At 46.6% G+C, this 71,696-nt stretch overlaps 1 protein-coding gene and 1 non-coding gene across 2 annotated transcripts; both read right to left on the bottom strand.

Annotated features, from left to right (window-relative positions):
• Nucleotides 1-371: 371 nt before the first annotated feature.
• Nucleotides 372-42,782, bottom strand: SEC14L1 (SEC14 like lipid binding 1). The gene is made up of 16 exons (XM_039716007.1): nt 42,742-42,782; nt 40,659-40,750; nt 19,067-19,216; nt 18,192-18,323; nt 15,664-15,792; nt 15,180-15,414; nt 14,224-14,333; nt 13,304-13,493; nt 10,210-10,298; nt 9,241-9,311; nt 7,563-7,734; nt 7,122-7,256; nt 5,272-5,406; nt 4,554-4,805; nt 3,434-3,612; nt 372-2,920 (listed from the first exon to the last, which is right to left on the bottom strand). The coding sequence occupies exons 2-16, from the start codon at nt 40,719-40,721 to the stop codon at nt 2,815-2,817; spliced, it is 2,148 nt and encodes a 715-aa protein (XP_039571941.1). The 5' UTR covers nt 40,722-40,750; nt 42,742-42,782; the 3' UTR covers nt 372-2,814.
• A 13,534-nt stretch (nt 42,783-56,316) lies between these two features.
• LOC120505704 lies at nt 56,317-56,472 on the bottom strand. The gene has a single exon (XR_005628284.1).
• Nucleotides 56,473-71,696: the final 15,224 nt, after the last annotated feature.

The raw sequence follows: 71,696 nt of genomic DNA on the forward strand, positions 1-71,696 counted from the left end.
GCCATCTGCTCTTGCTGACAGACCTCCACGACCATGGTCAAGGAGTCTCATTTAGAGAAACTTCACAGCTTGGATCAAATTTGAAAGAGCAGCCATAAACATGGCTACGTGCTGTAGCCTCTGCTCCAGTTCCAGGAATTAGAAAACCCACAGTTTGACATTTATTGGCTGCTGTTTCTAAAATAGCTGAAGCTTATTCTACTTCTACTAATTAAAACCCATCATTTCCTGAGTGTGACTGTCTGGGCCTCCTGCCTGAGGTGGCAGTGGTGGGGGCAGCCAAGGAGCCCCTCTCTCACCCAGAACTGGCAGCCCTGAATCCAGCCCCTAAAATAACCCAGCAGATGAATGAAATAAAGACACTTCCCTCCTTTTTTTTTTTTTCCAAACAATTAACATTTATTGATAACAATAAAAAAAATCTTTTAAAGACTATCTGTATTTTATTACCAAGAATGAGGTATTATGTATACAAAACATTTACAGAATTTGATATGCAGTTCATGAGGAGGGGCAGGGGAGTGAAGGACACTGATAACAGGAAGGTGCCAACAGAAGAGTCACTGGCTGAGAGGAGGAAGAGCAGTATCACACAAAGAAAGACCAGGGTATGGGAAATTTAGTCAGGCTGCAGTGATCAAGTCATATTGCCACAGCACTTTGCTTACAGGAAGATTAACTATTGTTTTTCTGGAATTTTACCTCCCTGCTTGTTTGTGCTGTAATGTGCTTTGAGCTCTAAATGATGTGTTAAGGTCAAAAGCAGGAAAAACCCAAAGTGCCACTTTTGAGCCAGCTCAAGTGAAAAACAAAAATATAGATCTTCAGACTTGAAAAGGGACTGCAACTCAAAAAGGTCTACAAAGGGAGACAGCTGGACAGATGTGGAGTGTTGAATGGAGCAGTTGTCAACAAAATCACCATCAGAGAGAGAGACAGAGAGAAAGGGACCATCTTCAGCCCTTACAGCCTGGTGAATGGGAAGAGTGAGTGTCATGAGTGGCAGCAGGTGAACCTCAGTGTGCTCCAGCTGCACTCCCTGTGCTGGGCAGAGCTCCTGGGAGCAGCCCTGGAGCCACAGCCTGTGCAGACACTGGGTGGGAGCTGTGTGACACCAAAGCAGTGACCTGTGTCCCTCTGGCAGCCTGAGTAACAGCCTGACCTCCAGCTTCTGAGTCCTAAAAGATCCATTTGGTTCAGTTTAAGGAGGTTGGTCTCTGAGCACCTCTGTTACTAAAATATCTGTCAGCTCTGGCACGTGCCACAGCCAGCAGGGGTCTGTCACCTGCCTCTGCAGAGCTCTGCAGGCATAAAAAAGCTTCACACTGAGCTCAGAACCAGCATTCCTCAGGCAGGGGATCCAGAATCTCAAGTGAGTTCTGCTTTCCAAGTGCAACAACTCCTGAAGCTCCTCCAGCACTTACCCAAGCCAGACCCTATCCCACTTCCCAGCAAAAGCTCCTTGTGCCTGCATGGACATTTTAGCTCTAGGAAGGGTAAGGAAAGATCAAGAAGGGTCTGACTGTGCAAATCCTGCTGCATTTCAGACCAAAATCTTCTCTGCTGCACTGCCAGGTGTGGTCTGTGTTTGTGTGACAGCTCAGTCTTTGGAGCCTTTTGCTGTGCATAGAGAGAGGGCTGGAGAGGGAAGAACACCTGAACAGAATTCAGCAAGGGTCCAGCTTGGGCCTGGCCAAAGGGACAGAATCCCAAATGGCAGATCACCCCTGGCAGTGGCAGTAGTGAAAACGGGGAGAAAACCCTTAAATCTTCTCCTGTATCACTCAGAGGGAAGATCCCTGTGCTCCCTGCCCACAGGAAGGCTGACCAGACCTGAGGTGCTCTGCTGCTGCCAGGCACAGGGAAGGACAGGAGGCCCCAGGGAGGGAGAAGTGCTCAGGAAGGATGGAACCACACCTCCTTCAGACTGCTTTAAGCAGCAAGCTGAAGCTCTGCATAAATTCCTGACAATAACAGAATCTCAGTAAAACCCATTTGCTTGGAATGCACTAAGGAGGCAGAGTGAAGCTCCAACACAGAGCTGGGAACAGCTCAGAGCAGCTCTGGATGAGCCCAGGGTGACACAGTGAGGGAGAGCCTGCTCTCCACCTCTCTCTCCACAGTGCTCCATGCACAAATCCAAGGAAAGAACAAATTGCTTTAACCCAGCAAGACCCAGAGCTCAAATTCCCCAGAAATGTGCTCATACAAAAGGTAAATTCAGTATTACAGCCTGGCCACAGCTCTGTGGGCATGCTTTGAAAAAAATGGACTCACAAAGTCAAGTATCCAGCAACTGCTGTTCTTTGTCTTGCACATCATTAGTGGCAACAGGAGAACAGTTTGCAGCACTGGAATATCACAGGGGATTTCTCAGGATGGCAAGGAATGTCCTGACAGGAGACTTGCAGTTCATCTCTAATGCACTATGGAGCATTTTTGGTAGGGTTTTTCTTTTTCCCTTTTTTACATCTACACAGTTAAAAAAAGAAATCATTCTTAACTGATGCACTGGTTGTTTTTCCTTTTCAGTAAGAGCCCTTGTGTTCAGAGTTAGGATTTGTGCAAGCACACTTGCAAAAATATTTATGGCTGATTTAGGAAAAAGGGTTAAAGTTAAGAGACAAGCTGTTGGATCTAACAAAGATCAAAACCACTAAGTGTAAAATTCAAACAGCTACTTTACTATCTATAAAAGGCTTTTTGGGGTGGGGTTTTTTTGCACAATTGCCAGTTGAATATGCTGTATTGCAGTCAGCTGCCACGGGAGAGGGTCCAGCCATCACATCCATTTGCTTTTCAGCTGTTGTGGCACTACCTGGAAATCATGGAGCTGGAATGGGACTGGCTAGAGGAGGTGGTGGCAGCACTGAGCTGGGAAAATCCACTGTGGCTTGATTCAAGGCTGGTCATAGATCCCCTACAGGAAAAAAAAAAAAAAAGAAAGCAGTTTTAAGCTTCAGAACATACAAAGATTTTGATTTCTGCTCTGTATCTATACTGTATTTGTTTGCACACTGAATAAAAAGCAAGTAACAGCTTTGGTGCAGATACTCAAAAGCTTTTCTGCCTCACCACATCAAGCAATGAGGACACTGCACCTCTTTCAAAAACCAGATGCTGTTCAAAGAGACAGAGATTTAATTTCAGTCAAGTTTATCCACTGGCAAAAAAATGAAATTCAACAACTGGAATTTGAATTGCACTCCCTTCTACAGGACAACTTGCCAAGCCCAACAAGCTCCCAAAGCAGAGCCAAGTGATCAGTGATATTACCACCAGACAAGTAATTAACTCCCTTTTATACATTATTGCCCTCAGTGCAATTTTTTAAGGCTCTCACAATTTATTTGTGTTGAAGTGAAGCTGACATTGACCTGATCATCCCAATAGTCAGAAGGGTTTGACACTGGCTGCCTTTGGCCACACATACCTGAAATCTTCAGATCCTATCACTTCTGTGTAGTACATCACTTTACATTTGTGAGAGGACACCTGTAGAGATGCCAGCACATCATCCACACGAGGCAGGTTGGTTGTAGCACAGGCAGGCATGCTGTGGAATTTCCACTGTAAAATGTAGAAGCCAGGCCACCTGGTCACATGGGAGCCCTGCAAGCAGACACAACAAAAATCAAAATTTAACTCGGTTAACAGAGATTTGTAGGCTTGATTTACTTTTCTAAGCCTAGACAAAGTGCCTACATGCCCAGAGTTTTTGCCTAATGCCAGTATTTCAGCTCCTCAGCCAAATGGCAGTGCAGAGAGACTCCTTCCACACAACATCCTTATCAAATCTGGGATGGAACACCAGCACAGTGTCCAGGGGTTAGGATTTAATATGCTGAAAGGACAAGTTCTGCTTTAAAACAATATCCATTTTTCAATTTATTTTCATTCACAGCTGTCCTTTGAGACTGTGAAAAGAGCAGTCAAGGCTTCTGCCTCACAGTTTAAGAATCACTGCCCATATTTCCAGTTTAACATTTCCATCTTGGTGACTTAAGGAGCTGCTTTTTCAGAGGCTGTTTGACTCATTTCAAGTCAACAGGAACAGCAGTGTGACTGTAAACATGCTGCATGCTATATTAAACTTGGAATTAAAGGACAGGTTGCAAATGGCCTAAAAAATCCTTCAGGAGCTTTGGCCATCAGGAGCTCTTACACTGCCCATTAGAGGGAAAACACAGAGGCTCAGATTTGATTTCCAGCATTCTTTTATTACTGAGGGCAGGCACTGTGACATTCCTCAAACACAGAATATTTTCTTCAGTAAAGAACTGTCAGAATTACACACAAAGTATGTTTTGTTACTTTCTGGATGTGCATTTTAGGTGTTCCTCCCCATGTTCCTTGCTGATCCACCTCAGTCCCTAGCAGACCTGATGCAACTTCCCCTCCCAGCAGATCCAACAGAAATCCCACCCCTGCTCCCTGCAGCACCCAGCTGGAACAGCAGCTAAATGCTGGCCAAAAGCAAGCCCAGCACTGAGCTGTGAGTAAGAACAGGCACTCTGGGCTCCATCTGCCCCCACAGGCTCTGCCTGCCTCACCTGCACACTCTCCCCTTCTTTGCAGATCAGGGGAGACTCCACCATGCTGTAGTCACGCCCCAACTGCCAGACTTTGTCTATCAACTGGACGTTGTTCCCACCAGGAGATGTAATGCTGTGAGCTCCCAGAGAGTCCTTTTTGGGAGGCTGTGGGGCTCTTTTGGAATGGAAGATGTTAAAAACAATGTCGCCCTTGCACACGTCAAAATCCCACGTGATCACCGACGAGGCATCCACGATCTGGATGAGGACCTGAGGCAGGAAAGAAACATCAGACAACAGCAATTTGCTCACTAAAGGCAAACTCCTACACAACAGACAAAGAACAGAGCTTTTTTGTTGCTGGGCTTAGTTTCTACTCTTAAAAAGGCTTTTTAATAGTCCAACAAAAAGGCATTGCAGATGCAAATTCCCTCCTGATGGGGTGTCTGTCCTTCTTATTTCAGAAGCTTTCAAGCAGCTTCTGAGAAGTTTGCTTGCTTTGCTTAGAAGAACATGGCTTTGAATAGAATGAAAACCAGTGATATTGTCTAAAAGGCAACAAATTAACAGAAGGAACAATCACAAACTTCAGCTATTAAAGCATCACTGTGCACCAGCTCCAGAGGTGGAAGCACAGGAGCTAAATAAACAGCAATAAAGCATTCCCAGGCAAGAGACTGAGCTCAGAGCAGAGGGCTGAGGTGAAAATGAAAGCAAAGGGCAGCTGGAGCTGTACCTCGTGGGGAGCTCCTTTGAAGACACTTGCAGACTGGTAGATTGTTTCAGTCCAAAGCTTGATGTCTTCATTTTCCAACTCTTCTGCTGTCCGGTAGAGGGACTTGGGAACCAGCCCACCCTCTGGTACTTCACACTAAAACAAAAAAACATTAAAAATTATCTCCTGTGACCATCCCATCATGTTCTCTGCCTTCCAGCTTCAGGACAAACACTCAGCAATACTCTGGAGAAGGGAACAGTCTGAAAGTAATTTTATAACTTGTATATGATACATAGGTAATTCTTTTTCAAATTATCTGGGTGAGGTGTTTGCAGAATTGCACACCAGGGGAACAGATCTTGTACATACACAACAGCCAGCACCCCAGAAAGGAACTGTGCAAAGGCTGTAATTATATTTTACACCACCTTACACTGAAGAAAGATGGGAGGCACTTCAGAATCCTGAGGGAACAGGCAACAGTGACTAAGTGTGAAAAATAGAGCTGCAGTAACCTGAAAGAATGGTGGTAGCTAAATTTAAGGATAGATAGTGGAGAGATACAAAAAGTTTCCAAGCAGGTAAAAATATACTGCAGCCAGGAAAATTAACAGCTTTGAAGTTCCAGCTGTCTGACAGCTCAGTGGTGGAAGTGATTACACAACTTCCCGAAGCAAACTTCTGTTTTAAGGAGCCTGTAGCAATGAAGTTGACAGGAGTTCCACAGAAGTGTCTGGGGAACTAGAAGTGTTTAGTAACTGAATTACAACAGAGAATTGAAAAGATCTCAGAGAAGTCATTTTTGTTCAAGTACCCAGAAGTAAAGAAGAAGAGAGAGACTGCCACTGCCTGTAACTAGCAGGAAGTATTGTAGCAATTTGTTTTCTGGTAACATTCACTTTTGCTTATTTAAGCAGTGGATTTTGCCAGCTTTAAGCTCCAAATTAGATAACACTGAAAGCTACTGCTGCAACAAAAACCAGCCTACTGGAGATAAACACATGCTCTACTCCAACACATCTAACTGTACTTCATTATCATTTGGGACTCTATTGGAACTGACACAGCTGAATTTTCAAGAATGGTACAGAAAATAATGTAGGGAGTGTACAGGGGCTGAGAACACACAGCTGAATTTTCAAGAATGGTACAGAAAATAATGTAGGGAGTGTACAGGGGCTGAGAACACACAGCTGAATTTTCAAGAATGGTACAGAAAATAATGTAGAGAGTGTACAGGGGCTGAGAACACAGCCAGCCTGTGTTGTCAAAAGCATTACACATAAAACAAACCTTACATTATCAGTGAGATGTTAAATGCCAGGTCCAGCTGACACCCAAGGTCCAGGCAGGAAACAGCTGCATTGTCACAGGCATGTGACAAGGGACTGAGAAATTACAGTATCCTGCAGTAAAAACCACTTTTCTGCTTTGTTTGGGCTAACTGCACTCTCTGTGTGGGGAGACTGGGCTGTTTGCTGAGCCCTCTTAGCAGATGTGCCTCATGTTCCTTGTGCTCCTTATGGGATCAGATTTTAAGGTGACACAGACTCTGTGGATCAGCTGGTGACAGCTCTTGCTCCAAGCTCTGCTACCATGTTTGCCTGAACTTTCCAGGGAACAGACTGTGGCTTTTAACTGAGCTTGGCTGTTTTGATAAGGTATTGGATCCAAGAGAAGCATTGTACTGTTCTTTTTAAAGTGGATCCAGAAAACAGCACTGAGCCTGGAACCCTTCATCAAAGCCCCCACCTCCAAACTACACCAGGAATCACTCTGTGCTTACATATTCCTTTGTTTAGAGGAGAGAAAAAATAATAATTAAAATCCACAAATAAGTTGTTATATGCAATAGTTTATATTCATACCATGCACTCTCCACCAAGGAAATCAGGGATAATTTCTTTATCGATGTAATCCAGCAGTCCCCCAGGACCCTGGTAGTCATTTCCAGCATAAATAAGGAATTTCTTTCTGGTGTTGTCATCAATGAATGGACTAACCTACAAAGAAAGAAAAACAGAACACATCAGGCCCTCATGTTTTTCTCAAGTCAATTTACATTGTTTTCAAGTCAATTTTGAAGGAATCAGTTTTGATCACACTGAGCATTACCATCCTGATTATGCAAAGTCCTCACCACAAAGAAGCCAAATTAACCATCTGTGTAGTCAGGTTCTTAGGTGTTGGTTTTTAATCCACTCCAGGAATCCTGTATAAAGGACATGCTTCCAAATGGCAGCAGCCTGATCTCTGAAGTGTTTTTAGAAACTGGGAGAACTGAGGAACACCTTGGATTACACACATACCAGTGTCCAGAGAACTGGGAATACTCGAGGTGCTCTTAGGATAAGCAGACGACCCAAGGTCTCAGGGTAATTAGCTTCAACCACCTCGATGATTCTCAGCAAGGCCTTGACACCAGGTCTCCATAAATGCCTCATGTTCAAACCTTCCAGATCCACTAGACAGGTCCAAGAGCTGAATTTCAGAGAGATAAAAAGAAAAATCACAATAACATCAAAATTCTCTTTGCTTATGCAAGTGCCCAACACACTGCAATGGGGGACCCTCTGCATGTTTTGGTTTCTTCTGTTTCACCTCCTTTGTGCTGCCTGTAGACACTGCAGTTTAAGGGGTGTGCAGTGATCACTCCACACTCCCCCACAGACATTTTAAATTCCAGATAAAAGTTCAGTTCATATGAAGCCAAAAAAACATCCTGTCAACAGTCAGCCCAAAGATTAAACCATTGCTTTTACTGAGAGATCATTTAAGTGGCCACAATGCTGCTCTGAGGCAATTTGACATTCACAGAGCAGATTTTCTACTGCACAAGTGCCAATACATGTCAAAGCTAATTCTGTTGTCAGATCTCAGGGAAGGAAGCTTTTTCTATAGGAAGAGATATGTTCTTAGTACTAACCACTGAGCTGCAGCATGTGTTTCAGTTTCTTTCCAAGTTCAGGTCTTGCCCTGGGCAGGAATTCAAGATTTACAGCTGTGCTGCACCAGCCAGCAGCCATTACATTATGCATAAGGCTTCTATGAAACACCAAACCCTTCTTTGTTTCACTTTAAATGTTTAATACACAGCCCTTTAGGATTATGGCTACAAATGGAGATCCAGTAGGCAGCACCATTGAACTGTTAAACATGAGACCTCTCCCTTGATGTGACCTCCCCTGGGGAGCTTGGCCAGCAAGGTCTGTGACAGGGAAATGATAAGCAGGCACACCCCACACCCCTGGACCTTACAGATTAGGGGAAGGAAATTGGAGAGAGTTCAAGAAACATGGCATCTTTTCAGGGCTGGTTCTGCCTCCATTCCATGCCCTTCAATCCATTTTGCAGTTACCACTTTCACAAGTGCCCCTACAATGACTTCAAGATGAGCTAGAAAACCACTTTTGCCTGAACTTCACATGAAGTCATGCCAGAATCTGGAAAACTAGATCCCAGGTTTTACAGGAGCCTCATGACCTCACCTTGGATCAACTGCTGAGTAGCCACACATAATAAATGGAGAATGCAAATCAGAATTGAGTGTACTGAGCCTTGGAGTCGTGGGTGAACAAGTGACATGGAAGCCACACCTTAAACTACTGGAACTGTTACCCATGACACTATCATGGCCTGATTTTTTGGCAGCCTGCACCAATGCCCAGTGCCTGTAAAAGTTCCCCCACAGACAGATCTGGGAGTTAGGCTGCACTGCTCTGCAGATACCCAGCAACAGAAGGGAGCAGAAGAGAAACAGCCCCAAGAGAACACTATGAGCACAAGACCAAGGCTGCTGGGGTGGGTGATGTGTGTCCCTCAGGCTTCCCCAGGCATATTCCCTCTAGCCCTACTAATTGGGGAGGCTCTTAATTAACTGTATGATTGTACCTGCATGTGAGACACAGCCTGCCCTCTGCTTGTTCCACTGCCTGGCATTCCCCCCAACACCCCACAAAGCAGCTCATTCCCACAGAGCAGATTTACCTTATTGGCCTGCCAAATACTTTTGTATTCTCCTCACAACGCCTCAGCCCTTCCTCATTGATTGAAAGAACCTGCACAAGAAAGAGTGGAGTTTAGAAAAGACAGTCTCAAATTCAGTAGATAGGATTAAAAAATATGTTTATACCCAAAGATTAATTGAAACTACAAGAACTAGCATAAACCTTCCCCCCTGCCAAAGAATTCACTAGAAATTACTACAAATACCCTTAATTACTCAGAAATTAAAGCCCCTTTTGAAATCACAGAAAGTAACCTTGAAACAGAACTAGGGCAAGCCAACAAAAGTCTGCTTGGAAACACTACTAGGAGGGAAAAATAAAACCCACTCCCTGTTTTTAACAGTCACTATGGCTACTCCTGCCATTACCAGGAGTCAAAAAAAGTTAGTGCAAACCTGGAATTCTGCCAGCTTTCTGCTTGGAAGCTGAGCAGAGCCACAGTAACAGTCTGAGTGATGCCTTTGGAGAAGGCAGAAGTACAGGCAAGCACTTTTTCTTAAAAATACATGATTGTTACCCCGGAAGTAGAGATTTGACAAAATGCCAAAAGTGGTGTTTTCCCTTCTGTACAAGAGCAGAGACTGGAGTCTGAAGCCCTGCACAAGTGCAGAAGAATCTGTGCAAATGCCCATCAATAACCACGGGAGCTGCCAGGAACTCCACCTTTCCATCAGCCTGCAGAACACACCAGGAACAGCCACCAGGGGCTTTCAGAGGTATTCCAACCAAAACCTGATGGAAATGTTACCCATGACACTACCATGCCCTGATCTTTTGGCAGCCTGCACCAATGCCCAGTGCCTGTAAAACTTCCCCCCCAAACAGATTTGGGAATTAGGCTGCACTGCTCTGCAGATGAAGGGAGCAGAGGAGAGAGAGCCCCAGGAGCAGCACAATGAGCACAGCCAGGGGGTTTCTGTCTGCAGGGAGCTGGTTTGGGAGCACTCACGTAGCGCAGCAAGGCCTCCTCGCCCAGCGCGCGCACCAGGCCCTTGGTGTCCATCTGGCCCAGCCTCAGCACGTACAGCGGGCGCCCGTCTGCACAGAGAACACACACACAGCACGAGAGTTAGAGAGAGCTGCTGAGAAATTCATGTGGAAACAAACCAGAACAGTTAAACCTCCTCTGTATGAGGAAGAATGAAGAGCAGACGGCAACATAAACATCGCTCTGTGCAGCCACACCAACAGATTATCTGTAAATGAGCTGCAAAATGATCATATCCTGATTCAGAAATAGCTCCCTGACCTTCATGGAAAGTTCAAAGGACTTTGAGTACATCAGTGCACTCCAGACCTTGGTATACACAATTAATGACACACACTATTCTTAGCTTCCAGGACAGCTCAGGTACACCAATGAACTGAAGCTTTCCTGTCACTGCAGAGCTGCAAGGGAGGCTCTAAGGCTTTTATCACACGTGATGCAGGAGTGCTCTGGAGAGTTTACAGCAACATTTCCAGAAAAACAGCCATCCTACATCTGGGAATTAATGAAACCAAGTGCTCACCCAGAGCCTGCCCTCTGCAGAGTTTCCTGGATGGAGCCACACTCCAGCCCTGTCACTGCACACTGTGCAGAACTGGCACACAGCCCTGCTGATGCAGGTAAAGCCTGGTGAGAACAGACTCTGCTCCAGAGATCAGCTTCTGCTGGACCTTCTGCAGCAGGACCCTGCCTCTCCACAGTCAGCCTGCACACTGGGGCAGCCTGACACTGGCAGGACACTCAGGCATTAAGGTCAGTTACTGTGTTGGCTGAAATTGAGAATCAAAGTTTGCATTTTTGGCTCTTAGTTGTACAAAACAGCTCCCAGCCTCCCTCTGAAGTTGTGATGCATTTGTTAGGCTTTGCTTCATCTATTCTAATATACAGGTTAAACAATCACCACTTTATAAAAGGGAATATGTTAGCAAACAACTTAAAAAGAAGAAAAAGAGGAAGCTTTCTACATAAAAATCTCCCTCAAGTCTTGTTGTCTGTGCAGCTTCACTCCCCTCCAACAGCTGTAAGAGAGGTTATCAAATGATCATTAAGTCCTTTGGGACACAAGGAGAGAAACTGTAAAAAACACACTATTAAAAAAAACAACAAACAACCAAAACTGCAGAGTCAAGGCCAGTTATTTATTTGACAAAGACACTGCCCCCATGAAAGTTCACAGTGTTTTATGTTTTATCAGGTGGACTAAAAGAAAATGTTATTTTAACATCGGCACACACTTATCTTGGAATGTACTGTTTAGCTTTTGAAACACTAAACAAAAACTGCTATTAAGCTTCATAGCAGGTCTCCCTCCCTCCCTGATGCCTCCAAACCCGAACTAACAGCTCAGTAACCCTGGTCCACCCAAATGACACATGAAGGAGACTCTCAGCTGACAGTGCTCTGTTATCACTGTACAATTTATATTCCATTAGAGCTTTGTGGTTTTAAAAAGACATTAGATTGAAGCATTCCTGTCAAAATAAAAGCCATTCAGATGTATAGAAATCTGTGCTAATTGCAAGCCAAAGTAATAACTTCTTTTCTTTAGCACTGATAGCTCATTCTAGACAACATGCTTCATTATCTCTGCTGCCCTTGCTGTAGCACTAAAAGCCCCACAGCATTGAGCCAGCTTAAGTTTGGCACATTTAGCACATGTAGGAGGAAAGGAGCAATACTAGAAAAGAGGGTTTAAAAAAAGAACCTACCACTGTAAAGTTTTAAATTATAGAGAACTGCTCAGTTCTGAAATGGTGTTTCCATTATTGACAAAGCCATGTTTTACTTGTGGGCATGCTGCAAGAGAGATCAAAGGAACTGCAGGGGAAGGGAGGGGGCATGAAGTTCACCACAAGACTGCAGAACTTCTCAGAAGAACATTAAACAAGCCTTTGATGCATTCTGCACCTTTCTGCTCACTGGCAGGACCCAGTTGTGTGCAATTGATAGAGGAAGTCTTTGCAAAGGACAGACAAGGAACGGGCTGAAGGGGAGAACTTATTAACAGGTCTTTTTCCCTGCAATCTTTACGAGCACATTCTCATTTTCCATTTTCTCAGTTTGAGGTCTGTAAAACCCGGAGCAGCAGGGAAGAGCCATTCAAGCTCTGTGATTAAACTTCTGCTGTGTTCTCCCTGTCTCCTGGCCACTACTGCTGACAGCATCCTGCCCTGTTTCATATGCTGCTTGGAAAAGGAAGAGCTGAGCAGAAACAATGGTGCCTGGTGGGAAAAGACTCAATCAGAGCACAGATCGCTCACAGTAAGAGATCATTTCCTTATCTGAAAAGCCCAGCTTGCCTCAAGCCACAGATTCCAACGTGTTTCATTTCTGTGTATGTATTAGCAACGAGATCAGTACATGATAAAGCAGAGGGACAGGGGAGTGTGTCAGGCTGTAGCTCACAGCACAAAGGGAATTCAGCCAAAGCTGCTTCTCTTCTTAAACAAACCTGCTCTATTTGATGTTTTTGCAACATTCCACTTCTCATCATTAAGCTGATTGTAATACCAAATAAATATTCATTTATGCCATCAGCAGACTTATGCAACATCAGAAATAAATTGATTACGAAGATATATTTATTTACAAACACCTTTTAATCACTGAAAGAGCACACTCAGCATTTGCCTAACACCCTTCTAAGCATCTCAGAGCACTAGAGAAGTGCAATTAATCACTTTTTTTAAGCTCCTGGCAAAGCAGATTGAAGTACGTCAGTATTAGTCAGAAAGGCTCTGATCCAGGACTCTGCCTGCAGCAGCTGAGGGCTGGCAAGGCACTGGAACAGGCTGCCCAAAGGAGCTGTGGATGTCCCTGAAAGTGTTCGAGGCCAGGCTGGACAGGGCTCTGAGCAGCCTGCTCTAGTGGAAGGTGTCCCATGGCAGGGAGATGGAACAAGATTATTTTAAATTTCCTCTCAACTCAAAACATTTTATCAATTTAAGTGTCTCTAGAAGTTCTAACCAGCCACCTCTGGTTAACAGAAGGACTATCACCTTTGACTGAAAAGGTAAAAAGGCTGTTCAATATATATTTTGTACCGAAACCATACCTTTGTCATGGTGATGCCAGCCTCCTGCATAGTAATCCTGGAGCACTTGGGGAGGATTCCAGGTGTCCAGAATATAATCCACCTGGTGCTGCTTACGCCACGTCAGTGACTGGCAAAGGATCTCTCTTGCTTTGTCGATGTTGAAGTCCCGGGCACGCAGGAATCTTAAAATGTGCTCATCCTTTGGGATCTATTAACAAAACCAAACCAAACTTTGTGTTCAAGGTTTGAAACAAGAACAGAAACACAAACAATAGAAGCTGAAAAATGTGCAGCCCTGCACCAATGCATGAGGATGGTGTGTAACACCGGGAGTTACTCAAGAAAATCAGCCTTTGTCTGAAACAAAATCATGAGCCCTGTCAGTCACTGCAGCTACCTTCACAAGGGATATAAAAAATTCATGAACTCTAATGTAATCATTTCCACCTGTATGACCATACCAAGTCAGTCCAATTTCAATAAATCAGGACAGAACACAGATTGTGTTTTATTGTTAGGTTAGAGGAAGCTGAGACACACATGCAAATCACAAGGCACTGGAAAAACCCCAGCCTTGCTATCAGTGCTCCACTCCTACCAATGTTTCAGTATTTAACACTGTGATGTTTGGCCAAAACAAACAAATATAAAAATAAGGTCATTGTAGAAACCAGGAAGACTTAAAAAACTGATGCTACTCCCCTGTAGCAGTTTAACTGACAGTCTGAGAGGCTTTCAAGCTAATTATTGAAGCACTGCAGCTGCAAAGTCAGCTGGACAGTCACAATGAACTCTGATTGCCACTGCTTAAATTTAGGTTTTGATCATGGAGAGCCACTTAGGCAGAAAAAGTCAGCCCCAGGGGGTGTGGCAGGGCATTTCCTCAGGCCACCTTGTGTGTCACACTCCCTGAACCAGGGGACACCCCAGGAACTCACCTTGCCTTTGTGCGTCTCCTGGAGCCACTGCCGCAGGCGGATGAGGCAGCTCTCCTGCATGGGGGTCAGGTCCCCCAGGTACCTCTTGATGTAGTCTGCATCCAACTTATCTAAAAAGAGATTGCAGGTGATCAGAGTGGCCCTGACCTGACCAAGCACCACGTGATCTGATTTGCTGCTGTCTCAAAGTGGCTGCTGTGTTCAGTGCAGTCAGAACTGAATAAGTTTGAATCAATGAAAGATGAGCAAGGCAACACAGTCATCTTCATGAAAAAGATAAAGTTCTACTTCTGCAGCTAAGGAAGGAGCAAAGCAGACATTTGTAAAAGCATTTTGCCAGTCTATTCAGATTCATCAATCCACAGCACCACAGGGCTTGGTGATTGGTGCAGTCAGAACTGAATAAGGTTCCTTTGAATCAATGAAAGATGAGCAAGGCAACACAGTCATCTTCATGAAAAAGATAAAGTTCTACTTCTGCAGCTAAGGAAGGAGCAAAGCAGACATTTGTAAAAGCATTTTGCTAGTCTACTCAGATTCATCAATCCACAGCACCATAGGGCTTGGTGCTTCTAGAAATATGTAGAGAAGTTTTGATCTCCCAGTGCAAGAATTTTCCCAAATTCCCAGAAGACTGTCTAGGGAAGTTTCAGCTGTTTCCTCCCCATCATTCCTATAGTAACACCCACCCCTGAATTTCAGGGTAAGAGCAGACTGCTCATTTGCAACCCAATGAACAGCAAAGAGTTTTTCTGCTTGCTCCTGATCTCTGCTCATGATCTCAGCCCGTAACAGCTGCCTGAGCCCTGCCATGTGTCACTGCTTGGTGAGCCCACACTTGAACACTGCCTGTCCCCAACTCAGGAGCAATGTGGAGCTCCTCAGCTGCCCAGAAGTGCCCAGTGCTGAGGGCCTGTCCAGTACAAAGCTCCCCAGTAAAACTCAGACCCCCATACCATCGGGCGTTCCTGCGGTGGGCTCCGAGGGGCTGCTGGAGGTGTTGAGGATCTCCTTGTTGCTCAAGCCCTCCTTTGTGGCAGACTCTGGGATATTAATGGCAGGTGACACTGGTCTCCTTGGGTGGCATGTGCTGCTCTCTGATTTACATGCAACAGGAGGAGTCCAGCGAGGGACAAAGGTTATTCCTTCTTCCTCCAGCTGCTTCAGGTAGTACTCTATTATTTCTTTTCCCTTCAAAAAAAGAAAATTTACTTCAGCTACTGAAAAACCCACACACTTAGACACAGAAAGGATTGGGCTGAAAATTAAGTGATCAGACCTCTAAAGATTTTGAAACAGCTCTACACAGACAGACACAGTGCCCCAGGCCCTGAGCAAAGCAGCCCAGGTTTCTGAGCAGAGCAGCCTCTTACTTAGCAGCAGCCTTATGGTCTTTTGGTAACTTGGAGCCAAGCACATCCTTCCCAACTGCAGGCTCACCTTTTTAATATTGCTGGTGTATTGCTTCATGGCAATCTTTTCCACTGTGCTTTCAAAACCAAAAAAAGATTTGATATCCAGACTTGCTGACTGTTCAAAACAGGTCCAATCTTCATTGTCAGGATGAACCTGCAAGTCAGAAGATCATACAGCTCAGTTATCCATTTAGGGTTTTTTTCTCCCTCACAATATTTGAAATGTTTCTTGCTTTACAGGTTCACAAGTCAAAAACATTCAAGTGGAATTTGCTTCACAGTTGTGAAGAGGCAACACCAAAGGACAAAAAGCTGAGAAGCTTTTGGTCCCACAGCCCTTTTTTTTTTGGTCTAAACAAGAGAGGGGAGGGTGGAGAAACACAAGTGCACCAGCCAAGAGGCAGAGGAGTGCACATTTGTACAGCCCCTCAGTCTGGATGAGGGCTGGCTCTGCAGGGTGTGTGTGCAACAGGGTGAAAGCCTCCACAGGAGCTCTGCTCTGCTGAGAGCCCAGGGCCAGCTCAGCCAGGCTCAGCCCTGCAAGGGCAGGGGCAGCACCCCCAACATTTCCAAGGGACAGCCAAAACACTGCTCCCACACTGACCTAGGAGGTACTTTAGCATTCTGTAGAATGAAAACTGTTATAGTTTGCTCTCCCATGATAAAGCCACAAGCAGAATGCACAATCCTCACTCAGCTGACACCTTCCCTCTTAGCTTATCTCTTGCTTTACTGACATGATCCTGAAACAGACTTTAGTTGGACTCAATTTTAAAGGGCATTTCCAACCTAAACAGTTCTATGACTGACGCTGATACTGTTACAAAAAAGCTGCTCTTTAAACACTCTTCAGCTGAAATAGATTTGTTCAAGCAATTTCTAGGCTGGGCTCTGAATCTGTCGTTATAAAAACACCACAAAAGGCTGGATTTCTGAGCATGGAACTCTCCTGATGCCTCAGGGCTCCCTTCCCCCTCAAAACATGCTAAATGTGGCTAAGAACAGGATCAACACTTTATGAGGAGACAATTGCAGAAAAAAAAAAACCAAACCCTTTTACCTTCAATTTCTGTTTCTGCATTAGGGAATCAGAGGTACAAGAATAGCTTGTACAGCCTCAGTAAGTACAACTCATAATAACATCATTTAGGACACTTCCTTATTTTCATAAACTCAGTTATAAGTTACCTTTAATAAAAATGAACTTTTAGAAACAATTTATTCTTGCATTAAAAAACAGGCTTTTTATTTACCTAATTTCTCAATTGAGTAGAGCAAATGGGCATAGAGAAGTGCTGTGTTTTGTACATATTTACCACATGCACTTTTCTGTTCAGCATTTCCCCTATTTAAAGAGCTTTCACATAAAAAACTGCAGCTAAATGGAAGAGTATTCTTAAATTTACCCTGGAAGTTAGAGCAGAAATAATTATAAAAATATTAGATAATAGTGTCAAGTGGGTTTGGCACCCAGTGATCTTTTAACCACAGGTTAAACAAAAGAGAAAATGTTATGACCTAGAAAGAGTGCTACAATGCAGATAAATCAGTCACTTTTGTTAGCTCTGATCTGACCTTTAACATCAATTTGAAGTTCTACTGCTACAGTAGATGCTGTAAGAGCCCATGAGGGTGGGCTGAGCCATTCAGAATAAACCATGACCAGAGCAGAGCAGCAGGCCTGCCACCAGGAACAATGAAAAAAGGTAGGTTAAAACACACAGCTGACTCAGTGAACTCCTGGGTGAGCTGAGCAGAAGGCAAATCAGCTGAACTTTCCTCTGGCAGTTCTGTCAGGGTGTCAACAGCCTCAACAAGTCCCACACTGCTGCCACAAAGCACAGATTTGCCTAAACAGAGCTGTCAAACACAGCAAATTATGTTGTGTTCTGCTCTCTGAGAAGATGCTCAAGCAAGAGGGTGCCAAACATGTCTCAGTTTTTGAGGCAAGTGTACTACATTTAAGACTAACAATCATCACTCAGGGCAGTGTGTTGGTGCTGGATTAAGCTCTTTTCTGACCCAGAGATGGGTAACTGAGAGGTGTTTTTAAAACTTCTATTCTATTTTCAGTCTCATGTGAAGGGTGAGACAGCACAAATGTTACAATTCATGTCATTACAATCAGAAGCCAACTATTTCTTAATTACAATACATTATAAGCACTTCTTAGCCTATTAGGTTTGCCACACCATGCTGTAAATGCTTTAAAGCCAAACCTCTAAAATTACCCTCTGTGGGTCCTACTACAATGCATCTTTCATAGTTCTATTTCTCTAAAGTATCCAGTCTTATTTGCAAGGCCATCCTTTGAAACTTGTTTCTAGTTCCATTTCTCTCTCAACAATGTCTGTCCTATTCCATGGCATTTCTAAGTCAGCATTTCTTATCTCAAGGTTTGCATACATTCTCTACAAATTCATTTCCCACATGTTGCTTATATTTTCTTGCTAGGCAAAAAGCCAGGAACAGCCCAAGCTCTGTTTGAGTCCTGAGATCTGCACAGTGCCTTGGTTCCATCTGCAGCCCCAACAAGGGCCTGTTGTTACTCACTGTGTAGGAGCAGTGCTCATTAATGATGACCCTGTTAGAGAAGGTTTCATTGTAGGCTTCTATGTGCAGAGTTCTTTCTCGCCTGTTCAGGGAGTTCTTCTGGACAAAGTAGACGTAGTCCACTCCTGCAATCTGGGGAGAGGCACAGATTGTGTTAAGGTACATGTCCTAGGTTGGAAATAGGGGTATTCTGTTCCTATCTGTCCCCATCTGTCAGAGCTGGGGCAGTTCTCTGCTGTTCCCTGGGCAGTTTTCTTTGTCTCCCCCACAGTCAATCCTCCCTCCAGCAGATCTCTGCTGTCCATGGCCAGGGAGTGTCCCTGCAGGGCTGATCAAATTCCAGCATCCCATGGGGAGATGCTCCGCCCAGGGGAGGAGCCAAGCATTCCTACCTGGATCCAATCTGAGCCTGGAACAGCACAGCAGCCTTTGCCCCCTGCATTCCCAGAGGGAGAGCAGGCCCATCTCCAGCAGCCCTGGAGCTGCAGAGGAAAACTGCAGCCTTGTGCAGGATCCCTGCTCCAGCAGAAGCACAGCTGGCACTGCAGGAGGGCTGAGCCCCCATGGGATGGGACTGTGCCACCACCCTGACCCAGAGGGGGTCAGCTCCTCTTCTGACTCTGACAGTAGTTCTGCTTGTACTATTACACTTGTATTTTTAATTTTCCTCATACAGAGCTGTTTTGAGCTCTCTTGGCCTGAGAGCCTTTTAATTTCAAAATTATAGTAATTCAGAGGGAGGGGGTTTACATTTTCCATGTCAGGAGAGGCTCCTGCCTTCCTCAGCAGACACCTATCTTGTCAAACCAAGACAGCAGAGTATTCAGGTGAAGGGATATCCAGCAGCACAAACCAGGCACTTCAAAGCTCCTCACCTTTTTCAGCAGCCGGGGTGCATCGATGTCCAGCTTGCAGCGCCGCTCAATGACGTGGATGGCCCCATCCTCACTCTTGTACTCATTTACAGTGTCACTGGCCACAAACATGGGGATCAGAGGGCACGTAGGAAACCTTCTTTCATATGCCTGTCACGATGGAAAGAGAACAAACAATCATCACCATTAATTCCTGAGGGTGTGCAGAGCTCCTCCAGCATTTGGAGGTTCAATGGCCTTCAGAGCTTCCGTGGAAGGGGCTGAGCCTTCCTGAACCCACAGCACAGCTAAAAGAGTCCCAGTGCATTCCAAACAATCCATTTATTAATATGTTCCTTGCCAGTAAGGCAGTTTTGAAACCACACAAAATAACCCATTCCTCCCCTCCCTCTGGAAAGGAAGTTATTCATTCTGTACCATGACAACCCCCTTGATAACAGGAAAATCAGACCCTCCAGTCCTAAAATACCACAAGACAAAACAATTATGTCTTGGATTAAAAAAGCCCACTTACTAATTACCGGTGTTTCACCAAGCTGTCTAGAGGGATTTCACACAGCTCCCCAAGGTCTAATAAAAACATTTCAAAAGCTGTTTCTTAAGCTAATAGAGCTCTCAAGCTCCCTGGGCACAGAGTGTTCCTAATGATTTCACTGCAGTTTATCAGTTCCCAGTTTTGTCCAACAACAGTCAGTCTAATACAATGAGCTCATTTCACACTTCTGGAAATGTAAAACTTTTTGCAATAATGAAGAGCTAGCAACAGCTTTGATTTTGGTTAAAAAACACAGCCACGTAAATAACTTCATCCTTTAAATACTTGACACACAGAAAACATATTAAATCAGACATAGACAGAAGACTTAAGGATTTGGGATAAGTAAAACAAATAAGAGGAAAATGGGTCTTATTCCCACAAGTAAACTTGTTGAATTTTGATTTAAAAACCACTGTGGCTGGAGAATACAAGAGAGCTCTTATTTTTTTTCTTTTTCTTTCACAGTCTCTCATGTATCTCTGCTTCTCTTTGGCTTTTTTTTCTTTTCCTCATGGGTAGCAGTGATTCTTTAGCCTGCTTTCCATACTGTGAATTCCTTCATTTTTGCTACTATCAGAACCTCATTGGTTTTGGTGAAGAGGTAGGATTTTGCAAGATGTCCCAATGCAGAAGAAAGCTTAGATAAAGTAAATCTGAGACAGCATCATGAAACAAATCTTTAAAAGAGGTTAAATATCCACTCTGTCCTTTTAGATTATTTCAACTACTCTGACAACAGCTGCAGCACCAACAGGGAGAGGGTGGGGAACAAAACAAGCAGCAGCTGCACAAAGTATGCAATGGTGGCTGGAACAGAAAAGGTCTCTTAATTCTCCCTTTAGAACAATTAAAATACTTCAGTTTATTACCAGCGTTCAAACCTAGTTTGAAGGCAGTGTTTCTATGGTGACAGTGGTGCAAGGCACTAAAACAGTGTCAGCTTTTTTCCCTTGTGCATATTTTTAAACCATTTTTGCAGCATGACTGTCCTGAGCTGATAAAGCTGCTGTGTGAGGCAGCAGAAGGGCAGCCAGGGAAGGGTCACACACACTCCAGAGCTCATCTGGGCACAGCTGGTTTGACTGAAGAGCAGAAATCACTCCTGGGCTCAGAGGTGTGTGCACAACAGCAGGGACAGAGCACTGCTGCTGTAACACAACAGTCAGCACGGGGGGAAATGCTTCACAGCTCCGAGACAAAGGGAGGATGGCTCCTGCTAACATGGAAGAAGAAGTTTCTTTTGCCCTGTTGGTATGGCAAAGAAGTTTTATTTCTTTTACAAGGCTCTTGTTCTGGACAGAAGGCTGTAGATTTTAGTTGCTCACAAGTATCTCAGCCCCCTCCCTGAAAAAGTGTCAGTATTCTTTATAAATTAATCCCTATTTTAACTGCAATAACTGTAGTTGAAGTCAGAAAAAGAAAACATTTCTAGAAGAAGCAGAATTTAGAAGCATTCTCATTTTCAGATTGTTTCATTTAATGCTTTTGTTTTGAGGACCTTATGCCACAATTATTTCATAGTCAGGAGAGCAAGAGCAGTAGGTATCTATTTTTCTCACTTTTTTCAGCCTTTTTTACCTTTGGATGACAAGATTTCCCCATCTGAACAGCCCCCTTTATGCCAAAGCCTTTGCAAGTCACCTTCATTGCACATACTGACAATTTTCTCATCTTAGTACACCAAACACTTCATGTTTGCCCTGTGAACCTTTGCAATCCAGAGCCTTACCTGCTCCTGAACTGTGAACAAAAAAATGCCCGAGAAGAGTATTTTGTTTTAAATGGCAAGACTGAACTGAATGCGTTCAATTTGGAAGAGAATGAAATAATTATCTGCCAAAAACTGGCAAGCTGAATGCTCACAGAAAAGTACTTGAAGGTTTCCAAGAGATTAACAGCAACTCAGGATTCTTTCTCCTTAAAGAACATACACACAGAAAACTGTTCACAGTCAAATTTACTGGGCTCTTAAATCAGATTTTATTTCTTTGTGTCCTACTGCTAATACATCCTTGTAATGCACCATTTCTCAGCAGAGCCTGGTTGGAATAAAAGGTGATCAGAGCAAACCATGGCCATGTCAAAAGATTGAATCTTGATTCAAGCATGGCTGTGTCTTCCACGAGGGACAAACTGCACTTTCACAGTGCAGAGGGGGCAGGAAAAAACTGCTAAAAAAGCTACAGAACACTGACAGATCTTTCACACAGCACAGGAAAAAAACCTGTAATTTGTGGTACAACACAGCAAGAGCCACGTGAGTAAGAGCAGCACATGCATGGCCAAGACTGGAGCTATTCAAGGAGCACGAGAAAATTAAAGAAAGATCAAACACTGCTTTTATTTTCCAAGAGAACTGAAGGGATTTTGCTGTGTTATTGAAGTGTTTTGAACCAGAAATTTTGTCTCAAATCCAGCTTTGCAGACAGGAAATAACTGAAGTGCATTATGCAGTGTTCCTCCAGCAGGCTGATAAAGCAGAGTTTATTATAAAATATTGCTCCTTCCTTGCATGGCAGCATTGTGGTGAAACCTGGACAGATAGGTCTCTCTTCACAAATAAAATCAGATATTCCACACCTTTGTCTCAGTGTTCCAATTTCACTGTACAGATACAATCAAAGACAATTAGTTCCTCAAAAGAGAAGCAGCTGCAGAAAATCCTGAAGGGCTCCAAGCAGGAGTGAAATGCTGCTGCTGTAGCACTGAGTGCACCCAGGAATGGTGACTCAAGGACATGACACTGCCACTGTCACATTCAACACACAGGGTGTGTGGAGACTGACACAGAGCACAAGGCAAAAGCACAGATGTGCTCATCCCCAAAAATCTTCAGCTGGGCTTGACATGAAGTCACAACACCTCTGTGGCTGAGACACACCTGTGTGCAGATGTCACAAAAAGTGATTTTGAGCTTGCAATTCTGCAGATCCTCAATAATGTACTTTTACATTTCCCACCAGTCTCTGCAACATTTGTGTACTCTGATACATTAGAAGCTGCATTGTGCATCAAGAAAAACACAGTCTGGTGAAGCAGCTTGAACCACAAATTTAACTTTCTTAATGCATGTTAACAGCAAGAGCACTGACAAGCATAATTTCAACCAAAACAGCACTGTAATAAAGCTGCTTTTCCAACTGCTTCCCTTAGCAACTCATGCTCAGAGTAGAGTCAAAATAACAGGATTTATTCCACTTTTATCCTTGCTAGTATTTCAGCTGAGTGTGAAGACATGAAAGCAATTCAGAAGTCAGTCTATTTTAAACCCATTGCAGTCGTTGTTCATAGCCAAGGGAATTGTACTTGCTGCCACTGCCCTTAGATTCTGAATTCTAATATCAGGAATAACAAGTTCCTTTCAAAACACCACCTTTAAAACAGCACTTAGGTATGACCCCCAGCCCATTTTTCAAACATTTCTGGCTTTTTGCTTCTCAAACCATGCCTAGGGCTAATCAAATACCTTGATAATAAGCATGTGCTCAGTTCTCAGTAGGGAGAGTCAGTCATTCATGCAAATAAATTACTCAGCTTTTCTGGCCAGATTAATATATTCCCAGTCTCCTGCCTTCCAGGACAGGGATTATTTAGTATTTCCATTAAATGACTCAAAACTAACTTGTACACTTTAAAGAGGAAAAAAAATATTCCAAGTAATCTTACGCTGTGCTGTGAATCCTCCAAACAGAAATTCTAACCCGGTGAAATACAGAGGAATTTCAATTACCATTTGGAAAATGAAGCATATTGAGTGCTTTAACAGCTTAATGGCATGAATCAAGCTGTTAAGATGTTTTATTTCTTTTTGATGCTTTCTGTCCAAAATTACTGGCCAAGCAGCATTGCAGGAGCAGCACCACATTCTCCAAGGGCACCTCAAGAGAACCCATGAACAGATTCATCCTGGCAGTCCATCTCATCTGCAGCACTCAGTGCTAATTTTAATTTCTGCCTGCAGAGCCTGGCCATGTGTGGGTACCAACGTGCAAGCACATACCAAAGCTCACTGTGCCCCCCTATCCACTTCCAGGGTGTGGGGTTTCTGAATTATTCATGAACACAAGAAGGCTCACTCAAACAGGGTGCTGCCCTGGCTCCACAGGCTGCATTCCAGGAGTCTGATCATTCCTGCAGAGCACTGCATCCCTTCCTCCCCTTGCACTAGAGCACTGCAGATCAATAGGAAAAGCAGTGACCCACGCCAGGGCAACCAAGAGGTTTCACATCCTTGGCAGCTGAACTTGAAAAGAAACAATTCTGGATGAACTGTCCCAGATCAGCAAATAACTTTTCATGCCCTGTGTTCTGCTATTCAGAGCTCTCCATCCCTCCCTTCACAATCCATACATATGTATAAAACCATGCCACTTGTTCAAAGCAGCATAAAAATCGTGAGACTCGAACAAAGCAGAGTGATCTCAGTGCCAGTGCCTCGGAGGGATGTTAGCTCACATGGGAGTGATCAGCTCGGGGGCGAGCATGCAGGAGAGCAGATGGTTACAGTGGATACACCTCAGAGGGCTCCACAAATAGGGCTTTTGGGAAGGAAACACTCCCAGGCACTGGGAAGAAGGAACGTGAAGCAAACTGCACGTTGGGGAAGCACAGACATCTTTAGCACACAGGTAGTCAGCTCTCCGGGAAGAGCCTCCCCTGTGACAAGGACAAGTCCCCCAAGGACACGTTCAGGGTCCCAGGCAGGCTCTGCTCCCCTTGATGCAGTGACCTTCCCTTAGAGCAGCCCTGGCTCAGGAGGTTTAAGTGGTTTTTCTCTCTGTTGTGTTTTCACCTCATTAAACGATCTCATTTACAAAGAGAGGAGTTATTCTCTTACTGCTGGGAAACAAAGGCTGCTTGGCAGGCACTCGGTTCTAGAACTCTCTGTGGAAAAGATGGAGAAGGCTTTAGTTACACAGAGCACAGCTGAGGCTTGTGGGGACTACACACAACCCAGCAGGGTCAGACCTGTCTGTCAATGGCCAGGTATCATCTAAACAAAAATCTCCTTTATGCACCATTTCTGGTCCTCAGCAAATATGAGATTGTTTACCAGTCCTTTGACTTCTCTGTAAATCTTAGCACAGTCTAAGCCATCAAAATATGACTATAGTCAGAGTGTAAAGAACACCATGACTTACTTTAAAAGGGAGAAAAAAATAAGCCTTTCATTGCAATTTCTACTTTAAAAAAGTGTTTAAAAGTGCTCAAATAGAACTAGAATACACTATAGCTTTTCCAGCAAGATTCACCAATGGTGAACCTGCTGGCTATCAGAGCAAGATCAACAATCAAAATGTTTGCTTAGCAATTTATCACTGAACTGGAGTAAGTAATTAGAAAGTACATCAGGAAATACCTTGTGTGGAAGCAATTTGAATTAAAAATTATAACTCTTCACCTGAAGGAGAGCTACTGCAGAGATTTTAAGGATTATGACAAATGAAGCAGGCAGCAAGCATTCATTAAAAAGGAAGGCTCTGTTTCATCACAGTGTGTTAAAAGAGAAACTAAATCCCAGTGCCCCACATTCAAATATACCTTTGTTTAAATACATTCATTTTACAACAGGAAAAGTAAATGTATTCTCCATGCAGAGCAGAATTCCACAGACGAGAGGAAAATCCTGCCTTTCCAAGCAGAGCTATACACTGCATCCTGACCTTATTTTACTTTGTCCCTCTTGTATCCTCCCTCCATTACAGTCCAAAAAAGTCAATTTTACCCTGGAATGGCACGAGTCATTCAAAAACACAATAGATTGTCTTCACCCTCTGTTCTGTTCCCTGGTACAATGAAATTTGGCCATCTCACTATTAATGATAGCTATTAAGTGTACCCAAGATAAAATAAATAACCCTTCTGTAAGTTACAGGGAAAAATCAATAGGACAAGTCAATATTGGTAAGACAAACATTCTGCTCCGTTTTAGAGGCTAAACAGTTCCTGTTTACCACACGAGTGTAAGAAGTGACCTGGAACCTTCTAATTAAATGATCTTTAGTGCATTAAGAGTGTAAGTTTACAGCACTGTTCATATCCAGCCTTCCAAAGCAAAGCATTCCCAAGTAATTGCCCAAAATGGCCCAGCTCCTTCTACTGTGCAAAGTGAGTTCCCACCTTAAAGTTCATAAGCAATGGAGTTAGTCTAAAATTTTCATAAAGGAGGCTGTAAACATTTTATATAATTATGCATCAAATCCTTGGACTACAATTACAATGGCTTTTTTGGTTTTGAAGTTCTGGGGTTTGTCTTTTTTTTAATAGACCACACAAACACGTTATTATACAAATCAGACAAGTACTAACAAGAATCTACTTTGCACAGATGTTGTTCATGAGTTGTAATTGAAGGTTAATTATTTCTCAAACAGCAAGAGAAGCAATCTTTGAAAACAACCTTGGATGTTCTCCAAGGCAGAGATCAGAGCTTTCAGGTTGAGTATCTGGGAAGAGAAATTGTCAGTGGTTCAAAAACTTACTGCAGCATGATATTCAGATTCTTCAAATGCTGTATTTATGAGACTGCACTGAAGTGGTGCTCAAATTTACAGCCCAGGTTTACATCTCTCCTTCTCAGAAGATCCAGGAGAGACTTCCCACACAGAATCCTGACCTCCCAGACATCACAGAACCCTGCACAGTCTCTGGGCACTCCCTGGGCGTCCAACACCCACAGATGTTAAATAATCCGTGCTCTAAGCTGCTCTTACACCCAACAAACACTGAAGGTCACAGCAAAACCTTTTCATTAACACCACCAGGGCTTCCTTGGGCCTTGTTCAATCATGAAGTGCTACAAGGATTTGCTCTTTTCAGTATCCTTGTCTCAAGAAAGCATCTGAAAGTGTAACTGGTTTAGCAGCCAGCAGATTGAGCTTCCTCAGCTCACCTCTCCTTCTGTGGAATGGAAATTAAATTCCTGAGAAATTCTCCATGAAAGCAGCAGGTAAGGAAAATGAGGTGAATAAGAAAACATTTATTTTCCTGGCATTTACCAAAGCCATTAATTTTTGCCCTCAACAGCTCCTCTGTCACTCAAGAGTCCTGCATGGAAGAAAAGGTTTTATTAAGTGTACAGAAAAGCATAATCTCTACTTGTCCTCATCTTCTCTTGGTGCCTATACATGTTTAAGGGGTTCTGTTGATTTAGTCAGGTTTCACTGGAAAGGATTTCAGGCTCTATACTGCTAAGAACAACCCACTTGTGCCTTGTGAATGTCCATAAAGAAAGAGGAAGAAAGGATGAGCAGATTTGTTCCAATACATTTAAATTCACCCCTAGCTTAACTATATAAAGCCTCAGGTTTTATTACTTCCTACAAAAAGGAGAGCAAGACTGCTCTGTCCATTTTTACATTCAGCTGTATTAGAAGCCCACAGTACTTTCAAGTTAAGTAAATAGCCAGTTAAGTTTCTTGCACATTTCAAATAGCCTCTATCCGTTAAAGTGATCTTGTCTTCAGTGGATGTCACCACTGAACCAACAATATCTATTTGTTCTACCAAACAGGTTAACAGCCCTACCCACGTGCCAAGAAGGCAATTTGCAGCTCAAATCTTGGAAAAACACAGCAAGAAACCTCCCAGCTTCACATCCATTGTGCAAATTCCTGAAAACAATGAGGACATTGCCCATAAGCACTACAAAATAACCCAGTATACAGGCTAAACTCAAATTCAATAACTGCTTTGTGATCTTGTATGAAGGGCTTTGACTCAGTAAATTAAAAATCTCTATGGAGACGGGAAACAGCACAGAAGTTCTCCTTGTGCTTTGGCTCCACTAAGTTACTCTGAGGCCATAAAAATGTAGAGACAATTTTTTCTCGGTTCCTGGCTTCAAACAGCACTTAGCAGCACTCATCCAGAACACCGGGGATGTGCATGGGGAAGCAAAACCTTTCAGAGCAGAGCCAGAACAGGGCTTTATCTCTGCAGACACAATCCAGGCTGCTTCACACCTATTTAATCTCTTCCACGTCTTCAGCAGTGCAAAAAGAATGGCTTCATGTTAAATTTCAGACAAAACCATAGCTGATACACACAGCCAATCACAAAACCATGAAATACCACTGAAATGGTGTTACAAAGGAAACTGCAGCTCACAGAGTGCTGCTTGCACATCACACACCACCCTGGATTTCTGCTAGCAGGACCTTCCATGTGTTAAACTGCTACAAAGCACTTCCAGGTGAAAGCAACTGCACCAACACACAGATAGTGGAATTTCTGTTCCTCTCTGTGGCTCAGGCAGCATTTCCATGGTTACAGTGCTGATCACTTATTGGCTTTAATTACATTCCAAACCCAGACCATAGCTTGGTGTTTTAAACAGCCCTAAAGGCAACTCTGCAGGCCAGTTCTTGTAACCTGGCTTTGAGTCCCTGAGGTGGAATGCACTTGGAATCATAAATTCATTCTGGCTGGAAAAGACTTTAAGACCATTGAGTCCAATCATAACCCAGCACTGCCCAGTCCACCCCTGAGAACAGCACACTGCTCATTACATCCTCCAGGTCACTGCACAGTGTCACCGAAACTGGACAGATGTCCAAGGAAACCCAGCACAGCACCCACAGCATCTTCCCAAAATCTGGTACCCATTTCAGCTTGTCTTGCTTGTGTATAAACCTCTTTCCTTTGAGGTCATCACACAAAGTATCAGGAGTCCTACTGAAACCAAAACATTCTTACTGCACAAAACATGACCCCAAACCATGAGGGCGTTGGGACATGATCTCAGTTGTCAATCACAGGACAACAAATTCACCTCTGGTAGCTGTTGCACAGAATGTTTTGGAGAAATTCAGGCTAAGAATCAACTAGACAGGATTATGCATATTAGTATCATTTTCAGGAACAGGATTTAGAACTGATTTTCTACTGCTAAATTACAGCAGACATTAAATCCTGCCTACTACCAAAAGATAGTAACAATTTCAGGGGGGAAAAAGCACATTTCCTTGTGGTTTACACATATTTAAAAGTTTACACACATTTCAGAGTTTTAGATTACACTCTCTGCAAAATAAATGTGAAGCAAGTAAGTGTTTGTTTCTCCACCAGCACAGAAACCAGAAATCAAAAGGATTTCAGAGGCAGCTTATTGAAAAAATTCTCCATTTAGACAGTACCTGCAATTAAATATCAGTAAAACTCTCAGCCTGTCCAAGGCTTGACAGTAAATGTTCATTAAGCATTCTTGACAAATCTGAGTTATACTAAAAATAGCATAGATTCACTTAAGAGTGCCCAAAACCAAAAGCAAGGAAGGGGATAGAATCAAAGGCAAAAAGCAGGAGCAAAAAAAGGAGTTTCTGGGGACAGGAAGGTCTGCAGCAAACTTCCTCTGTATGGCAGCATAAATGTGTTGGCTACAGAGCTAAAGAATCTCAGCCTTGGTGTTCAGGGTTTTCAAGCATGCCTGAAGTTATTTTAATACTTTAATATTTCATTAAAATAATCTAGGCCTTATAAATAAAGCAGGAGATTGAGAACAGGTTCTGTTCTAGGTAAGTGGAATTTTACTGGTAGCTCACTGCTGTTATTCAGCTGTGGTCACCAACTCAGCAGAGCAAGCAAAGAGCCTCTTTCTGCACCAGAAAGGAACAGCCAGACACAGAAACCTCAATTCTCATCAGGGCTGGGACAGTCAAGGCACCCCTGCAGGCTCTTTCTACTCTATCCCCCTCAGTGCTCCCTCCCTCTGGGCATTTTCATTTCAGAAAAGTGCTCAGAGAAGTTTTACCAGCAAAATTACAGTGGACTCACATTGCATGGAATGACACTGGAGGGGAACTGGCTCATGACTGCTTGAAAACCACTCTGCTACACACAGAGATTCAACCTTCTTCCAGATAAAAATTAAACTTTTGATGATTTAATGCAATTTTATTCAAAGTTTTGATGGCAAAAGGTACACCAATTCAGCAGGTAGAACAAATTGGGGATAAAGGATGCAAGCTGAAGAAAAGGGTTAACATTTCATATTCTATCTGTAAAAGATTATCTTCAGTAACCATAAACATGCCTCAACATGACTTTAATTTGAAAAGTGATTACTTTAAAACAGATCTGAGTCATCTGTGGTTTGCTTAAATAAATTTGCACAGGTGGAATTGTGTAATAATTGATTATTATATGGGAACCTAAATGTCCATCTTCAGACCACACCTTAATATGAGGGCAGGACAGAGGAAAAAGTGCACAGCCCGTGTAGGAATTGAAGCTGCACCTGTGTGGCACACACAAGAGAATCATTAAGTCTCTTCCTCCCTTTGGGAAGTCCAGAGAGCCCAAAGTGCCCCACCACTGAAGAGTGAGCAGGACAAACCTCAACTGCAGCCTCTGCCCAGTCCTGAAACACGAACCTCTGAAATGAGAAGCTGGAATAGAGAAGCTGGGCAAGTACAACTCCTTCCTCAAGAAAAACAAAAGGTTAAGGTCAGAAAACCCAGCAACCACGCTGAATGCAAATAAAATACTTTTAATCTTCCTTTCCTTTGGAGTAAGCTGGGAAAGCCTGACCTTTCAGGTTAGGCTGGCTTATGACTGTGATACCAAGATCAAATTGCTGGTTAGAAAACAACTGGCATTGCTCTGCTCTGGACTGAAGGTGGAACAGAGAGCTCAGACTTCACAGCTGGGCTGCTCCAAGCTGCTCTTCAACACACACAGGTCTTACCTGGCCTCGTGGGGGCCACAGCAATCCCAGGTGGACTTGCAATGTCACTGTGACTTCTTTGTATCAAATGCATTTGCAACACTATTGTGTACTCAGAGAAAAATGCCCGCCCTGCCCGTGTTCCATGCAAGGCAGATGGAAATCAGTCTGGCCCAGCAGCCACGTAGCTCCGGGCACAAGACTTTGTGTGACAGAATGTGCCCTGCAATTCAAGTCAGCTTCAGTAGTTCCTCCGAGAGGAAACTTGGCTTCTGACCCCAGCTGCACAGGACACGACTGCTCTGGCTCAAGGTTAAAGCACTCTGGAGAAGAGGCTGACCTCCAAAAGAGCATCACAGCAAAGGCTGGCCACAGGCCAGGAGAGCTGCAGTGCCTGGAGACCCAGTGATGCCTGAGGAATGGGAGCTATTCCCAAGCACTTCCTAATTCTCTGCAACACTGGCAATACACAGCCTTTACATAACACAGCAACGCATCTCCCTGTGAATTTTTGATAAAAACAACTGTAAATCATTAAGCTTGTCCTACCATTTCTTCTAATTACCATTCCTTGTCCTACAGCAGCTGAACAATCTCAAGCACGCTCTGTTGCCAGCAGGCATTTCACAGGCACGGGGCATTGTCACACTGAAAGCAGAATTTGGTGCTTGGCTTCCCCTTTCCTTTTCCAGTTAACAAAATCGCGTGTCTGGTTCCTCTGCAGTCAGTGTTTTACCATTCAGCTGCAATCTCACTGTGTCCACTGAGGATCTATTTTTAGAACCATCAAATATTCCTTGCTGCTCTATTGTACCACTCTTAAGCCTCACTTTTATGAGTCCTATAATTAGTATTCGTCACTTGTTTGGTCTTAGAATCACAGACACTTTCAATAAGAAGGTCTGTTACAACGTGTTTAACATCTGGAATATGTCAGGCTATTTTAAATAAAATTATTACTGTGCAGACAAAATCTAATTTATGAGTGGAGGAGGACAGGATGACTGCAGCACTGCTACAGTGTGGGCGCAGAATTCCTCATTAAACCATTGCCTGAGAGGTTAAAGAATTGTACCAGCAGAAGGAAAAAAGTCTCCAGACTTTTCCCCCCCTCCATGAAGGTTCAGTGGAACAGGTTTGACTTCATTGCCTCAGACTTCACCCACCAGGTTTTCATTTGGCCCAGAGGCATTTGGCCTCTAAGCACTGCACCAGTGATTTCCCTGTTCCAAGACTGCCAGCACAGTGAGCTTCACCAGGAGAACACAAAATTAAAGAAAAATAGCAAGGCCTTTGTGTTTGGCTTTCAGACCAGCAAAATATCAACTGCCAGGTAGAGAGCAGCCATATTCTGTTAAGCAAACCAATTAATAAGTTTTAAGTACATCACATTAAGTCTTGATGATTCACTAATGTCAGTGGAATGTCATCAAAATGCAGCATGATAGGGTCTGGAGCTGCACACTGTTTATCTCAAGCTAGGAAGTGAAACAAAAAACCACCTTCCATCCATGTCTGCTGTATCAGGAGACCCTCAAAAAGGTAAAAAAACTGATGGTGGAAAACCAAGAGTACAGAGCAGCAATTCCTCATGTGAAATCATAAACTACTGAACTAACTAAGAGCAACACCATGAAAATGAGTCACTGAAGACCTGAGGGAGGAACCTGCCAGATCTGGGAGGGCAGGCAGCACAGGGAGCCCGAGCCAGGCTGGGCTGCCTCTGCTGACACAAGGACAGAGGTGTGAGGCTGAGCAAGGCTGCCAGGCTCCAGGGGAAGGATCCATCTCTTGACAGAGCGTGCCATGAAGCAGCAACTCCTGCTGGAGGGTGTCACCACAGAGCTCACTGGGCTCCAGAAAGCATTGGGAGCACAAGAAATCAAGCACATGAGATGTTATTCCTGACAACGGCACATTCTGGACCAGAAGGGCTGTCAAGACACATTGCTGGAGGATGAGAGTATCCGAAGAGAGTGTTACCATATGTTTATCTCATTGCTATCCTCTCCCCTGGAGGCAGATACTGCCCTTGGCCACCCCTGAAAGGCAGCACTAGCTGGAGAGGCCTCATGGTGCAATCCAGTTCTGTGCTTCTCATTAAGAGACAGAAGAAAAATCCAAGTTCATTGTCCAGATCTCAATAACCAGGTAATAGCAGTGCAAGATCCATCACGGGCATGGTACAGCTTCTGCACCCCTGCATCTGCTCCCCAATAAAACACAGACAGAAAACACCACCTAGCTTCAAAAGATAAGCAAATAATTTTAAAAAGCAAACCAGTGAAGAGTTATTTGATTCTTTGCTAAAATTAAAATCAGAAATTATAGACAATCACTTCTTCATTCTTCACCCTCCTTTACAGCAAAGAAAGGCAAACAAAAGCATGAATCGGTTTAGTCAACACAGAACAAACAAGTTCATGTGAAATTGCTTTAAATCCTGTTCATTACAACTTCAGTGGCTGCACCACACACACCATGAAACACTTCAATAGAAAGAAGTAATTTCATAGTGCCTTGAATCCAGTAATGAAGAACTTATCTATAAGCCAATGAATTGCACAGCAAAGAGAGTTTTGCAAATTATACAGTATAATTTACACACTGAATGAAATAACCTGAAAAAACCATCCTCTGGAAAGGCTTCTGCTGCCTGAACTGGACCGAATGTCTGTGGCATTTGAATTTTACACTGAATGAAGGGACACAATGCACACAAGAAAGGAAGTGCACTCATCAGGAAGCTGCTCCCTTCTGCTGTGGCATAAACAACTCTAAATGGCACATTGCCACCCTGACCATCAGCAGGGAAATACTCATTTTCACAAAATGACATCTATTATTGTCAGACCAATATGATCTAATATAACAGTAGCAGTAGGCACGGCAGAAAGTTACCAGACAGGCTGAGATGGAGAGGTTTGCAGTGCAGCTTTCAACTCCTGCACAAACTGATCTGCATGTATTCCAAAAAGCATCCGTGCTCAAGTTATGAGAGCATAAATACCAAGAAAATGAAAACAGCTGTAATTATCCAGTAATCCATAACCCCACAGATTCAGATATTTAACTTCATCAATTTGACCATGACAAAACCTTGAAACAGTAATTTAAGAGAGCCCAAACATGTATAATTGAGAATTAAAAGTTTAAATAAAAATTCATTTTTAATGCAAAAGAGTAGCTTCTCTTTGCTCCCTCCCACAATCCCTCTGCTGTTGCCAGAGTTAAAGATGGTAGCCTACTGATATTTTTATTTTCAAATTTGAATATATATAGAACCCAAAACTAATTATAATAAAAGTAAAACCCAAAAGAAGTCCAAGATACAAAATGCTCAGACGTGAAGTTTTATAGATGGCAAGACAGGCAGCCAGTCCATTCACTTGTGATTGCTCCAGCATACAGCATGGAAATTTTTAATTTTCATTTTTCTGAAGCAAGGACAGAGCCCCCTTTATGCCAAAGCAACTCACCGAATCCACAACTCCAAGCCATTAAGTGCAATTTGCAAGTACTTTGCACTGCTAAATAATACCTGAAGACTGCTGAATCAGGTTTCTAATGGCCCCTTCATTTAGCGTTACAGCAAGCAGCTTCTGCATTTTTCAAACTGCGGATCCCTAATTATTTCCCAACGGAATCCAGGGCTCCCAGGGTGCAGCCCCAGTGACAGCTGCCCTGCTGGCTCCTCTCTGCTGCAGCCAGCAGCTCACCCACAGCACGGGGGGACGAGCACCTGCTCAGCAGCCCTAAGGGCACCCAGCGAGGAAATGGGGTTGACAAGGAATTTATCTTCCTTTTTTCCAGGACAGCCCTGGTCCAGCCCGTGTCCCTAGGCTGGCTTGCTGATCAAGTTTGCAAGAAAGCAAGAGCAGCAGCTCTCAGCCACAATTGGAAACAACATTTGGGTGAAATTTCTCTGACCCTTAGAAGAAAAAGGCCATGAATCAGAAGCTGAAAAACTTTGTGAACCGGGCTGAAATCAGCATGACTCGAGCAAAAGCGATGCAGAGAAAAGCCAAGAACTTGAGCTGCTCTCACCCAGTGATGGCTCACTGCTGCCCTGTGCTCCCTTGGCAGTGCTGCTGCACGCTGCAGTGGAGCCCAGGGCATGCCAGGCTGCCCTCCCAGCCACGCTGCCACCAGCCTGGGCCCCTGGCAGGGCTCATCTCACACACCACAGACTCAGTGGTGATGGCTGAAACCAGCTGCAGTTGGACTATGAGAAAGTCAAATTATTAAACTACCTGCAACAGGCCTTACTTAATATTTTACATGAGCTGCTAACCTGACCTGTCTTAACTCTTATCACAAAAACGAAACAAACTGTTAAATAATTCAGCTTAACATCCTAGTTCTTAATTTAGAATACATGCACAGTATTTTTAAACTACATGAAAAAAATGGAAGACAAATTCACTTGGGATAAAAGGAAATAGACCATTTAAGACCAACCTGTAATTAATTTCAACTTGAGCTAATTAACAGCTTTCCTTGAATATTCTCGGAAGATTCATTTTATATTCAGAATGCAAGAGCTTAAAGATTCCATCACTGGCCTCCCTCCAGGAACATGCTGACTCCAAACCAAGTTCAAAGCAAAAGCAGTCCTGGTTACAACAAAAACCCCCTCAATTCTGACTGAAAGTGATTTATGGGAAGTCCTTGGGCAGCACAGACTGCCCAAGCAATATGGAAATACCTCATTCTGATCTCTAAGCAACCTCTGGCTTCTCACTGGATATGTTTTCTTAATCAATCCCAAAAAAAATCACCCTATCTCTTTCCCACAAGGTTTTGAAGGCTTTTACACATGCTTCTTACTGTCTAAGCACACATTAGAGTATGAGCATGAAGTTATTATACCTTCTCCAGACTGTAATGTAGAACCCTGAGTGTCCAGGACTCTGCAGGATGCGCAACCACTTCTTTTCTGCCAAATTCCCACAAATTTAGGAGTTTTAACTCAAAGGCAACATCACTTGGCTGGATCAACAGATCGTGGAGCAGCACTTCACAGCAGAGCTAAAACACCTACCTGCAGGGGTGAAAAGCTTGGAGTGCTCTCAGAACAAAACACAAGAACTGTTTTGATACATATTTTCCTTTCTCTGACACCTTTCAGAGTGTGACAGTGGTGGTGGCTTAGCCTTTAAAGTGTTAGGGACTTGTTAAAAACTGACTCAAAGCTTTTGGTGAGCAAGAGAACTGCAGCTGTCAGCTACAGTCAGGTCATGTGTTTGCCCCCAAAAAAACCCAAACCAAAACAAAAAAACAAACCCAGGAAACCAGGCATGGAAATAGCTAAGCAGGTCACAAAATAACACTAAATAACACATAAATGGCTCTGTTAGCAGGCTGCTAAGTCAATATTTTCCCATAGTGCTCAAGTGAACTCTCCCATTTGCTACCCACAGCTCATTCCAAACAAGTGGTCAAATAATCATTTCTTCTTACACTGTAACACAGGAACCACCACCATCATCAGCCAGCAGTGAAACTGCAGGCATTTAATAGAAATTCAGAAATTCCACACAAGGCTCTGCTCCATCACAGCTTTACCAACACATTTCCAACAGCTGAGTTTTCAACAAAGACAGGAAGCAAAGCAGATGAGACTCTGGGAGCTCTACAGCAGAAGGGAAAACAGCTCACAGGTTTTGGGAGCAGCCACTCAAGTTTATTCCCTTCCCCAGGATTTCAGTATCCAGGACAAGCTCTCAGCAAAGGACACTGCACCAGGGGAATAAAATACTTCTCTATATATTTAAAGAGTACTTTGGGCTCTCAAAAGCACTTGCAGAAGAGCTTCCTTTTCCTCCCCAGGCTCTCAATCCTGTTCACATAATGTGTGAAATGCATTTTTTCCAGGAAAACAAAATGAGACTGGAAGGAATAAAAATGGTGAGTTTTTATGAGCAGGTGTGGCACTTAGATTGATAGTTTGAATTTTTTTTAAATGACTTTTCAAAGTAATAACTTTTATAGTGAAATAATAATGTACTGCTGATCAGGAAGCTCATTACAACCTAGATCAAGGGATTATACTTTGATTTGTCAATCTGGAGAAACAGATAATTTTTTTTTTCTAATCTACTCTTATCACTGAAGCGTATTTATCCCATTTACAATCTTATTACTTACCTGTAATTTAGGGATACTTTAATTCATGAGATACACCTTAAGAACTATTTTTTAGATCTATAAAGCCAGACTGATGTCCAAAAGCAGCAAATTTGAACCATTAAAATGATAATATAATCAAAGACACTACACATTATACTTACTAAGATTCATGCTTGAGATAGTTCAGATACTCCATCAGAACAGTGGCAAAATGTGAGACAGATTTTTTAAAATTCACATTATTGCTGAAACTAAGTACTTTTGACTGTAAATAGGACATTTTCTAAATGGGCTGAAGAGCAATACATTTTCCACAGAGCTTTCAGAAACTTAAAAAGAAAAATCCAGCTGGTCAATGGTTCAATCCAATCTGTGCTTTTTCAAACATCTTATTTATTTTCCATTTACATAAATTCCACCCTTGAAATGCCATTGCAAGCGATTATTCATTATTTAAATTTACTTTGGAAATTAAACTCGAGGGGAATTATCTAAAGCATGTCAGACTGAAAATGAGCTGTGAATCTCCAAAGTTAATTTTAGCCTCATGTGTGTTAAGGAAGATTCAAGTTCTTAACTGCCTTTTAATATTAAGAACTACTTATTCAGCAAAGTCCCTGTATTACTTTAAATGTAAACCTCTTTAAGCTAATATTAAAAAAATGGAATGTGTAATCTTGAGAAGTTTTATAAAAGCAGCTTCTCAGTTTTTCTCCAGTATATTTAACCTTGGTAACTTGACAAGTGAGTCTAAATAAACAGCCATTTTTCCACATTTCAGCTGCTTCCAGCATTACGTAAACTCTGAACAGGAGGAGAAGCAAAATTCTGTTCAGTCTCCTGAACAGCTGCACAAGCTGCTGCTCTGGGTGCTTTTTTAAATACATATCCACTAACACACAGAGATTCCAGTAAGTTAATTATGACAGATATTCCACAGAGCAGCCAAAAATCATCATTCAGCTTCGGAAACTATTTGGTGAAATCATCTGGCCTGGGCTGGGTGTGTCAGACCAAAGCGTGGTAATTTCTAGCCTATGATTCTAGAATCTTTTCAAGTTTAGGAAATAGTTCCATTAAAAGATTTGCATCTCAGGCATTATCTGGAACCACACAACTTGCCAGCAGAAGGAAATTTTCAAGGGAAGCAGCCTATATTAGATTTTACACAGCTGGACTTGAATGATGAGGGAAGGTAGGAAGCTTTGAAGCCATGGATGTCCCAACTCTGAGCCTCAGCTCCTCACCAGTCCCCAGCTGGGAGATAAGGGGTCATGCCTTAAGGATATTGTCATAGAGATATATTAGGGTCCAACACATGAGTTTTAGATTGCAGTGGAGGAAGCATAACAGAGAAACTTATTTTAAACACCAATTTAAGTCAGGAAAAGAATTTTGACTCTTGTCTATTTCAGAAGTCTTTATATCATAATTGCCTGCAAAACACTTTTGCTTTGACAATCATGGCTTTGATCAAAGTGGAATTAAATTCAGTTTTTTGTCTTAATATAGAGCTGCAGTCATCCTCAGCAGAGAACAAAGTTCCCTGGGAGCACACTAGAGCTGCATGAATGGAATGCTGATTGTGCTTTATTCTCCCTCAAGTACCTCTTGGAAACCCAGGAAGGGGAAAGTGGGCAAATCAGAAATCTGCACTAGAAATGACCCACTCTGCAAGTGGCATTCTCTCAGTGCCTTCCAGAACGGAAGAATTAATGCTGATTTCTCTGTCTGAAGGCTAAATATTAGTTTGACTTAATGAGTTCCAATTTCAATTGCAACACATATCATCCAGGGAATCTGCCCAGTGCACGTGGGATTCACTGACACTGGTGAACTTCATTATCACTCCAGAGAAAGAATTACCTCTGGAGTTCCACAGAACACCCAGGGAAGGGAGGACAATTGGCCAAATAAAATTTTTAAAAGTACTCAGCACCTGAACACAAAGATGAGATCTCACACAAGAGCCAGGCTTGAAACAGTGATTTTTGTTAAGACAATTCAGCACACAGAACACTGCTGCCACACTGACCAAAGTTTTCTCCAGAGATTTTTTACTGACAGATGAGTATCTCTGGGTGTGGGTTTAAACCTCTATTTGAGGACAATTTTCTCAAGGGCTGGGTGCAAATAAAAGAGGGTCAAAGGAAAATCAAACACAACATATAATGTTAAGTCATTTCTTGGGTGCTTTAAATTCAAGCCTGGTATATGCCAGGCTGTTCCTCCTTTCAGAAGAACTGCTGGCTCTGTTAAAATAACATTATAGCACTTTTTTGTTGAGAATATGCAATGTAGTGCTTCCACTTTAGCAAGCACAGAATTTGACACAAGTATTCCTCCCAGAAACACTTCATCAACTTATGCAATCACTGTTCAACCAAGAGGAAACAAAACAGTAACAAAAAGCATCAAGCTTGCATATACTGTTTATACACCTCACAGAATTTGGCTCATGGACTCCTCCACACACTTCAGAAATGCATGGACAGTTTTGATGGATCACCAGCAGGAATTTTACAAGTTGTAAAAATCAGTAACAGCAGCAGCATGGCAGGGGGAGGATGTTCATCCAGCACTCAACATTCTGAACAAGTACAAGTGATAACCCACTGTTCTGACACAGACTAAATAAATCAGATGTATTATTGCTCAGCTAGATTCCAGTCTCAGAAAGGATCCTGCTTGGCTGTTCCTTTTTTATAAGCATTCTTCTCCTCTTAGTTCACTTTTAATTTTTAACTATTCTTTTATTCCAGTTGCATACCTACTACAGTCTCTTGCTTTGTAAAGAAAAGCTTTAATGTAAGGGAAGACTTGATATTTGTTAAATGTTATTCTTCAGATATTATCCCCAAGACACAGAACAGCTTGAGAACTCCCAGTTCATACTAATAGTCAGAAGTGTTTCTAATTACACCCAGCAAAGCACTGTGGACAATTCTGATATCAGCATTTTGACTCAAAATATCCTTGAAGAAATAACTCGGGAAGAATTTTTGCCTTCAATTCAGCAGCAAGGTAAAGACTCATCAGTTTAGCAAACAGCCAGGGAATTTCATTTAAGAAACTAATTTTGGCTGATTGATCTAAGAGCCAGTATAACTTCACTGAAGGCTGCAGTTACAGACACCATCAAATTTCACTGAGACCACCTGAAGCCCAGCTGTCAGAGCTACTGAAGCCATAAAAGACCTTGCACATCTCACAGTTGGCTTCTTCCCTGCTCAGCAAAATAACAGCTCTGCCTTCAAGTGTCTGCAAGAGCAGGACCTACATGTGTAACACTGGAGGCAGCCTTAGGAGCAAGATAAAAAGAAATGCAAGTATTCCCTGGAGAGTGATCCAATCCTATTCTGCCCTGTGACTGCACAGGACCACTTCTGTAAGGAACCTGCACTCCAAAGCACATGATCTATCTAAATATTTATACTATGAGCACTATTAAAACTCTCCTCTGAAGCCATTAAACATAGTATTTCCAGCAAGTGAAATCAAACAATTATTATTTAGATTACGGTTCACTTTTAACTGTTTTTATCAGGGAAAAGCTCCTTAATTGCTCTCTGTAACTCATAAGAGCCCCACAGCTGTGGTTTCAACTGAATATACTTTAAAATGTCAAATACCTACTTCTGCTCTGTTTTCTAAAAGGAAAGAAAAGGGAGGGAGACGGAGGAAAAAAAAAAGGGAACCCAATTAAATTTCTTTTTTTTTTCCATTACTATTTGTACCACTATCACACCAATTAGCAACATGCATCCAAAAGGTTTTTTGTTCATCTCCCTGACCTCCCTACCAAGTTTCTTCTTCCCTCAAAATGTTCCCAGGGTCCTTTCTCCCTTTTCATTCAGGCATATCCTTGCTTTCATGGCTTCCTCTGTGCTCTCTAATCCTATAAACTCTACAGTGATGAAGACACAACCATAACAATGTTTTAATCAGTGTACACGACATTTCCTCCTGTTCTAGAAGAGCCCCCAGTAATCAACTCCCAGCACACTTCTATCCTACTTTTGCTCTAACTTTGAAATACATCTGTAAATTATCTAAACTTTGGCAGAAAAGGGGAGCACATTCTGTTAAGAAAATACTCTAGGCAGAGAAGAAACCATTGAAACACACAGCTCTCTTATTTTGCATTTTGTTTGGAGCTTTGTATGTTCTACAGTATCTATCAAACAATGCCCAGCAAGCACTCAGCAACACAAGGAACTGTCAAGAAAGAACTTATAGCAAAAATTAATACTTACAGCCATAATTAACTCAAAAGGGTGTTTATACACCCGCACGGGGGACTGGTACTTCTGCACCATGGCTGCAGTATAGTGAGATCAACTCAAACCTGAAAAAGAAATTTTAAAAACCATTTGTCAGACGTAGGAAGCCATTTTCAATTTTCTCTTACAATTAGTCTGTGCGTGGTACCACGCTAGCAATTCCACAGGAAATCCTTCACAATTCCCTGACAACCTTTTTTAAGACCCAACAGGGGCCCTGAAAAGTTATACATATATATATATACTTCTGTCAGAAATGACTTATAATTTCTTCCAAAGACAGGATAAAATTAGCACTTTTTTAGTCCACTTTTAGTAACAAATCTCCAACATATTTTATGACTCTCTGTCAGGATGGTGACATTTCCTGTGCTGCTGAGAGAACCAAACACTGACACATCCCAGCGACAGGCAGAGAAGCATTTCCCAGTCCCCCAGCATGGTATGTGGGCTGCCCTGCTCAGAGCAGGGACTGGGGGAAAAAAAACCAAAAAAAAAACAAACTAAGAAAGAAATACAGAAAGCACTAAAAGAGGTTAAAAAAAATAAGTGTTAAAAATGCTGGTTTGCAGAAAGAAGGAAAGAAAATGGATTATAAAAGCACACTGCTGGATCAACCATATTCCTTGGTCATCTCAAAAAAAATTTGAAACTTTTGAGGAAAGCTTATGAGATAGCTAGGGGAAAAAACTTCGAGAAAAATTCCACTATGCAGCCAGGAAAGGTTCACTGGCAACACGGAGAGGAATTACTCCAAAGGCTTCGTGCCTGCTCTACCCAGCAAAGTGCCTGACCCGAACTCTCTCGACTGCAATTACGTTTATTGAAAAATCCTGGCAGCAGCGCTCGCGTATGAACGGCGGGCTGCGAGCCAGGCTCATTTTAGCGAGAAATGGCTTTGCTACAGCGAGTTCTCTTCGCTGTTCTGTCCGGAAGGCGCTGCGGGAGCGCTCCCGGCCCCGGGGCAGCGCGGCTCGGCCCCGGCCGGAGCCAAGAACAACCCCGAGCCACAGGAAAGTTCTCCGGCATCCCAGCCCCGAGAGGAATTTACCCGTGACTACCCCGCAACTTTTCTTTAAAAAAAAAAACCCAACCACCTGAATCAGCACAAACAGCCGCAAACCCTCTCTAATCCCCGGACAAAAAGAGTTACACAACAAAGAAACTCCGCGTTCCTCCCGCCGCGGAGGAACCGGGACACCCCGGGAGGGGACGGGACGGGGGGACACCTGTGAGAGCCCTGAGCTCCCCCGGAGGGACCCGGGACCCCTGTGAGAGCCCTGGGCTCCTGTAAGAGCCCTGAGCTCCCCCGGAGGGACCCGGGACCCCTGTGAGAGCCCTGAGCTCCTGTGAGAGCCCTGAGCTCCCCCTGAAGGATTCGGGACCCCTGTAAGAGCCCTGAGCTCCCCCTGAGGGATCCGGGACCCCGGTGAGAGCCCTGAGCTCCTCCCTGAGGGACCCGGGACCCCTGTGAGAGCCCTGAGCTCCTGTGAGAGCCCTGAGCTCCCCCGGAGGGATCCGGGACCCCTGTGAGAGCCCTGAGCTCCCCCTTAGGGATCCGGGACCCCTGTGAGAGCCCCGCAGCGACCGGGACACGCCGAGAGGAGAAGAGACACGGGTGACAGCTCCGCGGTGCCCCGGAGGGCTCCGGGACACTCCGGGAGCGGACGGGACACCCGTGACAGCCCCGTGCTGCTCCAGAGCGCTCCGGGACGGGACAGGACACCCGTGACAGCCCCGCGCTGCCCCGCAGCGACCCGGCCAGAGCCGCCTGCCCGGGGCGGCCGGAGCGCAGCGGCCGCCGTGACCCGCCCGAGGACCGCGACCCCCGCCCCACCCGTACCACCACCCGCACCACCACCATCATTACCACAACCACCACCCCCCGTGCACCACGGGCAGCGCCGACCGCTCCTCGGCGCTCGCCGCAGCCAGCGCTGAGAGGAGCCGGCGGCGAGCGGGCGGACAATGGGAAAGTTGCCGCGGGGCAGGGCGGCGGGGCTGGGGGACGCGGGGCGCGGGCGGGGGGCCCCGGGAGGCTCGGCGCCGTGCTTACCGCTCGCAGCCGGCCGCGCTCTCCCCTGCGCGCTGCCGGGGGCGGGGACGGGCGCGGCGCACGCGCGGTGGGCGGCGGGCGTGAGGGAGGAATGGTGCTGGTGGGGAGGAATGGTAAAAGTCATCGAGTTTCACCCCTGCCGTGGGTGTAAGGGACAGCTTGCACTAGAGCTGGTTGCTTCGAGCGCTGTCCGGCTTGGCCTTGAACGCTCCCAGAGCCACAGCTGCTCCGTTGCACTACCTCACAACGAAAATTTCCTCCAAATGTCTGCTCACAGGATGGAGAAGACCCTTGAGATCACCGAGTCCAACCTATGACCTAACACCACCTTGCCAGTTAGACCATGGCACTAAGTGCCACCTCCAGTCCTTTCCTAAACACCTCCAGCAATGGTGACTGAACAAATCCAAACCTCCTCTCTGACCCTGTGAAGCCGCTCCTCCTTGTCCTGTTCCCTTCAGGAACGGCAGAAGCTGAGTCAGGGCAGGTTCAGGTTGGACATGAGGGACAGTTTTCCACCCAGAGGGTGGCTGGGCACTGATCAGGCTCCTCAGGGAGGAGGTCACAGCCTGTCTGAGCTCAAGGAGCGTTTGAAGAGTGTTTTCATGGTGGGATTTTTGGGGTGTCCTGTGCAGGGCCAGGAGTTGGACTCGATGATCCTGGTGGGTCCCTTCCAACTCAGCACATTCTGTGATTCTATACAGGAAGGCTGCAATTAGCTCATCCTGAAGTCTTCTCCAGGCTGAACAATTCTCCCAGCCTTTCCTCGCGTCAGATCTGCTCCAACCTTCCAGTCATCTTGGTCCAATCATCACAGCTCCATGGCCTGTGCAGAGAATTCCAGGTGGGGGTCTCACCTGCGTGGAGCAGAGGGGCAGAGTGCCCCTCGAACACACAGAGTCACAGACACGCACCACGGGTGCAGGAGGGCATGGACAGAGGGACATGGCACCTCCTGCAGCTATCTCCCATGCCCTCAGCCCCCTGAGCATCCTGTGGTCCCACACTCCTCGTGGCTCCCTCGGTGCAGGGTTCTGGGGGTTCGGGGTGGGTTTTCCAGGCTCCATCAGGGGCAAGGTCAGCTCAGGGTGATGGCACAGCACAGTTCTCCAGGGCCATGGGGCAGTGGGAGTGCAGGGACCCACCTCAGTCACTGCTGGAGCATCTCACTGCCTCTTCCCTGTCTCTGAAATCAGCCAGCATTCACCCAGCTCAGGGTGTTTGCAGTCTGGGACGCCTCAGAGAGCTCTGTCTCACACCATGAGTGGTTTAACTGTGCTGTACTAAAAGCAAGAAGTGCAATTGTGGTTTTTACAGTACCACAGTATCACAAATGGTGTTAAAATAAGGACTTGAAAGTTAGGAACTCGTGTCTCTGCTCCCTTCAGCAGCACTACTGAGACATTTTGTTTACCCACAATATCTTTTATTAATGGCTCACTCCCTTAGAATATAAATCTATTAGAATTCAGAGTCATGTCCTGACATTTTGATGCAATTCTTTCCCTAAGAAAGCTGAATTTGTGGTTACCACAAATGAGGGATTAAGCTTCCATTCTTTCTAATACAGACCTTGTGTCTTTTAAAGTTAGTCAAGCATAGCCCCTTGTCTGATCTGAACTAGTCCTTACAAGAAGTTGTTTCACATTGAGAAATTGTTCCTCTGAATCTCATTTCTCTTGTGGCACTTGGCCATTTGCCTTCATGTAGCTGGAATTAACTAGTTAACTGTAATTAGATTTAGTTATCTGATTGATATTCCATGCCATTATGCCTGCAACATCCTTTTCCTGCTCTGAAAGCCTGAGATATAATCCTACCGGCATAGCAGGGCGAGGAATTTACGCCCACTCAGATTCCTTTTTGTTCATAACATTTCCCTCTTTAGATTCTGGGCAATGTTTTAATTCTTACTGACTGCCTCTATTCTGCTTCACCAAATGGCCAGGTAACCAGAAAACTTTATTTGCACTTTTAAAGGTATTTGGAATTTATTGATAGAGTGAAAATCCACCATTTAATATCTAAATCAATCTTAGTCTCAGCTGTTTTCTGCAGAAACAACAATCTTAGCAAGATAGACAAAGAGTAAGATTGTAATATAGGTTTGCATTTTTCTACTGTTGTTTATTTTCCTGTTACATCTTCTCTTATGGAAGCTCCAGCCATGCATCGTTAGGAGGAATATAATGAATAAATGTGTGGGTGAAATGTTTCAGAAAAGCTGTGAGACATGCTGGAGACTGAAGCCCAGAGGACACAGGCTGAAAGTGCAAACCATTCCATATTTTCGGAAAATTAGGAACACAGCCTGCTAGATATGAAGGGAAGTTTGGCCTCAGGGAGGTTATGCAAGGTCAGTCGCTTCCCTCCATCTGAGCACTTTCCCTGGATTGCATTCCTTCACGTTATGAACTTTAGTTACACAACTCAAAGCAACTGTTATCTTGATTCAGGCAATATTGCCATGGAAATTAATGAGAACTATTGGTAGTCCATCCTTTACTATTAATAATAACTAACTGAAAGTGCAGTTGCTTGGGAGCAGTGCAGGGCTGATGCATATGAGAAAAGATTCAAAACTCCTCTCAGCCGTGCTGGAATGCAGCTCAAGCTCCTGGAATTTCAGCAGGCAGGAACTTGCTCTGGTTTCTTTTGTTTGCATCCCAGGCAGTGAAGAAAAGTGAAGCCATCCTGACTTCTTACTGTCCATCAAGTCTCATCTGCAGAGCTGCTGTACTAAAGAGAGGAGATTGTCAGCAGTTCATGACAAGAGAATGTGTTCACTCAAAGTCTTGCTGCTAAGCTGTGCATTTATTAAAACATGTGGAAAAGGGATGAGAGTTTGGGTTCAGACATACTGAAGTGCTTCAAGAGCCATTCCCTCACAAATCAGTCCTGTCTGAGTCAGTGGAATTTTTTATGTACTACTCACTGCATTGAAATAAATACCTGCTTCCTAAACCTTCAAAGCCATGGAAATGGTCCCAAACGATAACACTGCCAGCATGATGGAAATAATAATAAGCATGATGAGTGACAAACAGTTAATGGAACAGAGTTGTGCCCTGGGGACATTGATTCTGGTTTGCACAGAGTTTTTATTTAATGCATCACAGGCTTTTCACTAGGTGTCACCATTTTTGCTTTCCCATGTCAGTCTAGGGAGAGACAAAGTGGTAAAGCTGGGTGTGAGGATGTGTGAAATCCTTCACCCCACTTCTCTTAAAAGTAACTGTGACCCCCAAGTTCAGCCCTCCAGAACAGACCTGGCTCTGCCCATCTGTTACAGTTGTACATATTTTTTAAGCTCCCTGGACAGCTTGTACTGGGGAAACAGTGAACAGGAGGAAAAATTTCTCCGTGTATCTCTGGAGACCTTAAAGCCCTTTATAATGGCAGGGAAGACACTAATAATCCCAAAATGCAGTACAAATACTGAGGGTCACAAAATGCCACAGAATAAGTCCCACAATAAGTCCATATGAGAAAGGAGACCAGAGCTCCTCACTTCCTGGGTGGTTCCCTTATTTCCAGGTATTCCTGCCTTTTAGCTCTGCAGTAGTTTTCCACTATTCACCAGATTGGGATAAGGGTAAAATATCTCCAGACTGGCCTGTGTTCAGAGAGGGAGTGTTAATGTACAATACCTAGAGGATTTTACACTCTGTGATGATGAGATTTTTATTCAGGATTAAACCAGCCTTAGTTTACTGTAGTTTATTGCACACTAAGTGAAGGTGTATTAACTTTATACCACTATTTGATTTATCTGAGCTTTCCCACAGAAAAGCCTTAAATGACCTTGCAGACTGAAGCCCTTTATTTCTTGATGCCACAAACAGGCAGAAACATGTTTTTTCCTGTCTTCTCAAGTGACTGGTAGGAAAATTGAATTGTAGCCTGGGAGCTGGCCAGGGACACCAGCTGCCAGCGCTCGGAGTCCAGCAGCTGACATCAGAGCACCGGCCCCATTGACAGCAAAGGTTACGCAGACAAACATTAGCAAAACAGGACCAAGTCCTGATTCATAAAATAGATGAGCTGGGATGAGCATGGCACGTGTCCCAGCCTTATTCCCAAGCTCTGCCTGCAAAGCCTGGGCCCATCCAAGGCTCCCTGCCTCGAGTCCGTGTCGCTGCTCAGGAGCCTTGTGATGCTGAAACAAAAGTGAGCAGGTGGTGCAGGGGGTGCTGCTTGTAGGGAGATAATGAAATGTGAGGAGCTGTGGAATGGATATTCTGGGTGAAGAATCAGATCCAGCATTTATTGCAATACCTGTGTTGGATGTTTGTAACACCTAAAAGCCTGTTAGCACTGTTTTCTTGGGGGATTGTGAGGAGCAGGGGACACCCCTCTGGGGGCTCCCACTGGGTTATTTCATCCCTTAGACATCAGGAGGTGGCACAGGTTAAAGAGAACTCACCCCCATGACCTTGTTTCTAGTAAAAGAAATAAAGGTATAGGGAATTAAGGGAAAAACATTTGGATAATAATTAATTTGCTAAGGTGTTTTGTTGATGCTGAAGATGTCAAGCTTATAATAGAGGAAGCTGGAGTTGTGAGTGAGGAAGGGTTCATTGGGCTGTTGAGAATGCCCAATTTTTCTACTTGCCTTTGCAAACAGCCCTTGTGTCCATGTGCCTGGGAGCTGCCTGGTACCTGCCTCCCAGGGAACAGCCTGTTTCCAGTTGTCTCTTTAAGTGACTTAAAGCACTGACAGGATCTGATCATTCATTTCTTAGAAAAATAGGAGTCTCAGCCAAAGGCTCACAGAAACGATGAGTAAATTTCCTATAAAAATAAAAACAAAGGCTGTTTACCATCCCTCGTTCTAATGAGTCTGACAGAACAAATGCTCTCAGCTGCTTCAACAAGCATGAATCAAGCTGCTGGGTCACTCATCAGGTAGAGACTTTGTCCCTGTTTGCCTCTAACATGTTGATAATTACTATTTTTTTAACAAAAGAGGAGTAATAAGAAACAATTACTTACTATTAAAAGTATTGCACAAATCCATCTTCTTTTAAAAGATACACTGACTCCATTAGAGCTGGGTCTGCACTCTTTGGGCAAACACAGCACCTACAGTGGAGCTCTGTCAGGACAAGTTGCCTTTGTGACTGCTGCTCCTCCAGCACAGTGCCTGTGTCTGTACAGCTTATTCCTGTGCCTGGAGGAAAACGAGGCATTATGAGGCACTTGCACACCAAAATAACTACCAGTATTGCTATTTTAGGGCTTATTTTTTAACTTGCAGTCTGTGGATCAGGCCTGTGCTGGCAGCCTCCATCCACGTGTGTCTCAGAACTTGAGAAATGCAAGTTTTGTGATGCTGTTTGCAGACCCCAGAAACGCCGCTTATCGTCTCTGATCAGCATCATCTTTGCATGAATTCCGGTCCCGTATCCAAGGCAATCTCATTATTTGCTGTACACGCTCGATCTGCTGGCTAATTTCTTTCTCCTTCTCACGGGGGAGGAACCTTTCTGTGCTCCACAGGCATGCCTGTGTTTAGGAGATTAAAGAAAGCAGGCAAGACACATGAAGAATGCCACCCCGGCAGCAGCCTGAATGGGAGCACAGTTCCGAGACAGATGCTCCTGGCAATTGAATTGTCTGTGTCAGTGACTGGAGCTCAGTGCTCTGGAGGGGTGTGAGGCGGAGGGCACGGCCGAGCAGAGGCTGGCTGCAGCTGGGGAGCTGGCACAGTGCAGGCTGCAGCTCTGCTGATTCTGACACGGCTGCTGCATTAATCAGTCTCGGCCTCGAGCACGCTGGCTGGCTGTCCTGGAATTAATTTGGCTAATGTAGCGCGTGATGGAAAGCCACGTTTGCATTCTCTTTGCCAGGCAAGGCTGGACAGATTGATAGCATCCTCTGTCCCTGGGTAAGAGAACTCACAGCGGAGCTCCACTGAAGGGACACCCTCTGAGAGTGTGGCTCCATCCCCTGGGAGATGTTTAACACCTCCTGGCTCTGGTGATTGTCAGAGGGAGCCTGAGGAGACAGGGAAGAGGTGGCATTGTCACAGCGGTGGCCCTGAAACCCCTGTGCAAGTGGGAGGTGTCAGAGTTGTTTCTGAGGGCAGGTTTCAGTATCAGTCTCCAAATAAGTTGTTTTGACAAAGGGGATGTTCTCCAGCACAGGATGCCTCTTTGCAGTCATGGTTACAAGCTGCTGGCTACAGACTAACGTGTGACCAATAAGTATTTAAGTTGTCTAATGAGCAGCTGTTTGATTTGCTTTTGGTCACAATCAGGCTGAGTCTGAATTTAAAAAGAGCCTAGTGATGGAAAGGACTGAAATGCTCCCTAGACAGAGACTGGAAATGAGCCCAGTGCTTTCCTTGTGCCCCATCCCCAACACCCCCCCATGCACCAGGGCCCTTGTGGGCCTTTGCTGCTCCACTTCTGTGGAGAGCAAGAAAAGAGAGAGTTATGAAGCACCCAGGAGGAGGCAAGAGGCAGGTGAGTATGGCAGTGGTGGGTGCTGAGGCAGAACCAGCCCAGCAGAGGCTCCAGAGAAGCAGAGGACAAATCTGCCCAGCAGCTCACCCAGAGACGACATCCAGCTTGGAAAGCAGATGAGGCTGCACAATAGACAGGATGATATGAAAGGGAGACCATTCCCTATCCACCAGAGCCCCAGCTAAATTAATTTAGTGTCACAGTCAGCAGGAAAGGACTTTTTGAGGGAGGCTGAGCACCCCTTTACCAGCAACCACTCTGTGAGATGCCCTGGGTGAGCAGCTGTGTGCCTCCCCTCCCCACCACTGCCCTGGCACGTTCAGGAGCACAGAGAGAGCTGGAGCTGATTGCAATAAACCCATTAGCACATGGATGTGAGCCACAACACAGCACTGTGCAAACTAACCCAGAAGGACGTTTGCAATGTAGGCAAGTTAATTGCCAAAAATAACCCCCAACCCACCCTGGCTGCTGCGCTTTGCCATGGGAACAATATTGTGCATGTGATCACATTCAGCAGGACACAAGCAGCCTGAGGGTCTTTTTACATTTGGCTTGAAAAGGCTAAAAATAGACCCCAAACCACATTCCTTTTTTGCATTGCCATCTCCTCTGCCTCTTCCTATTCTCTGGCACTTTTACATGCAAAGCAGGATTTGGGATCCAAGGCCCCATAATTAGACTCCAGCCTGGCAGCTGCAAGTGGAACAGCTGGAGGTGTTATTTTTATGGGTTATTAATTGACTCCATGAAAGCCCAGCAAAGAGAGAGCCAGGGAGCTGCAGTCCACAGCCACATGACAAGGTCTTAGTGACAGGAAAAGATAAAATAAAAGAGAGAATTCAGAATCCTAAAGCCGATTAGTTATAGCAATTTCTCCAAAGCTAAATATAGGGAAAAAATCCTCTCCCATCTTCAGCTCCGTTGGCGGAGATGAGAAAGCACAAGGAAGGAGATAGACAGAAATTTCATTTTTCACATAAACCCCCACGGGTTGCAGAGAGAAACTGCTGCTTTGGTGACACCCCCAACACTTCAATCCCACTGTCCCTGGCAGCTGCCCCCGGAGCAGCCCTTTGCTCAGCACTCACGAGTGCAGCTGCCCTTGCTCCAGCCTCACTGCACTGGGCAGGGGAATGACACAGGGGAGCTCTGCAGCCATCCCAGCACCAGGCATGGCCAGGCTGGCACAGCCCTGGTGCCTCTGCCAGGCACGGGGTGAGCCTGCAGAGCCCCCCCTCCAAGGGGCTGAGCCACCCACCGTGCCCCAAACCAAAGCAGGACAGAGCCAGGAGACTTCCTGCCTCCAGGTCTCCTTCCTCCCTGCCTTTCCTGCAGCTGGGGACAGATGAGGCTTGGGGACAGCTGAAGCCACCTGGGGCCACAGGAGAAACCTGTCATCAAGACTGGAATAAGGAAAGGCTCTGGGTGTTGACAGGGATTGGGTCATCACCTCTGCAAAACCTATTGTACATCTAGACCTCAGGGAAATAAGTAACAGGCGGCTCCAGCAGAGGGGCTGAGAAGCTGGGAAACTGGCAGAGCATTTCAGGTTTGTGGGAAATTAATTTAGCCCTAGTCTGGATGCTGACAGCCAGCAAGGCCCTCTCACCAGGACAGCCCATACTGCTGCCCAAGCTGCGGGGTCTTTGTCAGAGCTCAGGTTTAACTTCTGAAAATAAATCGCTGTTGTACAGCAGAGGTAAAGCAGCAGCTCTCCCAGAGCAGAGGACAGCCTGGATCCTGGCACTCTGCATCCCCTGTGCTGGCAGCCAAAGGGGAAGGCAGTGGAAAAGCTGCTGCTGCTCGGGGGCCAAAACTCCACCCAAGAAAACCCCTTCCTCATCAGGAGACAGGACAGTCCCATGTTCCACAGCTCCAAGATGGGGATTTCTTCCCACTTTCACCACCCACACAGCAAGAGAAGTACCCAACCCCCCCCTCCAGATGTGTCTTCACAATATTCAGTCATAGGCAGTGGTTAGAAGAGGGGGACATTTCTCTCCAACCTCCATCCTTGACACTAGACACCCCTCTGGGTGGGTTTAGGGTATTTCCAGTCCCTTCCATATTCCCAGCTGCACAGGCTCTGCATCTGGAGACAGCTGAGGGAAACCCATGTTTTGTAATCTCACCCTCTGGAGACCATTTCTGTGATAACCAATCCTCTCAGACATCCCTTCAACACGAGCGTGCCCTCCTGGCCCAAACCCACCCCTGGGCTTGCTGCCAGGGCTGTTTTCCACTCCAGCCTGGCAGTGCTGGGAGTGTCCTTGGGCAGGAAGGCTCCTCTTCAAAAGCCAGCTCTGCCCCAGGCTGTGAACTGGGAAGAGCTGTCAGAGCTCCTGCCAGGGGCCAGCACTTCATTCCTGTAGGATGGGGTTGGGGTTAGGCCTTTATTTGCAGTACAGTCTGCCTGCCCAGCTCCCCCAAAACACAGCAAGGCCACAGGGCTTCCAAAATTTGAGTTTCGTGCTGTAATGGAGCCTTTCCCCAGGCTGGGGGTCCCCCAGGAGCAGAAGTGCCAGGGGCAGAGGGACAGCCCCAGAATAGGGTTTCCATGGGGCAGGCAGGGCTGGGTATCCAACCCCAGGGCTGCAGGGACCTTCCCCTCACCCAGTAATTCATCCCAACCAGGCAACTGCTCCGTGTCTGACAACACAGAGCTGAACCCCCCACTGCAGGAGAGAAACCAAACACGTCACAGAGCTGTGGCTCTGCAGGGCACTGTGTCCCTGTGGTGCTGCACAGAGCCCCTCTCCAGTCCCTTTAACCGCGGCAGGCGGGCTGCAAGCACACAGCCACAGCAAGGGAGCTCAGCACCCCCTGCGTGCCCCTGCTCAGCCTGGGGAGCTGCATGTTGCTCCTGCATCCACAGGTGTGGCAGTCCCAGCTCTCCCCAGGCTATTTTCCCTGGTAGGGCTCAGTCTGTGCCATCTGTGCTACCATCACACCTCTCCATGAGCTCCAAAGCCGTGGTTGCACAGGGACAGACAGCACTTTGGGGACAGCAGGAGGGGAGGAGGCTTCTTCCAGGGGGTGTCACAACCACAGGTGACAGTGCTGGAGAGCAGAGAGCTGCTGGCAGCTGCCAGGGTTGTGAAAGTCTTTGGCCTTCGTGGCGTGGGATGGGGATTTGGGAGCAGAGCACATCAAGTGAGCTGAAGACAGTGACATTTTCCTTCCCAGCTGCTCCATCCATGCCCACGCAGCCGGTGGGATGACTCTGTGCAACTAATGATGCAATGTGATTAGTAAACAAATCATGCATTTGCACCAGGAAATACAAAAAAAAAAAAAAAGAGGAAGAGGAGAGAAAAGAAAGAAAACTAGTCACATTTTGGGCTGGCAGCAGGCAGCAGTGAGCTCTTTAAAAATCTGCTGAGGAAGGCACTTGCACAGCACATGGTTTGGGCAGATCAATGAAGCTGCAAAGCAGCCTGGCAGGCACACAAATCCACTTTCTAATGAAATTTACAGCAAGTGGAATTTAGGTCACTACTCGGAAGCATTCAGTTTATTCCAGGCAGCATTTAAAATATTTAATAAATAGCTGTCAAATTAAGCTTCCTCACCTCTGACTGTGAGGTCCAGCTTGAAGCCATGGCAGATTTCTTAGCTATGGCTTAAAAAAATATATTTTTTAAGCTTTCTTTTCTTGCCCCCTCCCTCCATCACCACAGCACAGGGATTGGTATCAACTCTTGCCATGCAGTCCTGGCTCTGCTGGGACTTCTGAGGATGCTCAGGCTGTGCCCAGCCCCATCCTTCCCCAGGGACAGGCAGTGAGACACCAGACGTGTCCTTCCTGCAGCCTGTGCCCAAAGGACTTGAGCTGCTGCAGCCAGACCTAAAAACAGCTCTTGAGGGAGCAGCTAAAAGCAGCCTCTCAGCAGCAGAGGTGAGCCTTGGGCTGCACTGCGGGTTGCTGGTGCTATTCCCAGATGTCACACTCCAAGACAGCTGCCAGAGCATCTTCAGTGGGGGGTGGAGGGAGAGGAAAGGTGGCAAACAGGCAGTTCTCTGGCTGCTTACCCAGCAGAAGTGGCCACAGCCCTCACTCTGCACACTCACAATTCCTGCAGAGATCAGAGCAGGCCAGACATTTCCACTTCCAACAGGGCAATGTTCAAACCCTTACATAACACAGTGGGAGCTGATTGCTGCCCCAGCTTTAGGTCCAGCCAGGCACAGAGCTCAAAGTTCTTCCAGCCTCAGCACAAACCAGCAGCAGAGCAGGGGAGAGCAGAAGGCAGCCCTGGAGCAAAGGGAGACACCGCAGGCACAGGCAGGCCCTCTCTGGGCTGTGCTTTGGAGGATAAAGAGGTTTGCCCATAGCTCACCAACCTGCTCCACCTTGGCAGCTGTCCTCAGCTTGTTCCCCACAGCCTGGGCATCTCCCCTGCCCACAGGGAGGGATGCTCCCCTCGCACAGGGTCTGACCAGATCCCAGCACAGCCCCAGCACTCAGGATGTGGCCTGGCTGCAGTTGAGGTGTAACACAGGTGCCTGTGCAAACACCTCTGCCTCCTCCCTCATTATACACATAAATATCCATTTCATGCTCAGCTGATGGAGGATTTGGTTGGCTGGGTGATGATCCTGGCTGCTGCTCCACAGCTGGCTCTGCACCAGGATCTGGCTCTGGGAACACGGCCCCTGAGCTCCCTCCTGGCCATGGATGAGCACACCAGAGCTCACTCAGACACCATCCCTGTGTTCATCCCGGCCCTTCTTCCACCTCCTTGTCTCTCCTGACAGAGTTCCATGTCCATCCCTCAGCTCTTCTGCCCCACTTGTCCACAGGGATTTTATTGAGTCTGGAAGAAGTGATCCTTGGATATTATCCAGCTCTCTGGGATCCCTCTAGGACATTTACCCATAGGATTCCTCCAAGAAGGTCCCTGCAGAGGCCAGTTAGCTCTTCCCATGCCCAGGCTCTGACTGGCAGCACATGGAGGCCTGGGTTCTCCTGACACCAGAGCTGCACATCCCACCTGCCTGTGGAGCTGCTCCCCTCCCAGATGTTTCCAGCTCCAAAACATCTGCAGATCCACAGGACACCAGCAGCTGGAGAGGAGCCTGTGCTCCTCCACAGCCACAGCACCACCTACTCACCCAGACACCCAGCCCTCCTCTGGCCGCTCCCTCAGGCACCGAGTCTGCAGCAAGGCAGCACTGCTGGGCCCAGTTCTGCTCAGGATTTCGTTCTTAATGAGACACTTGGAGGCAGAATTTAGCAAGGAAGAAATCCTATACCTGGCCAAGGAGCCAGCCTCGAGCTGAGCAGGACTTCCTACAAGCACAGGGAGCACACACAGCCCAGCAAGCAGCGCGGGCTTGTGGAATTTCACAGCACACTGGTGTCCAGCTTGGCTTGGGAAGGTTGCAGAGCAAGTGGAAATTCCCTCCAGGAAGGGAAATCTAGCAGCCAGGCTCTTTTGCAAGTAAAACATTTGTTCCTGCTGTTTAGATAGGAGAGGGAACTTGGAATGTGCAAGTTATCCTTCCAGGCTTCAGGAACCAGGAGCTGGGCACGACCTGATCCAGCCCAGAGCAGAGCTGCCTCCCTGCACTGCAGCTGCTCCTCCTGGCTGCAGCCTGCCCGGGACACCCCTGGCACGGCAGCTGGGCAATGCAGCCTGGGCTGCTGCCAGGGCACGGAGCAGCATCTCCCGAGGGGTGTAATCCTGCCTCGGCCTGGCTGCCTGAACAGAAAGGCTCCCGGTTTTCCCATTTCCCTGAAAACAAAGGATTCTGCGGAGCTCCACACCCTCTAGTGGAGGCGGGAGCTCGGCACACCCAAATCCCAAATAATCCCAAATCCCACAGCACTGCCGAGCTCAGTGCAGGACCCGACTGCCCGACAGCTCCCCAGGCAGGGCTGGGCACATCTGCAGGGTGTGACAGCGCCGGGGACAGTGCCGGTGTCACTTCTGCACAGCCCCTGCAGCAGGTAAACACCTGCCTACAGCGCTCAGGCACAAAAGGACTAAACAACAACAAAGAAAGTTAACTTTGAAAAATGGATTTTATCCATGTTCACCATCCAGTTAGGAACAACTGCTTTCTATAACCCACAGGAAAGCTGGAGGGGGAATTTTTACAAGAGCATGGAGTGCCAGGACAAGGGGGAATGGTTTCATCAGGCACAGGGAAGGGTTAGATGGGGTATTAGGGAATTAGGGAGGGTGGGAGGCCCTGGCACAGGGTGCCCAGAGAAGCTGTGGCCACTTCTGCAGGGTAAACAGCCAGAGAAGCTGTGGACATATTCAAGGCCAGACTGGACTGGGCTTGGGCAACCTGGGATAGTGGAAGGTGTCCCTGCCCTGGCAGGGGGTGGAAGGAGAGGGTCTCCATGGTCCCTTTCAGCCCAAACCCCTCTGATTCTGTGATAATCCAAAAAGACCACACAGGAATTACCAAACTGCAAGAGCAGCTCTCACCGTCCTGCAGAATCAGCTCCTGGTCCAGCCACCTGAAAATAAAAAACCAACATGTTCAGCCAGGAATGCTAAAGCCAGAGGCCCCATCCCACACAGACCCATCTCCTCTGGATCACTGTTAACTGAAGCATCACCCACCCCAGCTCTCCCTAAAATCCCTCCCAAAAGCATCCCTACCACGAGCACTTCCAGAGCCCCACCACCCATCCCACAGCAACAACAAACTGCAAAAGCACTTGTAGTTATTTTGGCAAGGAACGTTTGCCAGGAGGCAGGACCACCGTGGTGCCAGGCTCCCAGCACAGGCACACCCCCTCCCTTCCCACACCTGCCAGGGCACACAGGCCCCTGAGGTGTCCCCAGCTGAACCCCCCGCTGCAGGGGAGAAACCAGACATGCAAACAAGAGAGCAAAGTACACAACTTCCAGCGAAGCCTTGCATTTGCTCAAGTGCAGAAACCACCTTATCACTGCTCCCTGCTACGTGGGGAACAAAGTTGCAACTCAAACAGCATCTAGTGATAGATCAAGTACCCAAGTTCTCATTTCCATACCTGAGAGAGCACCGGTTTGATTTTGCAAGGCATTTTCAAAAAGACATTCAGTACACATTAAAAATCCCCAATCTAACCCATTTTCCCTTGGATTAGGGGTGCAGCTGTTGTCTGCAGTATCATACATGACCATCAAAATGCTTCATGAATGTTCACACCTGTTACTGCACAGGAGAGGCCCAGCACGGAGCCCACCTGGGAGCTGCTCTCGGGCACGGGTGAGGCTGGCTGGTACCACCCAGCAGCCCTTCCCCAGCCCACAGACCTCAAACCCCTACCCAGGAAGGCTCCCACGACTCACCTGGTGCTCCTTCACCTCAGGAATGGAACCACCGAGTCCCACCCGTGTCACCATGTGGGGCTGAGCCCCGGCAGGAAACCCTGTGACACACAAAGCTCCGGGACAGTCACAGCAAAAATACATCCTGCTCTGGCTGCTGGCCCTGCAGCCCCCTGCCCACCACACACCTCACCCCACGGGCCCCACTCTGCTCTCCCCAGGGAGCAGCCACACCCCAGCCCACCTACAGACCTGCTACACAGTCCCAAAGCCCCCACAGACCCCAAACCTTGCCTCCCCCAGCCCCTCACTGACCCCCACTACCCCCCAACATCCCCCTGCACCCCCACAGCTGCCTCCCCAGAACCCCAAACCCTGTCCCCCAGGCCCTCACTACCCCCCTCACTGCATCCCAAGCCCCCCAAACCCTGCCCCGGCCTCCTCAACCTCACCCCATCCTCCAGCCCCACTGCAGCACCCCCTGCAGCCCCACACCCTTCCCCCGTACCTCAACACCCGCCACCCTGATCCCAAACCCGCTCTGCACCCCCAAACCCAGCCGCCCCCAGCACCCCCAAACCCCGAGTCCCCCAGCCCCTGTTTACCCGCAGCCCCATTACCGCCCCTCCTGCCCCCCACACTCTGCCCCCGACGCTCATTAACCCCAGCGCTCCCGACCCCCCACTCCATCTCGCCCTGCCTCCTCGCCGCCCCCAACACCCCACACACCCATCACGCCCGCCATGGCCCCGGCTCTTCCTCGGCTCTCCCTCGGCGCCCCCGGGCCCGCCATGGCCCCGGCGCTCCCTCAGCCCACGCGGCCGGAAGGGCACCGAGAGCAGCCGCGGGCCAGAGCGCCGCGCGGGGCACGGTCCGCCGGGGACAGCGACCTCGTGCGGCGGGAGCTGGGACTGCAGCGGGGCCGGGACCCGCCGGGAGCGAAACCCGGGAACGGGACAGGAACGGGAACGGGAGAGGAACGGGAGGGGAACGGGAGGAAAACGGGAGAGGAACGGGAGGGGAACGGGAGAGGACCCTCCGGGAGTGGAGCCCAGCGCTGTGGCCTCGGGAGCGGCAGAGAACGGGACCCGTGCAGCTCGGAACGGCCCGACCTGGCAGGGTTTGGCTTTGGAGCTCCTGGTGCCGAGGGAGCCCCGGAGATGCTCCAGGGCTGGAATCCCTGAGATGCTCCAGGGCTGGAATCGTGGTGATGCTCCAGGGCTGGAGTCACTGAGATGCTCCAGGGCTGGAGCCACTGAGATGCTCCAGGGCTGGAGCCACTGAGATGCTCCAGGGCTGGAGTCACTGAGATGCTCCAGGGCTGGAGCCCCTCGGCTCGGGAGCTGGGCTGGCAGAGCTGGGAGTGCTCACCTGGAGAAGAGAAGGCTCCAGAAGAGCTCAGAGCCCCTTCCAGGGCCTGAAGGTGGCTTATGGAAAGATGGAGAGTGACTTTTTATACAGGCAGATAGTGATAGGGCAAAACAGAATAGTTTTACCCTAAAAGGAGTGAGGAAGAATTCCTCCCTGGGAGAGTGCTGGCAGTGCCCGAGCAGCTGTGGCTGCCCCTGGATCCCTGGAAGTGCCCAAGGCCAGTGGGAACATCCATGGCAGGGTGGAATGAGATGGGCTTTTACACCCTTTTTAACTGAAATCATTCCATGATTCCACTATTATAATCCCCCCCAAAGGCAAAATCTCTGCACACAGAGAGTTCAGAGGCTGTTCTTGGCTGGAGCTGAAACCACAGGGCAGTTAATACAGAGTAAATCACTGTTTTGATTTAATATTCTGCTGATGGTTCTCAAGGCTGCCTGTTTATGTTGAATTGTGCTTCACTTTCAGCGACTCTGACAGCCCCACTCCTGGCTGAGAGAGAAGCTTTCAGCACAAATACAGGTATCTCTCAAGAAATTTAATCACAATTTTCCCTCCAAGACATTCTGGTATAAACAGCCTGGGAGCAGAAAACCACTCCAACACACAAGCAATAACTTGCTCCCTGATGGCTCATTAAAAACAAAGCAGTGTTTAGTTTTATTTCTGCAGTAACACATTTTAGCAGACCTCTTATAAAATATACATACAGGTCCAAGCTGTGCAAAACTGGATGGGAGGAGCAGCTGGGAACACCCAGCACCACACCACCAGCAAACAAAAACTCAATTTCTCGCCCATTAAAGCTCAGTGCAGCCTCTGGGAGCTGGCACAGCCACCCAGGCGTTGGGTGACACAGGGACAGGTTTGTGCCACAGGGACAGGTTTGTGCCACCAGCCCAGCCCCACGCTCAGCAGGGAATTCCACACTCACACTCCCCTGCAGTGGGTGCCTGCACTGCTCAGAGCCTGCTCTGAATATTGAGCTCTTCATTTCCTTGTGATTTCCCTTGTAAACACACAGCAGGAGTGTTCTACAAATACCCAGGAACATCTTCCCAGTCCCCCTGAAAGCACAGGGCACGATCCCTGCTTTGCACAAAGCATTGTGATGCAGGGGGATGAATGAAAACACAAATACCCGCAGATCTGAGGAGCTGACTCTGCAAAAGCTGCTTTTGTGCTTCTCAGAGTACAAAGCCCTTCCCTGCTGCCCCTTGACCAGCCCAGGGATCTCCCCTCTCCCAACACAGCCCTGCTTTTCATGCCTTGCTGGTTTAATGCTGAAGTCATAATGCTCAGTGTTCTTTTTTTTCTCCTTACAGATTCGTAGAATCTTTGAGGTTGGAAAAGACCTCCAAGATCATCAAATCCAACTGTGATTGCAGTGAAATCCTTTAGGGGTGCTGGGTACTCAGAGCACAGTGGGAGAACCCTGGTGATGCCTCAGGTTTTGGCTTTTCTATTTTTCAGATTCTGTGCTGCTGTAGTGTGTGGGTCTGGGTTCACATCAGGGGATGGTGAGCTCTGTGCACAGGAGGCATCCCTGGAGCCAAAGGAGCCACCCAGGCTGTGCTGGCTCCCCAGGCACACTCCGAGCCCCCACAGCCTTGTTTGCCACCAGCCTGGCAGGGAGTGGAGGGACAGCCACCCATTCCCTCCCTGGCCCAGGCCAGGTGTGTGCAGAATAAATGCATTTCACACCCTTCCACGAGTTTTATTTGTGAGGGTAAAAGCATTTCACACCTGTGGCATTCACATTCCCTGAACATGATCCCTTCACCCAGGGTTTTTCTCCTGGGAAGCTGAAAGGCAGCAAGAGAGGCCTCAGAGAAAAGGAAAACAATTCTTATCTCATTTGCTTCTCCTGTGTTTTGCTCCTTTGGAATGTGTTTGGAGATTGTTTACCCACAGGTGATTGTTTCATTGGGTTCTGCTGTGAGTTGTTTTCACTCTTTGGCCAGTCAGGGCCAAGCTGTGTCAGGACTCTCTCCAGAGTCACAAGTTTTCATTATTATCTTTTCATTATTATCTTTTCATTTCATTATTATCTTTTGAGCATTCAGTAAATATCCTTTCTGTATTCTGTAGTATAGAATAGTGTATATTTAATATAATATAGTATAATAAAGTAATAAATTAGCCTTCTGCTAAGGTGGAGTCAGATGCATCATTCTCTCCCCCTCATTGGTGACCCTGCCTTTACAATACACTCCTGTTTCTGCAAATCCTGCCCAGCTCTGGCCAGCTGGAAACTCTGTGTATCTCATTTGTGCAGCCCTGCCTGGCTGATGGCAGGGACACTGCTGAAAACAAACATTCCTTTTTTTTTCTCTTTTGATAAAAGAAAACATTACCTCTCTGAGATTTACACAGCAGATCAAGCATAAACCTGAATTCTCTCCCTCCTCTCTTTCTCCAGGGAGCAGATAATGGGTGGATGTCTCCATCCCTCTGCTTTGTTCCTCATCACCCAGCTTGGCAGCTTTGGTTGCTGTTAAACCACGCTCACACCCCTTGACATTTAAAGGGCTGTTGTTTGATTGCTGTCACAGTCCTCTACGTGGATCCTTCAACCAGTTCCCTCCTCCTCTTCCCACCAGTGATGGATTTCCTGGTTTACTCCACAGGAATTTGCTTTGCTTCTTTTTTATCCCAATTTCCCACATCTCCCTCTCTCTTTCCCCATTTCTGAGGTACTTGAGAGGTACAGACTTCCTGAAATTCCTGATACCTAAGATTCCCCTCTAATGTACAACACTCCCTTTTAATTTTTAATTCTTACAGAATTTAGGATTTTCCCCATTGTTTCTCTCATCTTTCAATATCCAGTTTCATTTATCAGCAAACCTGCAGTTTGTTCATAAAAGCAAATATCATTTTCCATTCATCAATCAGTGGAATCCCTCCCACTGTTTCTTGTATCTCCCAGTGCTGGTTTTATCTACCAGCAGACCCACAGCTTGTTTGTAAAGACAAATCTGCTATTCCTCTCAGTGCCAGTGCCTGTCTGGGGCTGTGGGATTTTTAGGGATGTGTGTTTGGTGGAACAAGAGGGAAACGTGGGAAATTGGGATAAAAAGGAGGCTGTGTCCTCCAAAAATTGGAGAGACCCCAGGGGAATGCCCCATGGCCTCTCCCTTTATTTGAATAAAGTAAAAGGACTCCTCTCTCTCCTTTATGGACATAAACCTCTGATGTTTGTGGATTAACTTTCCTAACAGCACTGCTCACAGAGCTCCCACACCCCCAGCTGCCTCCCCACCACCCCAAAAATCTGCTTAACAGGGCCACAGATGCGCGGGAGACGCTTCCAACGCAGACGTCAAGGATGAGTTGGTGCCCTTTGCAATCTCCTTCTGCTGCATTCCTATAGAGTGTGGCCAATTTGCATAATAAACATGAGCTATAAATGTCAAAATCGGCCACATCCACGTCTTATTTTCAGTTCAGGCTCTGATTGCATCTTTTTGACTCTGACTTGCCTTTGCAAATAGCTGGAGCCCGGCGCTCTGTGGCTGCTGCCTTCCTGGATCCATGGGCTGCAGAGCCAGCATCCAACGTCCTTGGGCCACCCCAGAGCTCCTGCCTTCCCTGCAGATGGAATTTCATGGCTCTGTCACTGCTGCCTGGGCCCAGGAAGGAGGGAAAAGTGTTGGGCCAGGAGGCAGAGCAGGACGGCAGCCTGGGGAGGTGGGGGCTCCTCCTCATGCCAGGAGGGAAACTGAGGCAGGACCCATCAGGGATCTGGGTCTCCATGGCAGATCCACGCTGCAGATCAGGGTCCCCAGTGCCACCATTGTCCCACCTTGCTCTGCACCGTGTCAAGTGCCAGGAGAATGGGAAGATGTGGATTTTCCAAAATGGTGTTTTTGCAGGTGCAGGGTGAGGAGAGACAGCTTCAAATCCTGGCACCTTCCAAACTTATCCATGCACTCCTCTCCCGCTGAGCTGAGGATAAACCCCAAATCCTACACAAACCCACCTGCTGCTCTCCCTGGGGGCCAGCATCCCACGGCATCCCATGCGGGACACTTTGAGCCTTGTCCCTAAACATTTCCAGATCCCTGCAGCACCGCTCCTCCTTCACTCTTCAAATGCAAATGAGGATTTGCAGGAAGCCATTTGATTCACGGGTTCATCCTTTATTTTGGCAGATAGCATCAGTTAAACGCCTGCTTATTTCTGCTTTCTGAGAACAATATAAACCACTTAAGTACACATGCAAGACAGACTGAGCCCGAAGTGCTTATGAGCTGTTTGATTTACCGAGGTGTCTTTATCTGTGCCGAGTATCTCACAAAGTCATTTATTATTTAGCAGTAAATTAAAGTAGAGGATCTGTGATTTTCAACAACAGAAATTAATATCCCAGCACTCCTTTGTACCATATATATCTATAATTTACAGCAGTGGAACTGGCCACACCATCCGTTTCCTTTCTCCCTTGTTACCTGCTGATCACTGCTGCATAGCAGGAATAAAAAATGGCCTGGCAGGAGAGACACTCCAGCAGGAAAGGGTAGTTTTAAATTAAAAGTCCAGTTTTTGTGGTTCTCCAGAGGCCCCCTTTGCTTCCCACTGCCCTCCTGCACACATCACTTATGGCTAATAAAGTGAGCAGGCAGCAACCTGGCCTTGAGACAGCTGGGTTTTAACCTCACTGCTTCTGTACTTGGTGAATAATAATAACAATAACAAAAATATAAATATAGTATCATAAAATTGTTGTTATTATTATTAAAATATTAATAATTTATTATTACTACTACTACACCTGCAAGCCTTGGAAACACACGCTGTTGAATTCTTTGCCCATTTGTCTGCAGTAGAGGGGTGGCCAGGGGTGGCACAAACTCAGAATTCCAGAACAGTCAGGGCTGGAAGGGCCCTCTGGAATTCAACCCTACTGCCAAGGCAGAGTTACCTGGAGCAGGGGACATGGAAACACTTCCAGGTGGGTTTGGAATGTCCCCAGAGTGTGACTTTAGGAGAAAGACTGGGGTGTCACACTGGGGACAACATGCCTGGAGCTCCAACCCCTTCCTTTGGGTCTGTGCCAGCTCACCATCAGCAGCCTGGTGCCAGGTTCAAGAGCAGTATCATGGCCAGAAAGTTTTATGGGCTGTGTCGGGCTCTGGCTGACACAAGCAGCCAATAATTTATTGCAATCTCATGTACTACAAAGGCAAAACATGTCCCTCTTGGATGGAGCTCTGCGAGCCTGAGGGATAAATCAGCTCCAGCAGGGAGCAAAGATGAGAAAAGCAGAAAAAAAGACCCAAAATGTTTTACTTGGATCCTTTGGAAGGAGGGGAGAGAAGGTGAATGCCCTCCTGATGTGGGCTGTGCTGTGGTTTCTGAGCCCTGCCTGCACCTCCAACATCTTCCATCACCTCTTGTCTGTGCCCACATGAGCACCTCGTCCTCCTGGAGCCCACCTGGGCTGCAGAATGAGGAGGTTTTGTCCCCCAGAGCTGGGGAGGGGCCAGGGCTGTGCCCCAGGGGCCATCTGGGGGTGGCAGGGGTGCACTCAGCAGCCACTCCTTATTCCTTATTCCTTATTCCTTATTCCTGCCTGGAGAGGAGGCATGGCCACAGCACTGCCCTCAGCTCTGGCACAGGGTTTGTGCTTTTGGCCAACAAATCCATCCTCTGGAACAATCCCAGGCACTCAGCTCTGCCTGAGATGCTGCCAGGAGGAGCGGCACCCGTGGGTACTTTGTCCAAGCACCACCCCAACCCACACAGAGCAGCACAACCCAACCTCCCCAAACCTACAGAGGGGCTTCACTGCACCAGGGACCAGAGCTGCTCACGCCAGGGCCAGTGCCCCTCTTGCCATGATGGTTCTGCCAACAATGGGCTCCCTGGCCTGCTGATCCCTCATTTCCAGCAGTGTCTCGGGCTCAAAGGTGGAGCTGGGAGTGTGTTCTGTCCCCATCTGTCAGAGCTGGGGCAGTTCTCTGCTCTTCCCTGGGCAGTTTTTTCTTTATCTCTCCCACAGCCAATCCTCCCTCCAGCAGATCTCTGCTGTCCATGGCCAGGGAGTGTCCCTGCAGGGCTGATCAAATTCCAGCATCCCATGGGGAGATGCTCCGCCCAGGGGAGGAGCCAAGCATTCCTACCTGGATACAATCTGAGCCTGGAACAGCACAGCAGCCTTTGCCACTGCATTCCCAGAGGGAGCAGCTTTCTCCTGCCCTGCATTCCCAGAGGGAGAGCAGGCCCATCTCCAGCAGCCCTGGAGCTGCAGAGGAAAACTCCCCCCTTGTGCAGGATCCCTGCTCCAGCAGAAGCACAGCTGGCACTGCAGGAGGGCTGAGCCCCCATGGGATGGGACTGTGCCACCACCCTGACCCACAGGGGTCAACTCCAATTCTGGCTCTGCCAGTAGTTTGTTTTCTTTTTTGCACTATTGCATTTGTATTTTAATTTTTCTAGTACAGAACTGTTATTTCTACTCCTATATCTTTGCCTGAGAGCCCCTTAATTTCAAAATTATAACAATTCAGAAGGAGGGGGTTTACATTTTCTATTTCAGGAGAGGTTCCTGCCTTCCCTAGCAGACACCTGTCTGTTCAAACCAAGACAACCACATTTGCTCACCACAGTCTCACAGCCTGGATTGCTCCCAAATTATATGTGTGCCCTTCAATTTCTCAGTTAAATTAAGAGAGTTGTTTTTCTTGCAGACAACCAGATAAAAACATGGAGAGACATCAGGAAACTCAGCCTGTAACAAGTCACACTTTTCCTCTCTCTTCTCCTCCATGTGGAGAAATTTCCAAGGAGAAACCATGGCAGACTTATTTGTCTTTGTTTTTGGGAAGAAAAGCAAGCTGATTAAAAGCAAACAAAAAGCAAGAGCAGTGGAGTTCCCGAGGCTCCCTTGCAGGAGTTCCAAGGGAAAAAAAGGAATAAAAAACTGGAAACGTTAGAGCAAGACATTTAAGCTTTGAAGACCATATCAGTTATGGATGAATTAAACCAGACAGTAATGAGCACTGAAAGCTACAGTACCTGAGGAGATGAGGAAAATTGGTTTCTTCATGCTCATCAAGCCCTTCCAGGGATGCTCCTGGCAGGATGGGTTTGGGGGCCAGGCTCTGTGCTGTCTCTGGCAGTGTCTGCAGGGGCTGAGCTGGGACAAGGGTTATCCTCGGGAGAAATGCTGCTGCCTCCTGGTTTGGGATTGCAGCCCACCCTGGGAGCCCTGCCCGCAGCAGGGATGGGACTCTCTGCTCCCCCAGGAACTCTGCTAATCCCCAGGAAGATGGCACTTGGAGGTGGAGATAAGGAGAGAGCACAAAACTCCTCCAGGAGCCTTGGGAGGCACCTGAAGTTTATCTGCTCGGTGTCTGCTGGCTGGAGATTACAGGCTTTTATTTCTTCTTTCCAGTGGCAAGGGAAAAAAAATCCACTAAAGAGGAAAAAAGCCCATCCTGCATGCAAAGCATGATCCTCAAATAAATGCCACAGCTATGTTATCCCATTAAAAAAGCATTTAGCTTTGAGCTTTGCACACCTCGAGCCACAGGAGCCGGGCTCTGGCTGTGGAGGGGAAGGGGATCAGTGCCTGCCAGCTGCTCCTGCCTCCTTGGCAAACCATTGCCTCCCAGGCAGGAATAATTACACAGAGCCACTGCCTACAGACCTGCCCAGGAGTTAATTTACTTGAAAACCAACAAATTAGGTTAGGTAGCTCTGTAGATCAGGAGTCCTGAGCGGGGATGGGAGTCCAGCTCTCCGAGAGTTCCACCTTTCCTTTAAAATCCTGTCAGGCTCCCCTTGCTCTGCCCATCCTGCCGTGGAGTTCTTGAGCTGCAAATTCCCCTCCTGGTTCTGCAGAAAGGGAATGGCTGGAAATGGATTTGTAGAGAGTTCTCAGCGCCTGACAGAAGGCCCACACAATATCCATCCACATGCAAACTTTGAGATAAATGCTGACTTGGAAATGCCATGGAATGGACAGACGTTGTTGAGAGAGAAATGGAGCTAGAAACAAGTTTCAAAGGGTGGGTGGTGCAGTCATATTTTCTGGGAAAATCCCTTTGCCCAGGGTTCTTCTCCTGGGAAGCTGAGACGCCTCAGAGAAAAAGGAAAAGAATATTATCTCATTTTCTTCTCCTGTGTTTTGCTACGTGGAATGTGGTTGGGGATTGTTTACCCACAGGTGATTGTTTCATTGGGTTCTGCTGTGAGTTGTTTCACTCTTTGGCCAATCAGGGCCAAGCTGTGTTGGGATTCTGGAAAGAGTCACAAGTTTTCATTATTGTCTTTTAGCCTTCTGTAAGTATCATTTCTGTATTCTATAGTATAGTTTAGTATTCTTATAATATAATATAGTATCGTAAAATAATAAATTAGCCTTCTGACAACATGGAGTCAGATTCATCATTCCTTCGTCTGGGAACCCTGCAAATACAATAGGTGGCCTTGCAAAAAAGACTGGACACTAGATCCCCAGCGAGGATGGGCAAGGAAAGGTGAGAGAGCCCTCCCTGTGGCTGCAGCTCCGAGTGCCACTAGATGTCACTGGAGACTGGGGAGGGAAGGGAAGGAAGGAACTTCATGCTCAGGGGTGAAGAATTCCATAAAACAATGTTAGTAAAGGAGAGGGGAGGCAGGGGACAGAAAGGAGAGGTGAATGTGGGAGACAAACCCTGCATGGGGAGTTGTCTGCAGCCAGGTCCTTGCACGTGGACATCCCTCTGTACGCCTTCCTGCACTGCTTGGGGACACCTCGTGTCACCTGCCACCCCCAGGCATTGGTTTGGAAGTCTCCCCCACGTGTCCAGAGAAGGTTCTGGAGTTCCAATTCCCCATCCCTGGCATTGAGCAGGGAGCATCCCTCATCCAAGCAGGCAGCTGCTGCTGGTGAGGCAATAAACGGGGTGTGGAAACAGCAGGGGAAAGAAATCAGGGCCTTTCTTTGAAAGGTGTGCTACACTCTCCTTGTTGGAGTGCAAGGGGAGCACCCTGTGGCATGGACAGAGCTGTGGGGTCAGCTGTGCCCCCAGCCCGAGCTCTGCACTGTCCCCAAAATCCTGTCACCAGCACGAATGCACTGGCCATTTAACCTGCCCCTAAAATCACCCACTCATTCCCACACCAACCCTTCAATCTCCCCCTAAAATCACCCACCCCAACCCTTCAATCTCCCCCTAAAATCACCCACCCCATCCCACACCAACTGTGTGACATCCCCTAAAATCACCCACCCCTGTTTAAGACCCTCCTGAAATCCCCTGAGCCTGCAGATCCTTTGCTTCTCTTTCCAACAGGCTTTGCCCCACGGGTGAAGGATTATTCTGTTTTTTCCCAGAGGATGAGGCACAGCACAGCACAGCCAGGCTGGGGTGCTCCAAGCAGAGGGCAGCCCCCATCCCAACCCTCCAAGCTCCTCTCCCTCTCCTCAGCTCTGCACCAGGAGCTTGCTGCTGCTCCCCACGTGCACCTGGGACCCTGCCCAGCAGGCTGGGCTCACTCACAGCTTTGACACATAACAAATAAACACCAAATGCCTTATTTTTGTGGAAAATCAGGAATGGGGATGTTACCAAGCAGAGAGATTTGATTCTGTGCTCATTGAATTATGACACATCGGTGGCAACCTCCCAATGAGATGCAGTTTCACATCACCAGTGGATGACTATTTAGACAGAGTTTGAAGTAATTCCACAGCTTTTCCCAGCAAAACACTTCAAGATCGCCTTTTCCCAGCAAATATACCTTGCAATTTCCATTTTCTAGTAAAAAAAATAAGTGCTTTGCATCAAATTCTCAACTATTTCTTGTTGTGGCTGAAGGTTCACAGATATTAAATGGCACAGGAGGGTAAAACTCCCATTATCTTGCCAGTCTGGAGCTCCCTTTGTCCCCACTGTTTCCAGACCTGGCATCCATCCCTCAAATACAAAAAGTTCCATTTCCAATTCTGCTTCCGTTCTTCCAAATGTGTTCCAAGACTCAGAGGGCTACAGAAGAGCAGCAGGGCCCACACCCCAAAATCCTCCTGAAAGCTCACACTGATGAAAAGATTTCAGTTTCTTTGAGCTCATTTTTTAAAATTTTGGTTCAGTTTGATTTATGTTTTATAAATAAACCTTCTTTTTTTTCATGCTTTATTGGCTGAAGATGTTCTTACAGATAAAGGTTGCCTTGCACCCATGGGGGTGGATGGAGAGAGGTTTGCTGGGCTGGAATCATCTGGGCAGAGTCAGGGGGGTGTTCTGCTGTATTTCCTGGGATTTTAGGCAGCATGTGCATGGATGGGGGTTTTGGTGGCTCTGAGCTCTGGGCTACCAGGGTAAAACCAACTTTGAGCAGTTGTGCCAGGGTAAAACCAGCCCTGGGCAGCTCTTCAAGGGTAAAACCAACTTTGAGCAGTTGTGCCAGGGTAAAACCAGCCCTGGGCAGCTGTGCCAGGGTAAAACCAGCCCTGGGCAGTTCTGCCAGGGTAAAACCAACCTTAAGCACTTCTGCCAGGGTAAAACCAGCCCTGGGCAGCTCTTCAAGGGTAAAACCAACTTTGAGCAGTTGTGCCAGGGTAAAACCAGCCCTGGGCAGCTCTGTCAGGGTAAAACCAGCCCTGGGCAGCTGTGCCACATCCACACCCAGGCCTGGGGGTGCTCCAGGGATGCTGCACACCCCGAGTGGGATTTGCAGTGCATTAAACCTCCCCAAAGAAGCTTTTGGAGCCACAGGGGCCTGGGGAGGCTTTAAGAGCCGTTTTGGCCAAGGTGTGGCTGCCACATTCAGGGTGGCAGGGGACAGAGCGAGGCCACCCCTGAGCCCCCCTGGCAGAGCCACCAGCCCTGCCCAGGCTGCCTGGATAATTCATAGACTCCAGGAGCAAGAGCTCCATCCCAGCAGCTCCAGCAGCTCCAGGCTCCAATGCCAGCCTTTCCTGGGAAGGGCTGACCCAAATCCAGCCACCATCCCGGGATCCACAGAGCCTGGGCGGGCTGGGGGCTGCCTCAGAGCTCCCAGCAAGCAGGAAAACAGCTATTAGCTTTTTCAAGCCTTCTGAAGGGAATTAAAAAGGAATTAAGTTGCTAGCTTCAGCTTAGTCAGTACAAATAAACCTTCAGCTGTTGGATTAGCAATGCCAGAGCAGGAGCAGTGGCTGCTGGAACTTCTTTCTTTCAATTTTCCTCCCCCCTTTTTATTTTTTTTTTTCTCCCTTTTTAATTTCATTCTTGTCATTCAGGGCAACAGAGTGTCAAAGCAGGCTGGATTTTCTCCAAGCAAGCTCAGCCTTTGCAGCCACGGTGCTACTGCTGTCATCCCTCATGGAAATAAAGGAAGAAGCAAAACCAACCAAACCAAAACCTTAATCCCAATTCCCACTGGTGCCTTTCACCCCCACAAGAGCCCAATGCAGATCTCATTTTTCATGCGTTGGAGAATACCTGGGAAATAAATGAGCAGTTTGCTCTGAAATCCAGAGCAGGGCTGGCACAGAGGCAGTCAGGGTGATCCATCCCTTCTCTGAAACTCTGAATTAATGTGAGGAGCACTCATTTCTTCAGGTCCATGACAGCCAGCTTGAGCCTCAGTTTCCCCTGCTGCAAAACCCCACTGCTGATTCCTCCAGTGCATGGATGCACAGAGTCATTTAGGCTGGAAAAGACCTTTAAAATCGAGTGTAACCTTTAAAATCAAGTGTAACCATTAACCCAGCACTGCGTGACTGGATATCAACTTGTAACTGTGCTTATTTATATAAATACACATATATAGAGAGATAGAGATATAGACAGATATAGAGATAGAGATAAAGATATAGATAGATATAGATACAGATATATAGATATAGATACAGAGATAGAGGTAGAGATATAGAGATTAGATATAGATATAGATATAGATATATAGATATAGATATAGATATAGATATATAGATATAGATATAGATATAGATATATAGATATAGATATAGATATAGATATAGATAGATATAGATATAGATATAGAGATAGAGATAGATTATATATAGATATATAAAAATATAGATATAGATATATATAGATTAGATATAGACAGATAGATAGATATATAAATATATAGAGATAAATAGATATATAGATACAGATATAGATTAGATATAAATAGATACAGATTAGATAGAGATATAGAGATATAGATATAGATATATAGAGATATATATAGATATAGATATTGATATAGATATAGACAGATATAGATTTAATCATGGAAGCACAGAATCATTTAGCTTGGGAAGGACCTTTAAGATCATTGGGTGCAACTGTCAACCCAGCACTGCAGGATTGGACACCAGCTTGCAAATCCCAGCCCATTCCAATCCTTGAGCAACTTTTCCATTGAAAACTTCTCCTGATCAACCTGAACCATTGTCCCCAAACCATTTGCTGTTAGCACTGAGCTGCTCGAGCTGAGGGCTGAGCTATCAAACCTGTTGCAGAGCTGGAGATGAGGAGTGGGATCAGGAATTCCAACCCCAGCATGCCCAGGCTGGGAGGGGGTGAGGGTGGCAGAGCAAAGGGGATAGACAGATCCCACTTGGAACATCTTTGCTGCACTGTGATTGCTGTGAATAACACCCAGGAAAGTGCTAAAATGGGGTTAAAAATTTCCCCCACTGGCAGCCTGGGGCTGGCCTCAGCCTGGATCAGGGCAGGGCCTGACTGGCTGCAGCAGGAGCATCACCCCAGGGCTTTGACAGAGGGGTTCCCTCCAGGGAGAAGAGCATTCACCCAGTGCTGACCTCTTACCAAGTCTTTACACATCTTATTTTCCAAACTTCTGCTTTCTTGAATGTGAACAGCACTCACCCCTCCATGCCCGTGTCACACACCTGGGGACAAATCCCAGAGCTGCCACTCTCTGCAGCCCAAGGAGGAGCTGATCCAGCCAGGCTGCAGACATAAAACCCCAGCACAAAACACCCATCCAATCCTCCCCAAAATCAGTGGGGCTGCCCTGCCAAAATGTGAGTGTGGGAGCAGCAGCTCCTTCAAAGGCAGACTTTGCTGCTGCTGCCGAGATGCCAAACCCCGATGCCTCCCCTCTGATGCTATTCAGCTTGACAGTGTCTCTTCCAATAAATTCTCTGCCTTCCCAGGCCCTGTGCTGTCTGGCATGTAAAACTCAGGCTGTTAAGAGGACGTTGCATCCCCGTTTTCCTCTCCTGCTGCTCAGCTCAGGGCAGTGTTGAGGTGAGTGGATGCTCCAGCCAGCCGGGGTCAGGGTGGGAGCAGCAGGGCCCTCATGGGGGCTCACTGGGCTCCTTTGGGGGTGGCAAGAGACCAAAACTGCTTTGTTTGAGCCCTCTGGGATGGGTGGTGCAGGAAAAAAAGGGATAAAACACATCTGGGGAGGGTCCTGGCCCCGTGGGTTCACCAGCCCTGAGTGGGTTTTGTCTTTGCCTCGGCTGTGTGTGCAGGGAAAGCAAAGCACGATCTGCCCCCCCTTCAGACACACATTTCCATTTGTGCTGGGCCACGGAGGGCATGCAGAGCCACCTGGGCACGAGCCCTGTCCCTGCAGAGCCCAGAGCATGGACAGGATCCCTCCAGGCTGGGGAAACCCAGCTCAGTCACTGTGACAGCTCCACAGGCTCTGTCTCATGGTGTGTCTGGACGAGATGTGCTGGGACACAAACTGGGCAGGTGGCACAGGGGACACGCCAGGCAGTGTGGGGTCAGCTTGTTCCCCACAGAAACCTGCTTGGATTGGGAGCATCCCCTCCACGTGCCCCGATGCACAGGCAGGCTGCAGAGCTGCCTGGCAGGTGATGAATTTGGCCCTGGCCTAAAAATGTCACTTGATGTTCTCCTTCCCC

Source organism: Passer montanus, unplaced genomic scaffold, assembly GCF_014805655.1.
Source record: "Passer montanus isolate IOZ18808 unplaced genomic scaffold, ASM1480565v1 scaffold35, whole genome shotgun sequence".
In the NCBI taxonomy this organism is placed as follows: domain Eukaryota; kingdom Metazoa; phylum Chordata; class Aves; order Passeriformes; family Passeridae; genus Passer; species Passer montanus.

Coding starts and splice junctions, on each gene's coding strand:
- SEC14L1 (XM_039716007.1), bottom strand. CDS start 40,721: ATGGTGCAGAAGTACCAGTCCCCCGTGCGGGTGTATAAACACCCTTTT. Junction 5,407..7,121: donor TCCTTGGTGGAGAGTGCATG/GTATGAATATAA, acceptor TTTTTGTTTTAG/TGTGAAGTACCAGAGGGTGG. Junction 3,613..4,553: donor AAGAAGGGGAGAGTGTGCAG/GTGAGGCAGGCA, acceptor GTCTGCTTGCAG/GGCTCCCATGTGACCAGGTG.